Consider the following 72089-nt stretch of genomic DNA (forward strand, 5'->3'; position numbering starts at 1 on the left):
CAGTTTGAGGATAGAGGGGAAGCCTTTTAGGACTGAGATTAGGAAAAACTTCTTCACACAGAGAGTGGTGAATCTGTGGAATTCTCTGCCACAGGAAACAGTTGAGGCCAGTTCATTGGCTATATTTAAGAGGGAGTTAGATATGGCCCTTGTGGCTACGGGGGTCAGGGGGTATGGAGGGAAGGCTGGGGCGGGGTTCTGAGTTGGATGATCAGCCATGATCATAATAAATGGCGGTGCAGGCTCGAAGGGCCGAATGGCCTACTCCTGCACCTATTTTCTATGTTTCTATTGCGAAAAGGAAAAAGGAGCTTTACTTTGTATTGGCCAAGCTGTGCTGATGACATAGTGTGTTCTACTGGCACTGGGCACCCAAAGTGGAAATGTCTCTTCATGTCTGGATCATGGTGCCTTCACTCCCATTAAGAAGCAAAACAAAATATCGAATTATATATTCTTTCTCTCTTTGAACCTGTAGAATGAGAGGTTTCTAAGAACTTGGCAAATATCTTATTTTCAAGGTAAAAGCCAGTATAACTGTAAACTTTAAATTCTATTCTGCAATTAAAAGAATAAGCTTTTCTGGCTGCACATGTATAACGGGAAGCTGTTAATGCACTTCTCAAAGCTTTATGCCTGTTTTAAGGTTAGAACACCCTCGCATATGTGCCAGTAATTTTCAATAATGAGGTCCCGTCAAAAATTCAATTACATAAAATCAGAAGTACTCAGACAGTGTAAAGTAAATGAGACTTCTTATTTGCTTCACATCAAAGTTAAAATCAGACTTTGAAAAAGACAAATTATCTTAATTAATCTAAAGAAATAATAATATTAAATAGACTTTAATGGATATATAATCCTTCCAAAAGTGAATTATCCTACTGAAAAATAATTTGCAAAGCATATCATGAATTATTACCTTCCACTTGTTTACCTTACCTAAACCCTTCTTTAAGTCATCTCAAAAATTAAACATAGAAATACTTCCTGCCCCATTTTCAAAGCCAGTTACAATTTTTCAATGTATTTGTCCAAAAATATTCATGTAAGGAATTCTGTATTCCATACAAATTTCAAAAGGTTAAAATCAGAAATAACAGATAAATACAATTTGATAAAAATATATTGGATGCCTTAAAGTTGGTCTTGACTACCTGGCATCCTCATCAGAACTCAACCAGCTGAACTGATATTTTCTCCGTGGAAGCAGAAGGTCCCGGGATAAGAGTTTCTGTTCATACTCTGAATGAACCTGTATATATCCAAGCATGTTCATAGCTTTCCCACAGATTTTCTGTACTTTTGAAATTTTTTCATATGGCATTGCAGTCCTCCATGCCTCTGATATGCTTCTGGCATTTCTAGATGTTATTTTGAAAGCAGATCCAGTTCCTTCCCCATGTGTGATATTATATACCCAAGACTCAAGTTTTGGAGTCAGATTTAAACCAGTGAATTTATACATTGCTGATATCTCCTTAAGTGGATCTCTTACTACATCTTCATACCGTACCATCATATAGTGTTGTTTTAGGAATTCAGGAGCATTTTCATTTGCAAGCTTGTATATCAGTAAATGACTTTTACAAATTTCTTTCATGACATCATAGTTTGAAGCCTCTTCTTTTTCCTTTTCTATCTGTTTACCTAAAATAACACCATTGTCTCGTACCAGAGCATAAAGTGACTTTTCACGAGATTTAAGGACAGCTCTTGGGTCTCTAACAAGATGGATGATTTTGAGGTTCAGCTGCGGGTCCGTGAAGAGAGGGAAGAGTGACTTTAATTCGAAGAATCTCACTTCTTTGATCACAACATGACTGTAGGTTTTGCAGGCTTCTTCCATTTTGAAAAAATTGGTCCTGTTGCAGTGTTTCTTACAGATTAAATCATTGCTGAGGTCAGTTCTTGCATAGCGGTTACACATAGGTGGTGAGCAGAGGGCTCGGCTGACTTCCCACTGGAATAAGTGAGATACAAGTCTGTCTTCAGACATGTATGAATCAAATGCTGACATGTCACACAAAAATGTGGATCGTACCAGATCCCTAACAGCCATTTTCAAGACCTTTGCACTCTCGTGATTCATTTGTACCCACACGTGCCAGGCAGGCTCCATTAAATAAAAGACATCAGGATGTTGACTAAACACTTGTCCTACAAAGGAGGAGCCCGATCTCCAGGAAGAAAGAATGAGGATGTGAACTTTGTTTTTCTGTTCATTCGATGGATATACAGCCATGTTTTGTTTGGAATACAAGAAGAAAAAGGTCAGAACCTGAATGGCCATAAGTGCGATAATGCTGGTAGAAAAGCAAGTCAACCTCATCGTGGCAATGGTTGCAATTCAGTATCAATCTGTAAGATAAAACAGACATGTTACAATTTATCTCAAAGCCATTCAGTTATTAATCAAAGATTTGCTAAAACTGAAAGGGAATTGCAAGACAGCAGAGGAAAGAGCCATATTCAGACTCCATTTTCCTTGGCTTAGAAATCTGAAGTTATATAAAGTTCTTTTGCCCCTTATTATTTTGGGATGAGCACTTATAATTTCCTTACTGCAACTGAAAACCAAGGCCACCCAAGGGAGTATCATTAGTAAAATTATCTTCACAGGCAAGTTATTTCCTGTAGTGAAAGACATCACATATAAGGTGTCTTGCTGATAAGCCCATGGCCCAGATCCTTCCTGGGCCAGGTTCTAAAGGAAGCATGCACATTTTGTTTTCCTTCCACAGCTAGCAGCTAACCAGATTGACAACTTGGCTCAGTCCAAAGCCAGAAGCAGCAAATGTAACCAGCCAAGGAACAGGTAAGCTTTCTAATAAAAACAAAAATTGCTGATGTAAATCTGCAACAAAAGAAAATAGTTTTACAGTATACATTACGTGGAAGAAGTAAAAGTACCTCTGCTGTCAGGGTGTTTCCAGGAATCAGAAGACTGAATTATAAACGATAGAGTACGCACCACCTTACAAACGACCCACTTGCCAGCCCAGCCAGGCATTTCCTGTCCCGTCTGTGGTGTTCCATCACACTCCTAATTTGTTCCATACGGATAGTGGAAAGACATTGGGATAACATGTAAGGAATCACTTGTCAAAAGATAGTCTCTGACCTGTTCTCATAAGCAGGGTATAGATGTGGTAGATCTAATTCAGTTTCTGGTCAGTTGCTTCTCAGGATGTTGATTGTGTGGTACATTGGAATTGTAACACTTATGAATACAAAGGCATAGGTAATTAAACCCTGCCTTAGAAAATAACAGCCATTATCTGGCTCTTATGAAGTTCCACTATTAATTGTAAGTTATAAGTACATGCTTGAGCACTATCTAGGCTTTACTGCACAGAGATATGGAATGCTTCCCTTGCTAATGGAATTGAAGATTATGCTACCATCAGTGAACATACCCATTGTTAACGTGACGATCCCTTTTCGCTTCAGTTTTACCAGGGCTCCATAATGTCAAACCTTAGTGCCACATCTCAAATAACGATGAGTCAGAGTACAGGAAGGAAATGGACATTTTAGTGATCATTGTTCCCTCTAAGCTGCATGGGTGTGTGGCAGCCCAGTAACCCAAATGCTCCTGCACACATAGCCTTTGTTGCCACACAGCTGGAAAATGTTTACAAAATGTGAAAGATTTTCTTTGTTGTATTGTATTTCAATTAATAGATTAAAAAAGTATGTAATATTTTTGTTTTCATTCTAAATATTCATGGTGTGCATATGACAAAAAAAGAGCAGTACAGTTTTCAGGCCATGTAAAAATTTCCTGCTCAGAGCAATGGGTGGTCCGTGCAGCTATAAAAAAAAATGGGAAGGACTGTTGTTAGAAACATAGAAACATAGAAAATAGGTGCAGGAGTAGGCCATTCGGCCCTTCGAGCCTGCACCGCCATTCAGCATGATCATGGCTGATCATCCAACTCAGAACCCTGTACCTGCCTTCTCTCAATACTCCCTGATCCCTTTAGCCACAAGGGCCATTTCTAACTCCCTCTTAAATATAGCCAATGAACTGGCCTCAACTGTTTCCTGTGGCAGAGAATTCCACAGATTCACCACTCTCTGTGTGAAGAAGTTTTTCCTCATCTCGGTCCTAAAAGGCTTCCCCTTTATCCTTAAACTGTGACCCCTCGTTCTGGAGTTCCCCAACATCGGGAACAATCTTCCTGCATCTAGCCTGTCCAATCCCTTTAGGATATTATACGTTTCAATAAGATCCCCCCTCAATCTTCTAAATTCCAGCGAGTATGAGCCTAGTCGATCCAGTCTTTCATCATATGAAAGTCCTGCCATCCCAGGAATCAATCTGGTGAACCTTTAGTGACATGGTGTTATAACAATAACCTTTCCCTCATCTCAGCAAAACAAAAGAGCTGGTCAATGACTTCAGAAAGGGGCGGTGGTGCACATGTTCCTGTCTGCATCCACGCTGTTGGGTAAAACAGGTTGAAAACCTCGAGTTCCTGTTTGGTGTGAACATCGTCAATCACCTGTTCTGGTCCAATCACAGCCAAGAAAGCTCATTAATGCCTTTACTCTTCAGCAGCCTAAAGAAATTCAGCATGCCCCCATCAACCCTGACTATTTTTTTATTGATGCACTATAAAAAGTATTCTGACTGGATACATAATGGCTCGGTATGGCTCTGCATATGACCACAGGAAACTGCAGAGAACTGAGCAGAGCTTTCACTGGTTGGGGTTCAATTCCCACTGCTGCCTGCAGGGAGGTTTGTACGTTCTCCCCGTGACCGCGTGGGTTTCCTCTGGGTGCTCCGGTTTCCTTACACATTCCAAAATCGTGTGGTTACGGTACGTTGGCGTGGTGATGCTATATTGGCATAGGAAGCACAGTGAAACTTGCCCAACTGTCGCTGATTTGATGTGACACAGATGACACATTTCACTGAATGTTTTGATGTCCGTGTGACAAATAAAGCTCATCTTTCATCTTTAAACAGTTCAAGTGTAGTTACAAGGCAAGGACATCCAGCACTTGGCACCATTGAAAATCAGACAGGAATATATATATATAAAAATGTTTATGTAATTGGACTAACGGAAATAGCCAGGATGAGACTCAGATGAGTCCAGACTGGCAACTTGCCGCGTAACATATGATTATGGAGACATTTATTTTATCAGAGAGTTATGGATACAGCTCAGCATATCGCAGGAACCAGCCTCCCCTCTACTGTATGCCTCACTAACACATTTAGTATAATCTAAGACTGTATCCACCCCTCTCCCCCCCGCCCCCCCAGACGTGTTGTCTCCCCTCTCTTCCATCAGGCAGAAGATACAAAAGCCTGAAAGCATATACCACCAGACTCAACGTCAGCTTCTACCCCACTCTCATCAGACTTTTGAACCAATCTCTTGTATAACAAGATGGACGATGGACTTTTGGCCTCACAATCTCCTTTGTTACTACCTTTCACTTTATTGTTTATGTGCAATGTACTATTTTGGTAGCTTTTACTCTTTATTCTGCATTGTTGCTGCTTTACCTTAATCTAGCTCAATACACTGTGTGATGAGCAGTATGCAAGACACTGTATCTTGGTACATGTGACAATCACAAACCAATACCAATAATGTCAGGATAGTCATTGTCATTTCGTTTCTGACATTCATCTCCACGGTCCATGAATACATTAAACTAATGGTCTTGCAAAGTCCAAACTGGGCATTGGCGAGAAGGCTTTTAAACCATAAGATATAGGAGAAAAGAATTTGGCCCATTGAGTCTGCTCCATCATTTCATCACGGCTTAACCATTTCCTTCTCAGCCCTGATCTCCTGCCTTCTCCCCGAATCCCTTCATGCCCTGACTAATCAAGAATCTATCAACCTCTGCCTTAAATACACCCATTGACTTGGCCTCCACAGCCACCTGTGGCAAGGAATTCTGCAGGTTCACCACTCCTTGGCTAAAGACCAATTATGTCAAGGTGATGAGCAAGTGTTCATTGTTAGTACTGTTGTCCACATCTTCCATCATTTTGTTAATGCTTAAGAGCGGACTGGAGTGAAACTGAGATTGGTTTCTGGAACAGGTTGGTCCTAGAGTTTAGGTCTTAAATTGGGAGAGGGCTGATTTTACCTGTACAGACCTTGTGAAAGAAGATTGTAAGTAGCTGAATGGGAAACAAACATATAGTAAGTGGAGGGAGGGAGCGTTGTTATTTTGAGACCTCAGATTCAGATTCAGCATGTCCCTGTAAGAGTTACAAACAAAGATGGCAAAATTAGGGCACCTTGATTTACAGAGGAAATAGAGGGCTTGATAAGCACATGCCAGATATAGGCATTGGGTTTCATTTGAGTCTTTTGAAGCTTACAGGAGATACAGGAGTGAAGAAAGAAACCAGGAGGGCAAGAATTGGACATGAATTGGCCTTGGAAAGTAGGATTAAAGAGAATCCCAACCTTTTACAAGTATATTAGAAACAAGAGGGCAGCAAGGAAAAGAGCAGGACTACTTGGGGAGTAAAAGGAAAATCTAAGTATAGAGCCAGAGTTTATGATTGGGATTCTAACTGAATACTTTTCACTGGAGTTCATCATTCACACTGAGACACCTCTCACATCATCCACTATTTTGTAACTAACAATTCCCCCACTACCTTACCTTCATCACAGACATTCAGACTTTACGCAATTCCACCCCCTATCTTAGGGTGCTCTAGTTCTTTCCAGAACAAAGACACAACATAGGACATAGGAGCAAATTTAGGTTAATTGGTCCATCGAGTCTACTCCACCATTCAAGCTTGGCTACTAATCCTTTTATCCCCTCCTCAACCCCAATCCTCGGGCTTCTCCCCATAACCTTTGGTACCGTTTCCAATCAAGAACCTGTCAAGCTCGGCCTCAAATATACCCAATGACCTGATCTCCACAGTTGCCTGTGGTAATAAATTCCACAAATTCGATATCCTCTGGCTAAAGAAATTTTTCTGCATCTCTGATTTAAATGGACGCCCCTCTATCCTGGGTTTTGCCCTTATGTTCTAGACTCCCCCACCATGGGAAACATCCTTTCCACATCTACTCTGTCTAGGCCTTTCAACATTCAAAAGGTTTCGATGAAATCCCCTCCCCAAACATCCTTCTAAATTCCAGCGAATACAGACCCACAGCTATCAAACATTCCTCGTATGATAACTCTTTCATTCCTGGAATCATCCTTGTGAACCTCCTCTGAACCCTCTCCAATGCCAGCACATCTTTTCTCAGATGGGAAGCCCAAAACTGTTCATAATTCTCAAGGTGAGGCCTCACCAGGGCCTTATAAAGTCTCAGCATCACAACCCTGCTCTTGTATTCCAGACCCCTTGAAATAAATGCTAACATTGCATTTACCTTCCTCACCACCAACTCAACCTGCAAGTTAACCTTTAGGGTGTTCTGCACAAGGACTCCCAAGTCTCTCTGTATCTCAGATTTTTGGATTTTCTCCCTGGTTAGAAAATAAGCCGCACATTTATTTCTACTACCAAAGTGTACGACCATGCATCTTCTAACATTGTATTTCATTTACCACGCTCTTGTCCATTCTCCTAATCTGTCTAAATCCTTCTGCATCCTACCAGTTTCCTCAACACCACTTGCCCCTCCACCAATCTTCGTATCATCTGCAAACTTGGTAACAAAGCCACCTATTTCATCATCTAAATCAGTGATATACAACATTTAAAAAGCAGTCCCAACACTGACCCCTGTGGAACACCACTGGTCACTAGCAGCTCACTTGCTGCCTCCTACCAATCAACTAATGCTCTAACCATGCTAGTAACTTTCCTGTAATATCATGGGCTCTTAATTTGGTAAGCAGTCTCATGTGTGGCACCTTGTCAAAGGTTTTCTGAAAGCCCAAATATACAACATCCACTGCATCCCTTTATCTATCCAACTTGTGCTGGACGCGGAGGCTGGTAGGTGAGGACAAGAGGAACCCTATCTCTGGTATCGTGGCTGGAAGATGGGGTAAGAGCAGATGTGCGTGAAATGGAAGAAATATGGTTGAGGGCAGTGTTGATGGTAGAGGAAGGGAAGCCTCTTTCTTTGATAAAGGAGGACATCTCCTTCGTTGTAGAATGAAAAGCCTCATCCTGAGAGCAGATGCGGCAGAGACAGAGGAATTGAGGGAAGGGTATGGCGTTTTTCCAAGTAGCAGGGTGAGACAAGGTCTCCCTCTTGCTGACCTCAGCGTGTCATAGTGGGGGCACTGGAACAGACCCAAATGCGAGACACAGACACTGAAGTACAAGGAACAGGACTAGACTAGAGTAGAGACGTGACAAGGTAGACAAGGAGCAGGGACAAGAACGCAGACTAGGGCCAGGACATGGACAAGACAAGGAACTATGAACTAGGAGCGTGGGCTTGGACTCTGAGCCAGAGACTGGACAAGGACCCAGGACCTGGGTCTTGCCTCGGGCTTGGACCCCAGAACTAGGCAAGGACATGACATGGCTATCGGACAGGACGTGGCTGGGGTCTTGGCTCTTGAAGCTTGAGGCGGGGGTCTTGAGGCTTGAACTTGGAGTCAGGCAGGGGTCTTGGGTCTGGTGTCTTGGGGCTCGAGGCTGGAGTTCTTGGAGGCCAGCCGAGGACATGACGGGGCAAGGGTACTTCAAGGCAACTCCTGGGCAGGACGCAGGACACTACCCAATGGAAGGAAGGGACATAACCATCCACAGGGTAACAGCAAACGGCCTAGCTTATCCAACAGAGGCAAGGGACAGGAAGGGAGCTTGGTCCAGGGTGGCTCCAAGACTCAAGGCGGCCGGTAAACTCAGCAGGCTACGGAACAGCCAAATCCATATCTCGATGACTGCACTAGCCTTCCACCTGTGGGTTGCTCCAAAGCAAGACTGATGAGGTGCAAGCGAGGGACACAGGCCAGGCAACAGAAGGAAGGGAAGGGATGGGATTCAGACAGGAACAATCCAGCAACCAAGCCCTGGTCTCTGGAGGTATTTATGAGTCTGCCCAAACTAGAATCATGTGCCTCAATTAGAGTGCTCAACAGAAACAGGGTAAACAGGAAAACCTGGAACCAGGCTCAATGTACCGGACTGTGAACTGGAATGCAGACTTCACGGACCGGACCATGACATAACGGCTCTCACAATCCAGAGCAGACTCAAAACCTGGACTCCTCCGCCGTCAGTGCAGATTCCAACGACCTCGGACAGCACCGATTGCACAACCTCCAACTCCGACTGTGGCCTTGATCTCCAGACCGGATCTTCACGCACTGCCGCTGGTACCCCCATCTCCCCTTCCCCAACCACCATTCCACAATCCTGTCTCTCTCAAGTCCCACCGTCAGCTCCTGGTTCTTCAGAGACTCCATCCTCCTCTCACCCCACTATCCCTGAACGCTCTAAACCTCCCTTTTCCTCAGACAACACCAACCCCCTTCCCCCCTCCGATCTCAGCTCTCATCCATGCCGGGTTTTCACCATTCCCCCCGACCTTCCCCTCTCTAAGACAGAACTTTCTGTCCTCAGTAAGGGCCTCACTTTTGTCCCCCTGTGCCCACACCTCAGTGAGTTCCGTGCCCGCCCCAATGCTGAGCTCTTCTTCTGCCGTCTGTCTCTGAGCCTATTTCTTTTGCAAGGACTCCCCACCCCGCACCCACATCTCCGTCTCCCGTCTTCAATCCTCCTCCTCTTCCTGGACACCCCGCCTTCGTTTTCTGGCTGTTTTGAACCTTTTCATTGCCAACTGCCGACAGGGCATTAAAAGTTTAGACTTTAACACTTCTCTCTCCTACTTCATCCTCACTCCTTTCAAATGCTCGGCTCTCCACTCCCTCTGCACTAATCCTAACCCCACCATCAAACCCGTAGATAAGGGAGGTGCTGTATCGGGCGAACTGACCTCCACCTTGCTGAAGCCCAGAGCCAACTCTCAGACACCTCCTCGTACTTACCCCTCGAACAGGACCCCACTAAGGAACACCAGGCCATTGTCTCCAACACCATCACCAAACCTGTCAACTCTGGGGATCTCCCATCCACTGCCACCAAGTTCATTGTTCCCGCACCCCACACCTCCCGTTTCTACCTCCTACCCAAAATCCACAAACCCACTTGTCCAGGTAGATCCATTGTTTCTGCTTGTTCCTGCCCCAATGAACTTATACCTGCATACCTCAACTTAGTTTCATCCACCCTAGTTCAGTCCCTTCCTATCTGCATCTGTGACACCTCACACACTCTTGAGCTTTTCAAGGATTTTAGGTTCCCTAGTCCCCATCATCTTATTTTTACTATAGATGTCCAGTCCTTATACACCTCCATCCCCACCAGGACGGCTTCAAAGCTGTCCGTTTCTTTCTGGACACCAGACCCAACCAGTTCCCCTTCAACACCACTCTCCTCCACCTAGCAGAACTTGTCCTCACTAGAAATAATTTCTCCTTTGGGTCCTCCCACTTCCTTCAAACAAAAGGGGTAGCCACGGACAATGAGTCCCAGCTATGCCTGCCTGTTTGCTGGCTACATGGAACAGTCTATGTTGCAAGCCTGCACTGCTGACCGTCCCACACTTTTGCTATGCGACATCAACGACTGCATTGGTGCTGCCTCCTGCACCTGTGCTGAACTCGTCAGCTTCACCCACTTTTCCCCCAGCTTCCACCCAGCCCTCAAATACACCTGGTCCATTTCCGATCCCTCCCTTTCTCGATCTCACTCTCTCTATCTCCGAAGACAGCTTATCCACCGATATCTATTATAAACCAACAGATTCTCACAGCTACCTGGACTATACCTCGTCCTACCCTGCCACTTATAAAAATACCACCCCCAACTCTCAATTCCTCCGTCTCTGCCGCATCTGCTCTCAGGATGAGGCTTTCCATTCTAGAACAAAGGAGATGTCCTCCTTTCTCAAAGAAAGAGGCTTCCCTTCCTCCACCATCAACGCTGCCCTCAACCGCATCTCCTCCATTTCACGCACGCCTGCTCTTACCCCATCCCACCATCCTCCCAGGTATAGGGTTCCCCTTGTCCTCACCTACCACACCACCAGCCTCCATGTCCAGCACATAATTCTCCGAAACTTCCACCACCACCACCAAACACATCTCTCCCCTCGCACCCCACTTTCTGCTTTCCACAGGGATCGCTCCCTATGCGACTCCCTTGTCCATTCATCCCTCCCCACGGATCTCCCTCCTGGCACTTACAAGCAGAACAGGTGCTTCACCTGCCCCTACACCTCCTCCCCTCACTGCCATTCAGGGCCCCAAACAGTCCTTCCAGGTGAGGCAACACTTCATCTGTGAGTCCTTTGGGGTCATATACTGTGTTCGATGCTCCCGGTATGGCCTCTTTTATATTGATGAGACCCAACGTAGATTGGGAGACCGCTTCGCCGAGAATCTACATCCACCGGAACAAGCAGGATCTCCCAGTGGCCACCTATCTTATTTCCATTTCCCATTCCCATTCCAATACATCCATCCATGGCCTCCTCCATTGTCATGATAAAGTCACACTTAGGTTGGAGGAACAACACCTTATATTCCGTTTGGGTAGCTTCCAACCTGATGGCATGAACATCAATTTCTCAAACTTCCAGTAATGCCTCCAAACCGCACCCCCCTCACCATTTCCCATCCCCTTGTCCCTCTCTCATGTTATCTCCTTGCCCGCCCATTGCCTCCCTCTGCTGCTCTTCTCCCTCCCCTTTCTTCTTTCTTCCATGGTCTTCTGTCTCTTCCACCAATCAACTTCCTAGCTCTTTGCTTCATCCCTCCCTCTCCAAATTTCACCTATCGCCTGGCGTTTCTCTCTCTGCTTCCTCCCACCTTTCAAATCTACTCCTTAGCTTTTTTTCTCCAGTCCTGTCGAAGGGTTTCAGCCGGAATCGTCGACTAGGTACTTTTTTCCACAGATGCTGCCTGGCCTGCTGAGTTCCTCAAGCATTTTGTGTGTGCTTCACCCTGTTTCTACCTTCACTGGTGCGTGGCACAGGCAGCAATCCAGAAATTACTTCCCTGGAGGTCCTGCTTCTCAACTTTCTACCTAGCTCTCTAAATTCTCTCTTCAGGACATCTTTGATTTTCCTTCCTATGTCATTGGTACTAATATGTACCAAGACATCAGGCTGCTCTCCCTCCCCCTCCAAAATCCTGTGGACGTGATTAAGGCCGTGCCTGACCCTGGCACCAGGGAGGCAACATACTGGGTGTCCCATTCACGTCCACAGAATCTCTTGTATGTTCCTCTGACGATTGAGTCCCCTAAGACTACCGCTCCCCTCTTCCCCTTCTGCACCACGGACCCAGGCTCGGTGCCAGTAACCTGGTCTCTGTGGCATTCCCTGGGAGGTCACCCCACACAACAGTATCCAAAATGGTATACTTAACAGTTGAAGTCAGAAGTTTACATACACCTTAGCCAAATACATTTAAACTCAGTTTTTCACAATTCCTGACATTTAATCCTAGAAAACATTCCCTGTCTTAGGTCAGTTAGGACCACTACTTTATTTTAAGAATGTGAGATGTCAGAATAATAGTAGAGAGAATGATTTATTTCCGTTTTCATTTCTTTCATCACTTTCCCAGTGGGTCAGAAGTTTACATACATTTTGTTCGTATTTGGTAGCATTGCCTTTAAATTGTTTAACTTGGGTCAAACGTTTTGGGTACCCTTCCACAAGCGTCTCACAGTAAGTTGCTGGAATTTTGTCCCGTTCCTCCAGACAGAACTGGTGTAACTGAGTCAGGTTTGTAGGCCTCCTTGCTCACACACGCTTCTTCAGTTCTGCCCACAAATTTTTATGCTTTCTCTGCCATTTCCTAATTTCCACAATACAATTTCTGTTGTTAATCTTTTAGAACTCCTACAAGTCCCATGTTTCTTGCTAGCCCTCTTTTGCATAAAAACATAAGGAATAGGAGCAGGAGTAGGCTATCTGGCCCGTTAAGCCTGCTCTGCCATTCAATAGGATCATGGCTGATCTGGCCATGAACTCATCTCCGTCTAACTGCCTTTTCCCCACAACCCTTAATTCCCCTTCAATACAAAAATCTATCCAACCTTGTCTTAAATATATTTACTGAGGTAGCCTCCACTACTTCATTGGGCAGAGAATTCCACAGATTCACCACTCTCTGGGAAAGACAGTTCCTCCTCATCTCCGTCCTGAGTCTACTCACTGAATCTTGAGTCTATGTACCAAGACGAAGGAATTGGTTGTTGACTTCAGAAGGAGTAGCAGACCACACAACCCAATTTACATCAGTGGTGCGCAAGTGGAACAGGTCAAAAGCTTTAAGTTCCTTGTGGTCAATATCACAAATGACCTGACTTGGTCCAACCAAGCAGAGTCCACTGCCAAGAAGGCCCACCAGCGCCTTTACTTCCTGAGAAAACTAAAGAAATTTGGCCTGTCCCCTAAAACCCTCACTAATTTTTATAGATGCACCGTAGAGAGCATTCTTCTAGGGTGCATCACAACCTGGTATGGAAGTTGTCCTGTCCAAGACCGAAAGAAGCTGCAGAAGATCGTGAACATGGCGCAGCACATCACACAAACCAATCTTCCATCCTTGGACCCACTTTACACCGCATGCTGTCGGAGCAGTGCTGCCAGGATAATCAAGAACACGACCCACCCAGCCAACACACTTTTCATCCCTCTTCCCTCCGGGAGAAGGCTCAGGAGCTTGAAGACTCGTACGGCCAGATTTGGGAACAGCTTCTTTCCAACTGTGATAAGACTGCTGAACGGATCCTGACCCGGATCTGGACCGTACCCTCCAAATATCTAGACCTGCCTCTCGGTTTTTTTGCAATACCTTACTTTCCATTTTTCTATTTTCTATTTATGATTTATAATTTAATTTTTTAATATTTACTAATTTTAACTATTTTTAATATTTAATATTTGTAATCCAGGGAGCGGGAAGCGCAGAATCAAATATCGCTGTGATGATTGTACGTTCTAGTATCAATTGTTTGGTGACAATGAAGTATAAAGTACGTCCCCTAGTTCTAATCTGCCTTCCGTTTATTAAATGATGAATGAATTCATCACTCTGAAGTTCTCCCAATCTGTGCTGCATTCTGAAATTCTCCCAATCCACACCATTATGCACAGATAGATGTGGCAAGACTATAATATTTATTCCTGAATTGTGAGACCATTTAGCTCTGTCTGCTGGATGCTGTTTTTGCTCATAATTCTGTGTTCACCAGCTTAAAGCCTGATATTCAGGCGTACACCAGGAGCTGGTCACAATATACATTTCTGTACTTCTCAATGAACTAGGGGTTATCCCGTGGTTTGATTCTAATGGTGCAGTGAAGGAATCATCTGGCTATTAATTTACAGAACATGATAGTGATGTACTCTGCTGCTTATGATGGTCCACAGCCTTCCATTGAACTGTTTCTAAGCCTCTCCCTTGTTCTATGATGGTTGCGTCACACAGGCTGGAGGATGTACTTGGGTCAGTGACAAGGGGCTTGTTTCTCCCCCACGTCGATTATGTGGTGGTTACTGACACCAATAGTACTATGGCTTGATATATCTGCCACAGGTAGTCTGGCAAGAATGAGGAGAATTAGATTTATCCCTTGTGTTAGATCCACTCTGGCAACTGTGTGCTTCAGGCCTTGGTTAGCAAAGTCTATGGTGACCATTCTAATGGCTGTGGAGGCCAAGTCATTGGGTATATTTATGACGAAGGTTGATAGGTTCTGGATTAGTCAGGGCATGAAGGGATACGGGGAGAAGGCAGGAGACTGAGGCTGAGAGGGAAATGGATCAGCCTTGATGAAATGGTAGAGCAGACCTGATGGGCCAAATGGCCTAATTCTGCTCCAAGATCTTATGGTCTAAGAGCAATGGTTCATCAGCTGAGGTAGGACAGTAAATAGGAATTAAGTAATACAAACAAGAACCGGTCTTAGAACCAGCCTTTGGGCAGCACCTTGTTACAGCGATTACCACATTGCTTTACAGTGCCAGCTTTCACTGATTGGGGTTCAATTCCCACTACTGCCTGTAAGGGGTTTGTACGTTCTCCCCGTGACCGTGTGGGTTTCCTCTGGGTGCTCCGGTTTCCTTACACATTCCAAAATCGTATGGTCAGGGTAAGTTGGCGTCGTGATGCTATATTGGCATAGGAAGCACAGTGACACTTGCCCAACTGTCGCTGATTTGATGTGACACAGATGACACATTTCACTGAATGTTTTGATGTCCGTGTGACAAATAAAGCTCATCTTTCATCTTTAAACTATTCAAATGTAGTTACAAGACAAGGGACATCCAGCACTTGGCACCATTGAAAATCAGACAGGAAACACTATATAAAAAAAAATGTTTATGTAATTGGACTAATGGAAATAGCCAGGATGAAACTCAGGTGAGTCCAAACTGGCAACTTGCCGCGTAACATATGATTATGGACACATCTGTTCTATCAGTTGTGACGACAAACCAAGTTATCAGAAGATTGATGCTAATGAGAAAGTGATAAGGGAGACAATGGAGGAACGTTCAAAATGTTAATGAGAGAGGAGAGAGAGATAACGGAAAAGAAACACAGTTCAGAATATTGACAGACCGGTTGCTTTGAACCTGAACTGTTTGAAGTTTGATGGACAGGCGATACCCCAGCAGGGGGATAAAAAGAACAGGTTCACTAAGGCATGACACACACCACAAGATCACAAGACCCTGGAAGAGCGGTGTGCCCCCACAAGTTGGTGAGAGTTTGGAGGTCTGGTACGAGGGAACTGACCATAGACACACAGGGTGAAAAGGGTACGATCGGTGGGAACCTGGTGTGTGTGTCCGCCCCTGCCTGGGTGCCGGGTTCACTGCGGAAGAACGGTCGTGTCCGGAACGGAGGGGTCACAGTCGGTGACCACAGCGGGATAGAAGACATAAAAGGGTCCGCCTGAAGGCCAACTGCGAAGAACATCAAAGGTCTGCTTGAATCAAAAGTTGCATTTCTCTCTCTCTCTCTCTCTCTCTCTCTCCCCAACGGCACAACAGCGATTACTGCGAACTGTCCTAAGCTGAACTGAACTCTGCGTCACTTGAGACTGATCATTTTACCCCTAGACTGCGATAGAGCTTGGTTGATTCCTATTACTCTAGTTCTGTGTACATGTATGTTTTATCATTGCTAACCTGTTGCATTTATATCCTTACGATTAGAGTACTGCGTTACTTATTTCTTTAATAAAACTTTATCAGTTTCTAATAAACCAGACTCCAACTAGTGATCCATTTCTGCTGGTTTGGCAACCCAGTTACGGGGTACGTAACATAGTCAATATTTGTGTTGATCCAAAAAAAAACTTGATTTTCTCATAAAGTTGTTTGAGTATTGAAGGATGGTCTGGTTGAAGTGTACTCCTATTGTAAGTATGTCTTCATATACAATTCAGCAATATATTAAAGTAAACCATAGGAATGAAACTATTGAAGCACTAATTTTCTGTTTTTAATCTTTGTAGAGAAATATAAAAACTCAAGTACTTGGAGTTCAGGGAAATGCTTCTTATTCTACTGAGAGATCCACCAGGAGACCTGTACACCAGGCCTCCTCCTAAACATCTGCTGGTGCTGCATGATCTTTTACAGCTCCAGTATCTATTTGGTTCAATATTACAACAGGTGTGACGACCATTTTCTGATGTCAACCAGAGTCACCAGAAAATGGACAAAAAAGCATGCTTAAACCAGAATTGAGGGTGTGTCATGAGGTAAAAATATCTGCGTGCATTTTTTTTTATATAAGAACAGGATACCAAAGGGAAATTCCAACAGAAGATCACAGCATGAAAAACATTGGGGATACATGGTGCGGACAGTAAAAGTATGTCTGAATCAGAATCAGAGACAGGTTTATTATCACATGACATATTTAATGAAATCTATTGTTCTGAGGCAACAGGACAGTGCAAGACATAAATTAAAATCGAGTGGCTTGGTCAGCAGAACATTTTACAGTAGTGCCAGCCTGAGTTCAATTCCCTTCACTCCTTGTAGATAGATATATACTTTATTGACCCCCAAAGGAAATTACAGTGGCACAGTAGCATACAAATGCACAGATATACAAATATTGGAAGAGAAGTAAGAAAAAATAAAAAAAAAATAAGTGACCTCAAACAGTCTGACAGGAGAGAGGGTCATCATTTTCCCGGCTATAGGTTGACTCATTATACAGCCTAATGGCCGAGGGCAAGGATGACCTCATATAGCCCTCTTCAGAGCAGCACAGTTGTCTTAGACTATCACTAAAAATGCTCCTCTGTTCAGCTAAGGTGAGAAACATTGTCCAGAATTGCAAGGACCCTGTATTCATCCTCCCTTTATACACCCAACTATTGCTGAGTCATCAGAGAACTTCCGCAGATAACATAACTCAGTGTTGTATCTAAAGTCCGAGGTGTACAGGGTAATCAGGAAGGGAGTCAATACGGTCCCCTGTGGGGCACCAGTGCGGCTTATAGCTATGTCTGACTCACAGCTCTAAAGCTGCACATAAGGAAGGGGAGGTGGGGTGGCGTTGCTGGTTAAAGAAGAGATTAACACAATAGAAAGGAAGGACATAAGCCAGAAAGATGTGGAATCGATATGGGTAGAGCTGCGTAACACTAAGGGGCAGAAGACGCTGGTGGGAGTTGTGTACAGGCCACCTAACAGTAGTAGTGAGGTCGGAGATGGTATTAAACAGGAAATTAGAAATGTGTGCAATAAAGGAACAGCAGTTATAATGGGTGACTTCAATCTACATGTAGATTGGGTGAACCAAATTGGTAAAGGTGCTGAGGAAGAGGATTTCTTGGAATGTATGCGGGATGGTTTTTTGAACCAACATGTCGAGGAACCGACTAGAGAGCAGGCTATTCTGGACTGGGTTTTGAGCAATGAGGAAGGGTTAATTAGCAATCTTGTCGTGAGAGGCCCCTTGGGTAAGAGTGACCATAATATGGTGGAATTCTTCATTAAGATGGAGAGTGACATAGTTAATTCAGAAACAAAGGTTCTGAACTTAAAGAGGGGTAACTTTGAAGGTATGAGACGTGAATTAGCTAAGATAGACTGGCAAATGACACTTAAAGGATTGACGGTGGATATGCAATGGCAAGCATTTAAAGGTTGCATGGATGAACTGCAACAAATGTTCATCCCTGTTTAGCAAAAGAATAAATCAAGGAAGGTAGTGCACCCGTGGCTGACAAGAGAAATTAGGGATAGTATCAATTCCAAAGAAGCAGCATACAAATTAGCCAGAGAAAGTGGCTCACCTGAGGACTGGGAGAAATTGAGAGTTCAGCAGAGGAGGACAAAGGGCTTAATTAGGAAGGGGAAAAAAGATTATGCGAGAAAACTGGCAGGCAACATAAAAACGGACTGTAAAAGCTTTTATAGATATGTAAAAAGGAAAAGACTGGTAAAGACAAATGTAGGTCCCCTGCAGGCAGAAACAGGTGAGTTGATTATGGGGAGCAAGGACATGGCAGACCAATTGAATAATTAATTTGGTTCTGTCTTCACTAAGGAGGACATAAATAATCTTCCAGAAATAGTAGGGGACAGAGGGTCCAGTGAGATGGAGGAACTGAGCGAAATACATGTTAGTAGGGAAGTGGTGTTAGGTAAATTGAAGGGATTGAAGGCAGATAAATCCCCAGGGCCAGATGGTCTGCATCCCAGGGTGCTTAAGGAAGTAGCCCAAGAAATAGTGGATGCATTAGTGATAATTTTTCAAAACTCGTTAGATTCTGGACTAGTTCCTGAGGATTGGAGGGTGGCTAATGTAACTCCACTTTTTAAAAAAAGGAGGGAGAAAGAAACCGGGAAATTATAGACCGGTTAGCCTAACGTCAGTGGTGGGGAAACTGCTGGAGTCAGTTATCAAGGATGTGATAACAGCACATTGGGAAAGCGGTAAAATCATCGGACAAAGTCAGCATGGATTTGTGAAAGGAAAATCATGTCTGACGAATCTCATAGAATTTTTTGAGGATGTAACTAGTAGAGTGGATAGGGGAGAACCAGTGGATGTGGTATATTTGGATTTTCAGAAGGCTTTTGACAAGGTCCCACACAGGAGATTAGTGTGCAAACTTAAAGCACACGGTATTGGGGGTAAGGTATTGGTGTGGGTGGAGAGTTGGTTAGCAGACAGGAAGCAAAGAGTGGGAATAAACGGGACCTTTTCAGAATGGCAGGCGGCGACTAGTGGGGTACCGCAAGGCTCAGTGCTGGGACCCCAGTTGTTTACAATATATATTAATGACTTGGATGAGGGAATTAAATGCAGCATCTCCAAGTTTGCGGATGACACGAAGCTAGGTGGCAGTGTTAGCTGTGAGGAGGATGCTAAGAGGATGCAGGGTGACTTGGATAGGTTGGGTGAGTGGGCAAATTCATGGCAGATGCAATTTAATGTGGATAAATGTGAAGTTATCCACTTTGGTGGCAAAAATAGGAAATCAGATTATTATCTGAATGGTGGCCGATTAGGAAAAGGGGAGGTGCAACGTGACCTGGGTGTCATTATACACCAGTCATTGAAAGTGGGCATGCAGGTACAGCAGGTGGTGAAAAAGGCAAATGATATGCTGGCATTTATAGCGAGAGGATTTGAGTACAGGAGCAGGGAGGTACTACTGCAGTTGTACAAGGCCTTGGTGAGACCACACCTGGAGTATTGTGTGCAGTTTTGGTCCCCTAATCTGAGGAACGACATCCTTGCCATAGAGGGAGTACAGAGAAGGTTCACCAGATTGATTCCTGGGATGGCAGGACTTTCATATGAAGAAAGAATGGAAGAACTGGGCTTGTACTCGTTGGAATTTAGAAGATTGAGGGGGGATCTGATTGAAACATATAAGATCCTAAAGGGATTGGACAGGCTAGATGCAGGAAGATTGTTCCCGATGTTGGGGAAGTCCAGAACGAGGGGTCACAGTTTGAGGATAGAGGGGAAGCCTTTTAGGACCGAGATTAGGAAAAACTTCTTCACACAGAGAGTGGTGAATCTGCGGAATTCTCTGCCACAGGAAACAGTTGAGGCCAGTTCATTGGCTATATTTAAGAGGGAGTTAGATATGGCCCTTGTGGCTACGGGGGTCAGGGGGTATGGAGGGAAGGCTGGGGCAGTGTTCTGAGTTGGATGATCAGCCATGATCATAATAAATGGCGGTGCAGGCTCGAAGGGCTGAATGGCCTACTCCTGCACCTATTTTCTATGTTTCTATACTATGGTTTGTCCATTATCCAGGATACAATGGAAGAGCCAGTCTGCATTGAATGGAGCTTTTCCCCCAGCGATGAGGGCTGTGCGATTAAAGGCATTTGAGAAATCAAAAAACATGATCCTCACAGTGCTGTCCTGTTTATCCAAATGGGAGGAGGCTTTGCTCAGCAGGTAGATGACAGCATCATTGACTCCAGTGTGCTCCTGGTAGACGTAGACAAACTGCAGGGGACTGAGGGCTGATCTGACCAGGGGTCGAAGGTGAGTCAGGGCCACTCTGGCCTCTCTGGGGTCTTCACGATGTGTGAGGTCAGGGCCACTGGATGGTAGTCACTCAAGACTTTCGTTTGGCCTCCCTTGGGTACTGGGACCACACATTATGTTTGCCACATAGTTAGGACCTTTCCCCAGCTGAGACACTGATTGAATTGAACTCCTGTAAGGAGTTTCTACATTTTCCCTGTGACTGCATGGGTTTCATCTGGGGTGCTCCAGTTTCCTCCCACAATCCAAAGATTGATAAATTAGTTGATCACTGGGAATTATCCCATGATTAGGCGAGGATTAAATTGGGGGATTGCTGGGAGGCATGGCTCGAAGGGCCAGAAGGGCCTACTTTGCACTTTATCTCATCAATCAATCAATAAATAAAGTGTGAAAGAGGAATTGCAAGGTTGTGTTCGTAAGTTCATGAACTGTTTAGAAAGCTGACAGCAGAGGAACACAAAAATAATGTTCTGGCCTACCCTAACATGTGAGAGAGGGCTCCTGGGGCTATTTCAGTTTCTGGCAAATCTTGGCTCTTACAGCCTGAGTGTACCATCCTAAAGATTCTGCAAGGCTTTAAGGTTCTACAGTGACTGGTCTTTAAAAGCTACTGCTACTTGATCAGCAAAATAATACATTGGCCAATACGTTCTGAAATGTCACCAAAGGGTGGTTGCTCAGCGACCACTGGTGACTTTTCATCCTTTCATAGTGCTTTCAAACTGTAAGTGAAATACTGCTGTTGCCACTGGCCTTCTAATTACAGTCGTCCCTCGGAATCCACGGGGGATTGGTTCCAGGACCCCCCGCGGATACCAAAATCCACAGGTGCTCAGGTCCCTTATATAAAATGGTGTAGTATTTGCATATACCTACACACGTCCTCCCGCATACTTCAAATCATCTCTAGATTACCTGCCGTGTGGCCAAGTGGTTAAGGCGTTCGTTTAGTGATCTGAAGGTCGCTAGTTCGAGCCTTGACTGAGGCAGCGTGTTGTGTCCTTGAGCAAGGCACTTAACCACACATTGCTCTGCAATGACACCAGTGCCAAGCTGTATGGGTCCTAATACCCTTCCCTTCGACAACATCGGTGGCGTGGAGTGAGGAGACTTGCAGCATGAGCAACTGCCTGGTCTTCCATACAACCTTGCCCAGGCCTGCATCCTGGAAACCTCCCAAGGCGCAGATCTATGGTCTCACAAGACTAATGGATGCCTATAAAAAGATTACTTATAAATCTAATACAATGTAAGTGCTATGTAAGTAGTTGTTATACTGTATTGTTTAGGGAATAATGACGCTTTGAATGAGGCTCAATAATAATATCAGGATCTGTGGAGGTTGAGGGCTGAGGATCTTCAAGCATTGAAGGTCGAGGCTTCACAATTACAGATGCTTTAGTTAGAAATGTTGTTATAGGAAGCTGTTCCTTCTTTTTCTTTGCATCATCAAACAAATCTTGCAGTGGTTGTAGGCATGTTGTTATCCCTCAGGTGACACAGAGACTTCATTCCATTGAAGGATCATACTCGAGGATCATATCATTTAACACTGCTGTTAAAACCCCTGCAAATTTTTCAGGTGTCCAAATTGATGGCTCTAATCTTCTGCATCATCATCTTCTGTAGAGGACTTCAGCAGATCTTCGAGTTCCTCATTGGTAAGGGTTTCTCTATGCTCTTCTATGCGATGTTTCCAGGCCTTGAATCCCGGGGCCTGCTTGGCACTCTTATGGATGTAGGTATGATTGGGCATCTTCTTCCAGAACAAGCTGGTTTCATCACAATTGAAGACTTGCTCTGGAAGGTAGCCTTTCTCTTCTATGAGTTTCTTGAGCTCCTCTGGACACGTTGATGCTACCTCGGCGTCAGCCAATGCCGATTCTCCCGTGATCTTTAAGTTCTTGAGGCTGTAGCACTTTGCATAGCCAGCCAGCCATCCCTTACTAGCCTTAAACTCCTTCCTCTCGCTCTCCTCAACCCCCTCACAGTAGTGCTCATGGAGGCTAAGTGCTTTTTCATGCATAATTTTGCCATCAACAGGGATATGCTTCTGTGACATGTCCTCTAGCCACACACTTAATGCTTTCTCAGTCTTTGCAAGCACCTTATCACAAACCAGAGAGAACATTTTTGCCGTTGTAGGGGTAGCACTAACACTTCCACGAATTTCAGCTTCTTTCTGCTCTATTGTGTGACTGCTCGATTCGTTCTTACTGACCTTAAGACCCACTTCAGCAAGCAACATGCCGCTTTTCAAAAGATCTAAGATTTTTATTTTCTCGGCGAGAGATAGCACCTTACGCTCCCTCATAGCCTTTGAGGAATTGCTTTGACCACTTAATTGCTTTTTAAGAGCCATTTTTTCACAGAAACAAAGGGTGCACACAACACAAGTAGCAAACGAACAAGACGCGAGGCGAACAATGCTCAAACGAGTGCTGGAGAGAGACTGAGGATCTGTGAAATGGCAGGAAGCTACAGCGGGGTATGCCTACACATCACTTCATTCGCGTGGATTAAGCGTAGTGCTTGGCGTGCGGCAAATTCAAGTTTTACTTTTTGGAACTTCCTGGAATTTTTTTTTTTTGAAATATTTTCGATCCGCGGTTGGTTGAATCCGCAGATGCGGAACCCGCAGATATAGAGGGCCGATTGTACATAGAAAGATTATTAAATTAATTTTATCTCCTAATCAATTGATAAACCATTTGATTAAACTACCAGATACTTCCACATGGTCTTACCACACGTAGTATTCATTGGAAAGAGGTCTGTGCCCGCAATTCCAGCACATAGTTCATTCCTACTTAACCAATCTGACCTATGTATAAATCCAGATTTAAAATAATATAGGTACCTTTGTTCTGCCTTCCAAAATGGCTGTAATAATGCTGAGATGAATGAAAATAACAGCAATAACATCAGGCAATCAAATCTAAGCACCAGACAAGGTAAAATCCTCACCCTGATTTTAATTCCAGTGAAAGGTTATGGTGGCAAAATTTTTCAGAGAGCTTGAAATTATTTGTGAGGAATAAAACCATATCAAGTGGTGATTTTTACAGGATACTAGGATCAGCAAAGCTTCAGGTTAGAGTCATAGAGAGTGTCCAGCATGGGTACACAGGCCCTTCGGTCCAACTCATCCCTGCTGACCAGGATATCTATTTGGGCTAGTGCCATTTGCTTGCGCCTAACTCATTTACCCCTAAACCATTTTATTCAGTCGGAATCTTTTTTAAACGTTGTAGTTGTACCCTCCTCTACAGTTTCTTTTGGAAGCTCATTTCATCTATTCATCACCCCTTGTGTGAAAAACGTTGACCCTCAGGATCCTTTAAAATTTGTCCCCTCTCACCTTAAATCTATGTCCTCTGGGTTTAAACTCCCCTACCTGGGGGAAAAAAAAACACCCTATGTCCATCATGATTTTATAAACTAAACCTAAATGACTTTATAACCACCATGATTTTATAACCTAAAAGATTACTCCTCAGAATCCAACACTGCAAGAAAAACCTATCCAGCCTCTCAGTAAAACTCAAGCCTTCCAGTCCTGGTAACATTCTTGCCAGTCCTTTCTGAATCCTTTCCAGTTTAATGGCATTCTTCTTATCACTGGATGACCAGAACTGCGCACAGTACTCCAAGTGTGTCTCATAACAACTTGTACAGTTGCAACATGATAGGGCCACTTTTGTACTCAGTACACTGACTGATGAAGGCAGGCATGTCAAACATCTTCTTCAGAATCCTGTATACCCATGGAACAATGTTCCTGTACTAATACTGGGCCCTTTGTAAAGACTACAGAAAACAGAAATTCAGCATACTGGAACATCACTGAAATTTATACAAGAAATCTTCAGATGGTTCTTTCTAAATCAGCTTGTAAATTATATATGTAAACATTCTAATACATATTCTCATTGTTCTTGTACACCAGTGAGCACGTTTATTGCAATGCTTGCCCCTTGCTGCCTTTAAGATGCTGGAGTCTTTTCTGTGAAGAGGTGTCACCCCAGTGGTACTGGTTTTCTCTACAGCCATGTTATGGAGAGAATTCAAGATGCTGATCTGGAACAATGAAAGTCAAGGCCATGTGGGACTTCAAGGGCACCTTGCAAATGCTGTCGTTTTCTCAGCACTGCCGCTCTTGTCTACCTTGGTGGTGTACAGCACATCACAAATAACCTTGAAGGGTTTTGTTGTTTGGCCTCTAAATCAGTCATATCGTAACCATATTGGGTCAAACTAGCATACCAGGATACAGAGCCCAGTGGTAGGGTCTAGTTGGAGAGAACATCTGTGTGTTGGATGTCACATTTCCTGTCTGTTGCTGATTCCATGCACCAGGCCAAAAGTCTTACAGAATTCAGTTCCGCAGATGATGGAAATGGGTTACATGGTCTGATGAGCCTCTTGTCACAGAAAGAATCAGTCCATGTGTCATTCCACTGGTCAATGTGGCTAATCAGTCAAAAGTGAGCCCAGCAGGATATTTGTGCTTACAGCAATATCATATGGAGTTCTATCGTCAGAAAAAGTTAAGTATTAAACTTATCTTAGAACCAATATTTCTAGTGTTTCCTGTTTCACTTACTTAGCGGCTATCATACTTTGGAGTGGAATTTCTCTTTCTGATTGCTTTGACAAAAACTGACTTTGTTACTCTGAAGATACGTGCTTCTACCAGCATCAAGCAACTCTTTGGTTCATAAAGCTGCAAATTTCTAAACTCTAAGAAGTCTTCTTCCCAAATTGTGCTGTTCCAGCACAAATAATATAACGTCAACATTAAATTAATGAAAAATCTGTAACTTTAAAAGTGAGTTAAAATTTCATATCTGAGACCAGTTAGTTTCCATCTTACAACATCATTGATGGCCAAATTGAACCTTGATTTCACATGTGCAAAACCACAAGCAGTGATGCAGTATATACATATATTTGTAAATCTAGTGCTTACCACAGTGGATCAAGGGAAATGTTCTCCCACTTCATACAATCTTTAAGAATTAGTGAATTAATGAGTTAAAGTGCTTAGTACTATTACGTGTCTTTTGTCTGGATGCAATAAGAATGATAGTATAGAGCTAAACCCTTTATTTGACTGTAATTTATCTTACTAATATTTCACTGCAGAAATTATGGGTGGACCCTTAACTGTAAAATTTCTCCTTAACTGCACTAATCTTCAATGTCTGGTGCTGTACCTTGAAAAACGACAGTCTGCCACTTATGGTCATGAACAGCTTTTGGTGCCGCATTGCTTTCAAATTTTCAGAGCTGAAGAGTATTTGGTGCTGCAATATTCCCAGTTTCCCAAAGCTGGGAAGTAGAGGACACTGTGTAACTCTAGTATTCTCAGAGTGAAGTTCGGAGGGCTTGTTGTCAATCTCTCCTCCAACTGCCCATGCAGAGCTGCAGAGTGTTCGGGGTAGACTCCATCAAGCTGATCAGAGTGTTCGGGGTAGACTCCATCAAGCTGATCAGAGTGTTCGGGGTAGACTCCATCAAGCTGATCAGAGTGTTCGGGGTAGACTCCATCAAGCTGATCAACTCAACACACAGATTACAGTTCTTACCCTCCAGCAATGTCTGTTTGCACTATCTGCATATTTCAGCTACACGAGTGGCCACCATATGTCCCGGTTTGTTATATATGCAGAGTCTTTTATAGCCAAAATCTTCTCCAGTTCTGAAACTGTCTGTCTTTGCGTCACACTGATGTCTTCAGTAACAGTGCTGTCTGACCCAGAAGGTGTTAACATCAGTGTGCTCTCCTGTTCCTCTGATGTATCTGCAAGTCAGTTCTACACATTCACAAGCAAAATCTGAGAGTGAAGCCTGGCTACTCTCAGGGTCCTGTCCCTGTGTGAGGGAGGCACACAGAGCCTCCACCTTCCAAGCCAACAGTGACGCCTCACTCCTCTTTTCCCTGAAAGGCAGCCGCACCAAGCTTTCAGCATTGGTTCTGAACATTGCATCAAAACATCCATTACCTGGGAATCCTGCAGGCAGGTTCCACAACTGTGGCACCACAACAGGAGCATGGCACTATTCTTGTGAAAACCATGTGATCCACTGGACAGTGTGAGCACTGTCACTCTGACAGTACAGTGGTAGCTTGGCCACCGGCTTGATTATCTGCCACACACACACACAATACTGGAGGAACTCAGCAGGTCAGGCAGCATTTATGGAAAGAGTACAGTGGACGTTTCCGGTTGAGACCCTTCATCAGGACTGACTGGAGAAAAGATGAAGAGTCAGACAGAGTAAGAAAGGTGGAGGGAGGGGAGGAAGAAACACAAGGTGATAAGTGAAACCAGGAGGGAGGGAGGGGTGAAGTAAAGAGCTGGGAAGTCAATCCGTGAAAGAGCTAAAGGGCTGGAGAAGGGGGAATCTGACACAAGGTGATAAGTGAAACCACGGACAGAAGGCCATGGGAGAAGGGGAAGTGGGAGAAGCACCAGAGGGAGGTGATGGGCAGGTAAGAAATAAGGTGAGAGAGGAAAAAGGGAATGGGGAATGGTGAAGGAGAGGTGAGGGGCATTACCGAGAGTTCAAGAAATCAATGTTCGTGCCATCAAATTGGAGGCTACCCAGCGGATTACAAGGCGTTGTTCCTCCAACCTGAGTGTGGCCTGATCGTGACAGTGGAGGAGGCCATGGATGGACATATCGGAATAGGAATGGAAAGTGGAATTAAAATGAGTGGCCACTGGGAGATCCTGCTTTTTCTGGTGGACGGAGTGTAGGTGCTCGATGAAGCGGTCTCCCAATCTATGTCACATCTCACCAATAGACAGGAGCTCACACCAAGAGCACCGGATACAATATATGACACCAACAGAATCACAGGTGAGGTGTGACCTCACCTGTAATGACTGTTTGGGGCCTGACTGGTAGTGAGGTAGGAGATGTAGGACCAGGTGTAGCACTTGTTCTACTTGCAAGGATAAGTGCCAGGAGGGAGATCAGTGGGGAGCGATGAATGGACAAGGGAGTCATGTAGGAAGAGATCCCTGCAGAAAGCAGAAAGTGGGGAGGGGAGCTGGGGGGGGGGGGGGAGGAGGGAAAGATGTGCTTGACGGTGGGATCCCGTTGGGGGTGGCGGAAGTTATGGAGAATTATGCGCTGGACAACGAAGTGTAGGTGCTCGGTGAAGCGAAAAAGTGTGATCTCCCAGTGGCCACCCATTTTAATTCCACTTCCCATTCCTATTCCAACATGTCAGTCCACGGCCTCCTCTACTGCCATGATGAGGCCACACTCAAGTTGGAGGAGCAACATCTCATATTCTATCTGGGTAGCCCCCAACCTGATGGCACAAACATCAATTTCTCGAACTTCCCCCTGCCCACTTCACCATTCCCATTTCCCTCTCTCACCTTGTCTCCTTGCCTGCCCATCACTTCCCTCTGGTGCTCCTCCTCACTTTCCATTCTTCAATAGCCTTCTATCCTCCCCTATCAGATTTCCCCTTCTCCAGCCCTGTATCTCTTTCACCAACCGACTTCCCAACTCTTTACTTCACCCCTCCACCCCCCCCCCCCGAGTTTCACCTACCACCTTGTTTCTTCTTCTGCTCCTCCCACCCCCGCCTTCTTACTCCTCATATTTTTTCTGCAGTCCTGATGAAGGGTCTCGGCCCGAAACGTTGACTGTTTACTCTTTTCCATAGATGCTGCCTGACCTGCTGAAGTGATTTACCCTGAGCTTCTCTGTGCCTCAGATGCACAAAGTCAAGTTTCTCAATACTATTCTAAATGCTCCTTCTCCACTTTCAGCAGTCAAGCACCAATGATTCCCAGGAAAAAGTAGAAACGCTGCAATTTTTTCAAGCAACTTTTGAGGACGTTCTTGAATCTTTTCTCTATGCACCTGGTAATCTCTTCCCATGAAGATATTGCAGTTGTGGCAATTGAAGATTTAAAATAGACTAAGGGGTCTGGACTATATCCATATTTATTTGTCTGGTTGTGTTTTTACTAACATTCTATATGTGCTTGAATACACAAAGGACTGGGCCTCAAAGCCGAGGATTTGCCTAGTGAGCGTCAGGGGCTGGTTGACAGATGATATTGCTGGGCAGGAAGGGTCATGTTCTGTGTCATTTGGAGTTTTACTGATATTCGATATGGGTTTATGGGTTTGTTGGCTTGTACATGCAAAGACTGGGCATCAAGCTACAGTGTCATGGTGGGGTGGGGTGGCACTGGAATTCATTTACTAGATTCTGATTTTGGGTGTGCTTACTGTGTGTGTCCGTTGGTAAAGCGTCTTTGGATCTTGACCCCAGAGCAACACTGTCTCGTTTGGCTATATTCATGTATGATTAAATGACAATTAAGTTTGAATTGAATTGAATCAGATGGTTGAGCCGTGATGTGGCTTGCCCGAGGGAGCCTCAAACCTTGGGTGTATTGTCCTAAGAGAGACGTGGTTATAGATTTACCCTTGCTACAGTAAATATGAAGGATTTTTGCAGACACATTGTTGTTATTATCCTGCCAGTTTGCTTAAGTGTTTCATAGATATTTCTAGTCCCAAAGCATATAGGAAAGTGGGGAATAAAGCTTTCATTAGATCTCTTACTAGCTCTTCCTTCAGTTAGTCCTGACGAAGGGTCTCGGCCTGAAACGTCGACTGTACCTCTTCCTAGAGATGCTGCCTGGCCTGCTGCGTTCACCAGCAACTTTGATGTGTGTTGCTTTCATTAGACCTGGCCTTTTGTCCAAGATTTGATATCTTAATCTGAAACAACTAAGAGCACTGAATGTTATAGTGCAGGGGTCCCCAACCTTTTTTGCAGTGCGGACCGGTTTCATGTTGACAATATTCTTGCGGACCGGCGGACCTGGGGGGGGGGGGGGGGGGGGGCAGAATGGTTGCCAACGGACAAGAGTAGCAGTCAAATACATTGCGTTTACCCAAGAAAGACTACAATGACCATAAAGCCTTGCGCGGGCACCAGTGCGCATGAGTGATTTGCGCATGCATGCTCCTGCTGATTATTTTTCCACAAATCGTTTTTGGCGATTCTGTTCGGAGGGGGTATTAATCACGACCGGAATATCAATGGTAAGTGGATAATATACTCAATTTCGTTTCTAAAAGGCTTTATCTAACGAATTTAATATTAAACACACAGCGCATTTTCCTCGCATGAATATAGCGATAAGTCAATTATCGGGGAGGACAGGGGAGCTTGAAGTAAGTGTTGAACGAACTTCCAGTAGAAGTGTCAGAAGTTCGATATTATCATTTAAAGAAAAATTGAATAGGTATTTGGACAGGAAAGTAATGGAGAGTTATGGGCTGAGTGCAGGTCGGTGGGACAAGGTGAGAGTAGCGTTCGGCACAAACTAGAAGGGCAGAGATGGCCTGTTTCCGTGCTGTAATTGTTATATGGTTATATAAGTCAATAGCATCATAACATTTTAAGTAACATTTGGATATTAAACACAGCGCATATTTTCCCCGTATGAACTTATAAAATCATTGCAATGCACCAATATCGCTGAATCAGTGGGAGCCCTGGGCTTGTTTCCCTGCCACAAGATGGTCCTATCGAGGGGTGATGGGAGACAGCGATACTTGAATGGGGTTCCTTATGTCCAGTCTAATCCGCAATTTAGTTTTTGTTACATTCATCGCAGAGATATGTTGGAACTGGAAGCAATGTTTTTGGTGCTTCCGTGGCTATCTCAGGATACTGAGCCTTGACTTTGATCCAGAATGTCGGCAGAGATGTTATGTCAAACAGACTTTTCAGCCCGCTGTCATTTGCAAGCTCAAGGAGTTAATCTCCTTCCTGCGCTGACATGGACGACTCGCCTGTAATAGCTCAACAGTGTGTGAGAGGGAATGAGGAAAGGTGCCGCCCATGATAAGGAATGAGGAAAGGTGCAGCTGACTCATATCGCCAAATCATATCGTTTCCTCGCGGCCCGGTAGCGCATGCTCTGCGGCCCGGTGGTTGGGGACCGCTGTTATAGTGAATTTCATAGTTGACACCTTGCAACCAGTTCGTCATCAGTTCGCTCCTGAGCCAAGCAAGGCTGCTTCACTATGTCACACTCTTTTCATTCTCACTGTAAAGCTGCACCGCCCCACCAACAGGCCTGCTGCTTCAGGGGGAAATCCACAGGACAAACAGGAAATGTCTCAAGCCTATATCACATCTCCACACCAGAAATATGGCCACCTCAACCCCAGAGGTTGTGCAGTACGATGCCCACATCTGCATGAATTCCGAGGCTGAGCTCCAAGTCATTGGCAACTCTCACCGCAAATTGTTGCTGTTCCTTTCCATGCCTTGTGGCGCAGCGGGCGGCATTCTTGCCGTTTCCATCTGGTTTCTATGAGGTGGGGTTGCTAGCTCAATGCTCAACCCGGCACGGATGGAAAGTGTGCAAGGTAAACTCGGAATTTGAACTCGGGACCATTCGCCTCGAAGTCCGGTACTGATGCCACTCCACGATCTGCCGGCTTCTTTGCACAAATGCTCCGGTCAAGACACAAAAACATTTTTCTCAAGAAGAATAATAATCATGCTTTTAGCCTTTTACCACAAATAGCTCAAAGCAGTTCCAGAAATTGAAATTAAATGAATACTGTATTGCTAAATAACATTGAATTTATGCGCAATTGTTTTTCACAACTATTTCCCTCTTCTCCCCTTAAAGGCATGTTGCAATGGTACTCATTATAGTCCAAAGGAAACTAACAACAGAAAGAATTTCTATTTGCCCTAAGGAATGTTTACGAGCAGAAAGAGATTATTGTAGGTGCCTTAATCAGTAAAGCAAATCTTGATGTCAAACAGTCCTTCTCTATCACATTCCTGCCCCTTACGCCATAGGATTTAGGGAGCCACCATGAAACTCTCAAGATATGATCTGCTTTGTTAGGCATGGATGTTAATTTATTACATAAATAACAAATTTAAAGATGTGTTTCCTGCATTTTTTTACATTTGAATCTGATGACCTTAAAATAACAACATTCCCTAGCAACACACAGTACTGTGCAAAAGAATTAGGCACATATACAGCCTAAGAATTTTGCACTGTTATCATCATCAGGTGCCATGCCCAGTTTGAGCTTTGACTGCCATGGCCCACACACTCCTGTTTTGGGTCAAGTGGATCAATTCATTGGTATTCATTTCCAGTTCTCTGGCTGCTGTCTCTACCATCATTTGTCTTTGTCTTCCTCTTGCTTTCTTCCCTTCAATCTTTCCCATAATTACCGTGCACTCTACTACCAAAGTGCATGACTATTTTTGCACAGTACTGTACTAATTGTATGTATTGCACCTCAAAAGAGAACAACAAGCTTCATAACAGACGTGAGTGATGATGTACTGAATATGGGTCTCTGCTGTGGACTGAGAGTGGAAAGGGAGCACGAGAGGGGAATCATAGTTGGGAAAAGGAGAAGGGAGAGGGGAGGGAGTGGGAAGCACCAGAGAGACATTTTGTAATGATCAATAAACAAATTGTTTTAACCAAATAACCTTGCCTCCCTCACCATTCCCAACATCCTTTGCTCCCGCCGAATTTACAAACTCACTCTCAGCTTCACATCGGCAAATACAGTACTGTGCAAAAGTCTTAGGCGACCTAGATTTTTAAATTTTATTTATTATATATGATAACTTCTGATGGAGATGATAAGCTTGTCCAAATCTAGACTTTTCAATTTGCTATGGGCAGATCAAGTAACTGTGTATGCCAACAGCCAAGAACAGGATTCAGAACAATAAATTTTCACAACGCTTCTGTGGGATAATTGCCATCAAGCAACATCTCAAACGTGATCCTTTCCAAGAACCACCTCATGCAAAGCAAACTTCCTACTTGACAATATTAGGATTATGTTTAACAAGGCTTCCTGACAGTAGGGTTCTTGGGCCAAGGAAACCAGGAATGCACAAGGGGGAAAAAACTGAAGGAATGCTAAGATCTGATGGTCAGCAGACTGGAGGTAGTTATGGAGGTACGAGCAAACTTACATTTGAACAGAATATCTAATTAAACTAAAGCATTTTCCTATGGGCCAAATGTACAGTATAGATATTATTTTACAGTTTGATTGTGTGATTCTACCCAATCTGCATGATTATGTAACACTTTTTTAATGTCAATGTAAATTTATGTTAATGTACACAGCACAGAATTACAGAGTTGTAAACACAGCAAATTATTTTTTTTCTCTACTGCTTCAGTTAAAAGTATCAAAATTCTGCATTTTCTTAACTTTTATTTTTTTTTCCCTGAGTCATAGACTAATTTCTCAGGGATTAATGCAAACCTTAAAGGTCTGTAAACTCCCATAAACAAATTGAGGCCAAAACAGATTGAAAGGCACACCTTTCAACCATGAATGCTTTAAACTATATACTTACATGAAGGGCCTCATTATCTTATGAATTATTCCATGCAATTGAGTGCTATGTAATTTTCACTTTCAATCTAATGATGGAGTACGTGCCATTAATAGCATAGCTGAACATGTTTGAGCCTGGTACTGTGATGATCTCCTGCAGCAATTCCCTGGAATGAGATGATTAACCACCAACTGCTATCTATCATTTTCCTTTGATTCCAGCCATAAGACCATAAGACATAGGAGCAGAATTAGGCCATCTGGCCCATTGAGTCTGCTCTGCTATTCAATCATGGCTGATCTTTTTTTTCCTCCTCCTCAACCCCAGTTCCCAGCCTCCTCCCCATAGCTTTAGATGCCATGTCCAATCAAGAACCTAAAATACACTCAACGACCTGGCATCCACAGCTGCATGTGACAGCAAATTCCACAAATTCACCACCCTTTGGCTAAAGAAATTTCTCTGCATCTCTGTTTTGAAAGGGTGCCCCTCTACCCTGAGGCTGTGCCCTCTTGTCCTAGAATCCTCCACCATGGGAAACATCCTTTCCACATCTACTCTGTTTAGGCCTTTCAACATTTGAAAGGTTTCAAAAAGATACCCCTCATCCTTCTGAATTCCAGTGAGTACAGACTCAGAGCCATCAAACGTTCCTCGTATGATAACCCTTTCATTCCTGGAATCATCCTTGTGAACCTCCTCTGGACTCTCTCCAATGCCAGCACATCCCTTCTAAGATGAGGAGCCCAAAACTGTTCACAATACTCAAGGTAAGGCTTCACCAGTCCCTTATAAAGCCTCAGCATCACATCCTTGCTCTTGTATTCTAGACCGCTTGAAATAAATGCTAACATGGCATTTGCCTTCCTCACCACCAACTCAACCTGCAAGTTAACCTTCAGGGTATTCTGCACTGTCATGGTCCAGTCCATGAAGTCCATGTTCTGGTTCGCGGTCCTGTCTGTGGACTCCAGACTCCAGGTCTTCCGGCTGTCCCTTGTTTCAGTTGGGCTTAATCATGGGCACCTGATGCTCATCTTGGGGCTGGGAATATAAGTGGCCCTGGGTGTGAGTGTGGTGGCTGGTTTGTCTTGTCAGTATTCTGTCCTTGCCTGCAATCTTGTCAAGTTCAACCACTGGAGTGAGACTGGAGCCTTGCTGTGTCAAAATAAGGAACTGTCTCTGTGTCCATGCCTTTGCTAGGTAGGTCTGACTGTTTGCTGCTACCTAGTGTTGGGAAATGTCTTGATGTGTTCAGCATTCTGTGTAGAGCCCTGCCCTCAAGTCCTGATCCCAAGGCCCTGTGTTCCCGCCTCTCAAGTCCAAGGCCCTGTGTTCCTGTCCTCCCCAAGAGCAAGGCCCTGTTCTGCATTCCTGTTGTCTAGAGTCCAAGGTTCTGAGATTCCTGTTGTCCCAAGTCTAAGGCCTGTCCTCTGCTGGAGTTCCCTTGTCCTGCCCAGGAGTCTCTTGTTCTGTCCTGTAGCCTTGCCTAGTCCTGTCTCTCAAGACCATGTCATGTCTTTGCCTAGTTCTGGAGTCTGAGCCTGAGTCAAGACTCAGGTTCTGGGTCCTTGTCCAGTCTCTGGCTCAGAGTCTGAACCCAAGCCTTGTCATGTCCTTGCCTTGAGGAACCCAAGCCATGTCCAGTCCTGTATCCATGTCATGTCCTCTCCTAGTTCTGGGATCTGAGCCCAAGTCAAGACCCAGGTTCTGGGTCCTTGTCCAGTCTCTGGCTCTGAGTCCAAGCCCAGGCTCCTAGTTCCCAGTTCCTAGTCCTGGTCCTGGTCCTGCTTGCCTAGTGAATGTCCTAGCCCAAGTATGTGTTCTTGTCCCAGCTCTCTAGTCAAGTCCTGTTCCTAGTACTTCAGTGTCTGTGTCTTGTCCTCCCAGCACCACTTTATGACATGCACAAGGACTCCCAAGTCCCTCTTCATCTCTGATTCCTGGATTTTCTCCCTGTTTAGAAAATGGTTCTCACATTTATTCCTACTAAAGTGCATGACCATGCATTTTCCAACATTATTTCACTTGTCACTTTCTTGCCCATTCTCCTAATTTGTTCATGTCCCTCTGCATCCTACCTGTCTCCTCAACACTACCTGCCCCTCCACCAATCTTGGCATCATCTGCAAACTTGACAATAAAGCCATCTATTCCATCATCTAAATCATTGATATACAGCATAAAAACCAGTAGAGAGATTGCCAGACTGCAGTTTTCCTAGGGCTCGGTGACCCCATGCTCTGCAGTATCTTGATATCACATGTCACATCTGGAATTCTGTTCATTTTGGTGTAAAAATGTCTGAAACTAAATGATCAGGTGGAAGGAAAACCATGCACTAATAACAGGTGCAATAATTGTCCAATATTGTCCAGCACCCACATGATTAAAGGGAAAACTGATTGATGGGTAATTTAATGAATCAGACTTGTGGAAAGTTTGATCATCACAGACTGAGGCCGTAACAATATTGTAGGTGAACTGAACAGGGCTTGGCTGCAACTCCGGTCAGTTGAATATTAACTCTACCAGAAGAGGCAGAATTGTCTCCAAACATCTTGAGAACTGGAACAACTAGATCCCTAAAGGTGTATTATACCAATAACTTGCTGTAATGCGCTGCAAGGTTTCACTGCTGATGTACTGACTTTTTTGTAATGTTCACTGCTGAATTTAATGGTTTCTCTGTAGCAACAATGTTTGGTTTGTGGCTGGAGATAACAGGACTATGGCCTGCATATTAGCCAATCAGGAATTTGTTGCCCTGTCTTGCGAATCTGGAAGCAATGGATTTCGCGGGCTTTTGCGGGAGAGGGAGAAGGAAAAAAAGACGCGAATGTAGAAATTTGGTAGACCGCCGGCCGGGGTGGACTCAGAGTCAGGGTCTGAAGAGCAGCGACGATCGGAGGTCGATGGGGACCCATCGGCCTATGAGTGAGTTCTAACGTTGCGCACAGACTGTTTAATAAGATTTGGGCCCCCTTTTTTAAAAATTTCGTTTCTCTACTAACCATATAGTCAAAGTAAGAGTTATAAAGTTTAATCGCATATTGTGTACTGTTTGTTATTTCGGGGTGCTGAGGGGACACACCGCGCAGCATCCACCCAAACAAGATTTCATAAGTTTGGCCGGGCAGGGGTTTATCATCCCCGATATTAAGCCGCTAGGCGACGTGAGAGTTGCATTATCTTAAATTATTCATTATTTAGGGACGCAAGATTTTAAACGGAGATTACACAGCTGATGATGTCAGTTTATCCAGTTTATTTTGATTTCCCCCTCCACTCGGCTCGCTCGTCCCCTTGCGATCATTTTGACTTCTCGGGGCGGGAGACGCTGGACACTTTAGAACTCCAACTGAGATAACTAATATTTCTAACATAAATATTGCCATGCGATTTTTTTTTTTAATTCAAACTAACTTGTAATCACTTCCAATTTTGATTTGTTAAAGCTGATGATCGAATTAAGGGAATACAAGTGGCTACACTTGAAAATTGGTAGATACGTTTTTCCCCGTTCTGATCGATAGTTACATGTGGCGGTTCAGAGAAAGACACCGATGAGTGAGTTTCTGACGCCTTGTTAGTCTGATTTTAAGCGAGGTCATCATCCCCCACTCATGGAAAAGAAAGGCTACCTTTTGATTTGTATCATATATGTTCTTACAATCAATGCAATATAAAACAAAACAAAAAGCAGGTTTCGACAGCCAAAATATGGAAGTACGGAATCGTTTTAAGAAGAAATCTAAAGGTACTCGCCTGGCTGTAAAGGAATTTAACCCTGGTTCCGTCAAAATGAGCTCAGCCTAAACTGGAATTTGTTTTGAAAGTCCAAGCACCGACACACTGGCAACCCAGTCGCTCAGGATCCAACCATGCTGCTCGCCGAACCACATACTGCCTCTCGCTGCCTCTGCAGCTAACACTGCCCACAGCGCGCCAGTTCTTCTCAAGGAGTCGTACGTCAATGACAGGGTATTGGCAAGCAAGAAACGATGGGTGTTCGCATTCTGTCTCTGTGTCAGAGTAGTTAAAGGAACCTTATTTTAGAATCTGAAATCTTAATGGTGATCTATTTGTATTTTAACCTTGTACTGTATACAAGTCTTCAGTCTGAATTATTGTCTTTCTATACACGTTGCTAAGCTTATATTTTCTATTTTTTAATTTTGTCACATAACTGAATTTTGCTACTTTAAGAACAGCATGATGCAATCAACTACTCTTTCTAAAATTTCTTCATGTCTTGTAACTTTAACAGAAAGTCTTTGTCTCAAACGCCATTAGTAGTTTCAGTCGGCAACTATTTACTGACATACTTTCCATTGAAGGTTCTCGCTGGTGCTTAATTTGACAGTTATTGATGTGTTAATTCTCTAACTCAGATGGTTTCGGAGATACTCTACGATTTCACGAAGTCTGCATTTAACTCCACGCATCTCCCCCGCCCACTACCACCCTCACCAACAAGGCACTTGGGAAAATTGGGCAGGAATAATCAAACACATTTCAATTAATAAATTCAAAGTTACTAAGCAATTTTTAAAAAATTTCAGTTACTGGGAAAATAATCGAGGCTGAACTTTCAAAAGTATTAAAATGAATGACGTACTATTTCTCCTGACGAACAAGTTATCTTTCTCTGGGGCTTGGCCTGAGATAACTGTGTTGCGAGTTCATTAGGACTTGGGTAGAGTTCAGCCTCCAAATGCATATTATCTCTACATATTGTAAGTATATTACAGCAAGACGAGGTTGGTGTGGCCTTTTATCTGGAGAAGAGATGGTGTAGGTATAAATCTTTCCTATTAGTCCTAAAGGTTAGTTCAATGCCATAATCCCTCCGGATCACTGCCATCAGTGAGGCAGTACAGAATCCTGAAGACCCACACCAACTATTCAGAAATAGCTTCTTCCCCTCCGCCAACAGGTATTAACGCCTCATATTCTTCCTCTTTGCCGATGACTGCACCCTGATTGCTGGCTCGGAGCCAGAGATGCAAGTCAATATGAACAAATTCTCCGTGGCTTGTGACAACTTTGGACTATCATCAAAAAGACGGAAGTCATGCGCCAGCCTGCCCTCATGCACCGTACACAACCGAAAATCACAGTCAAAGGACAAACTACAGGCGGTGAACCAGCTTACTTACCTTGGCAGCACCCTCCCCCGAGCAGTGACTATTGATACCGAAGTAAACTGCAGAATAGCAAAGGCAAGTTCTGCTTTCGGTAGACTGCGCTCCGCTATATGGGAACGTCGAGGAACCAGTCCAGCAACAAAACTGAAGGTCTACAGAGCCTATTTCCTGTATGCCTGTGAAACGTGGACTGTGTATCGAAGGCTTGAAAGACAGCTCAACTATTTCCACATGACTTGTCTTCACAGAATATTAGGCATCAGATGGCAAGACAAAGTACCAGACACTGAAGTTCTCTCTAGAGCAAGTCTGCCATCAGTCCACACGCTGCTGATGAGAGCACAGACCCGGTGGGCAGGTCATGTCATCCGCATGCTGGACCAGCGCATACCCAAGCAGCTCCTTTTTGGGGAACTCCCTGCTGGAAGACGCTCACATAGGAGGCAGAAGAAACATTACAAAGACACACTAAAGGCCTCCCCTAAGTCGCTTGACATAGACACAACCTCTTGGGAAATGCTGGCACAAAACCGCCCTACCTAGCGCGGCCTCATCCACAAGGGCTGTCAAGCTTACGAATCAAGGCACATTACTGAAACACAACAAAACCGCGAGCTGCGCAAGTCCAGAGCCACCAGCGCAACAACTGCAGTGCCTACACATGTCTGCCCAACATGTGCCAGGACACTCCGTGCCCGAATTAGCCTGATCAGTCATCTTCGGACACACCGCATCCAGTCTCAAAGTGACTAATGGTGTCGAGGTCGTCTTCGACGACGACAATGATGGACGAACAACATTCAGAAATAGCTCTTCCCCTCCGCCAACAGGTGTCTATAAGGCCCTTGAATACTACCTCATTTTGCTTCCTCTAATGCTTCAGTGAGGCCACTCTCAGTGGAGGAGCAACACCTCCTACTCTAACAAGAGGAATTCTGCAGATGCTGGAAATTCAAGCAATACACATCAAAGTTGCTGGTGAATGCAGCAGGCCAGGCAGCATCTTTAGGAAGAGGAACAGTCGACGTTTCAGGCCAAGACCCTTCATCAGGACCTCCTATTCTACCTGGATTGCCTCTAACCTAATGCCATGAACAGTGATTTTTCTCATTTCTGGTAAATTCTCCCTTCTCCCCCTTCCATTTCCATTCTAGCTCCCCTCTCAACCCTTCTCCACCTGCCCATCACCTTCCTCCAATGCCCCTCTTCCTTCCCTTTCTCCCATGGTCAGCTCTCCTCTTATGTGACTCCTTCTGCAGCCCTTTAGACCTTTCACCTCTCACCTCCCAGCTTCTCACTTCATCCCCCTCAATCACCCCCACCTTATCCCTCACTGTGGCTCACCTATCACTTCCCAGCTTGAATTCCTTCACCTCCCTGCACCTTCTTACTGTTTTCTCCCGATTCCTTTCTGGTACCGATGAAGGGCCTTAGCCCGGAGTGTCGACTACTTATTCCCTTCCATAAATACTGCCTGACCTGCTGGGCTCCTCCAGTATTTTTGTGTGTGCTAACCATGCCATTTTTTTGCACTGTTTATTTTGCAAGTTATAGTAATTTTTCCAGCCTGTCTTTGCATTGCACTGCTGCCGCAAGACAACAAATTTCACATCATACAAGTTTGTTGAAGATGGGGTGTCATGCTACTGAGGGAAAGATTGAACAGAATTCCAGGACAATGTTGCAGTCTTGCTTGTCTCAGCAGAACTAACTTCGGAAATGTTGGACGCTAGTGTATTTGTGGAAGTGGAAGCCAAACTCAATCATTCTTCACTTATTCATAAAAGCATAGGTCTTCTATGCTTCTGTATGGGCCTTCTACCCAGCATCCCCAAAACAAAGGTCCTCTTATCAAGCCACCCTGTCATGAGGCGGTGGCTGGGAACGGACCCAAGTGCAAGACACAGACACTGAAGTACAAAGGACAGGACTAGGATACAGGGCAATGGCAAGGACATGGACAGGAAAACCAGGAACCTAGAACAGGACTGGACAAGAGAGCTAGGAGCTCAGGCTTGGACTCCAAGCCAGAGACTGGACAAGGACCCAGTACCTGGGTCATGCCTCTGGCTCGGACCCCAGAACTAGGCAAGGACGAGGCTTAGCAGGCAGGATGAGGCTGGAATCTTCAGGTTAGAGGCTAGAGACTTGGCTAGGCTAGGCTTGGCTAGAGGCTAGAGACTTGGCTAGAGGCTAGAGTCTTCAGGCTCGAGGCTAGGCAAGGTTTGGCATGTGGCTGGAGGCAGGAGACTTGAGGCAAGGCTGGAGGCAGGCTCCTCCTGGACAGGGCATGGTACTCCTGGGCAGGGTGCGGATCACCACCCGACAGAGGCAAGGGACAGGAAGGGACATAACCAACCCCAGGTAACAGTAAGAAGGCCTGACTTACCTGGGCAGAGCAAGGGACAGGAAGGGAGCTAGGTACAGGGTGGCTCCAAGACAAGACTGCAGGCGAGACGAGGCAAGAGTTACCAGCAACACAAGGCAAGGCTTCTGGCAATGCAAGGCGAGGCAGGAACTTCAGGTGAGGCAAGAGTTACCAGCAAGGCAAGGCTTCTGGCAAAGCGAGGTGAGAGTTACCAGCAAGGCTTCTGGCGAGGAAACAGAAGGCAGAGCAAGGGATGTAAGGACAAAAACAATCCAGCAGCCACACCCTCATCTCTGAAGGTATTTATGCAGCCAGATGCTACGAGCATCAGCTGACTCAATTAGAGCTCAACAAGTCAAACAGGATAGGCAGGAAAACCTGGAGCAAGGGTTGATGGACCGGACTGTGAACTGGAATACGGACTTCACGGACCGGACCATGACACACCCCTCCTACATACTGCCTACCAATAGTAAAGATCCATGAAATGATGAGACCCTCCCATGTCTTCAAAGTGTAGGTGGACACTGATGAATTCAACATTGCCTTCAATATGTCAGCCTTTGACTTGGCTGAGTTTAGTCCTGGGAACAGATTTCTGGCTGGATTGAAGGAAAGATTCATGAATCTGTTCAAACCTTCCCAACAAAAAATGCGCACACAAGATCTCCTGAGAATCTCTGCTCTATAATTGCTCAAAGCAGAGAAGGAGCATTTGCAATGGTACTGGGAACGTTAAATGCATGCATCAGGAGCACAGAGGTTCTGTGCACGTGGCAAAGGAATGCAGCACCTCACAAACTACCCCCTACTCCTAACTGCCCTCTCTTTGGGCACTCTCTGTGTCACCCGTGGAAGAATCTGCAGATGCTCATCAGCTACCACATAACCCATAACATCAGAGTGGAAGCAAGCCATCCTTCATCCTAGGGACTGCCTAAGAAGTGAGCAATGGCATTTGATTCCCCTAAACTGTGTAACTGCAAATTTTAACAATAAAGTATAATTTGGGGGGGAGAAAGAGAGTCAGTTTAAATATTTGTTCTAGCGTGATGGTTGCCCCATTGTTCCCTGGGCTTTTCAACACATTCCTAATATAAATCAGCTGTGAGTATCTTGAGAACACACACAAAATGCTGGAGGAACTCAGCACGCCAGGCAGCATCTATGGAAGAGTACAGCTGACGTTTCAGACCGAGGCCCTTCAGCAGGACTCTTGAACTTGTTAACTCTTTGCTCTGGTTGGGTCACCCCCAAGATAAGCAATTAATCTAAACTGAGACCATAATAATCCGTTTGGACAGTGCTGTGGATCAACTTGCTGAAGCATGTTTGACATTCTATAAAGTTGATTTCATTCCCGAAGTGTGATTACTAAGATCATCCCAACCATTATGACAAGATTAAACAATTTATACAGACTGACCCTAAAAAAAAAAAGCAGCCACTTTAATATTTAACCAGTTTCCTAATTTAAAAAGTAAGAAATTTAGAAAAAAACTGTTAATTGGGCTATTTGCCCTAAGACTCACCTTTAATGCCCAGCCTTTAGGCTATTATTGCTTGTCACTTTCCATTTCCATTGTCTGCTTCTTTCCTAATAAGGGCATCAGGATTATTTAATATCTTTAGATTTCAGAAATCGGAAAATGACTTTTATTGTGCGAGAGCCAGGAATAGTACTGAAAACATCCACTCAGAAAGAGGCACGGGAAGGGTTCATATAACCAAGGGCCAAGAAATTCAAAGAGGGTGCTGTTCCAGGTGCCTGCGTTTGTTGGTTCTAGTGCCGTTAACATCTCATTATAATTAAGTGAGACTCCAGCAACATCACTGCTGAACAATGTAGTATGAAGTCAGGATGTGATTTTGTAAGTGGTACCACCCACCAAAGATACAGTATTTAATGCTGATTGAAGCAACAATTAGTCTTCAAACTTGAGTGTTTACTGCCTTCCACTTCTAGAATTGCACATTGACGAGCCTGCATTAACAGCGGATAACTGACGCACTGTTTGCTCTGGAGCATTTTAAAATTTGTAATAAAAGTAGCCAATGTCTAATATATTACAGTCGTGCATGTTAAGAGTGTAGACGTCTGCATGCTGGGCTTTCTAATACTGTACCGAGATCACAAGTATCTCACCAGAGGCTGTTTTCAGAACCACTGTGACCTTGATTGCTACAAGTAGGATTGTCCCAATAGAAAGTGGGGGACTTAAAACCAGATGGCACAGCCTCAGAATAGAAGAACATCCCTTTAGAACAGAAATGTGCAGCATTAACGGGGGATGGTAAACCTGTGGAAGTCATTACCACAGACAATTATGGAGGCCAAGGCATTGGGTATATTTGAAGCAAAGGTTGATAGGTTCTTGATTACTGGAGGTGTCAAAGATTACACAAGAAGGCAGGAGAATGGGGTTGAGAGAGAAAATAAATCAGCCAGGGTCAAATGGTGGAGCAGACTCGATGGGCTAAATGGCCTAATTCTGCTCCTATTTTTTTTTATGGTCTATGGTCCTGGGACAGATCTTTAGCCAAAGCTCTGCTGGTAGTAAGTACATTTCTCTGTGACCATCTCTTTAAAGAATCATTACTCCAGATACAGTGCTCTTTCAGGATGTGGACACTGCCAGCCAAAGTATCCCAGTAACCTTCTCTTTGTTTTTCTTCACTTCAGGTCCTCTTGCCATGTTTCCAACTGGAGAAGGATGGAGGTCTTCAAGTTCTTGGATTATTGCACCCTCTCCCAGAGCAAGAAGGATGGCTGTACCCCAACCTAGAGAGGTACCAATTTTGTAGAAGAGAGGTTTGCTTGTGTTACCTGGGAGAGTTTAAACTAGCACAACAAGCATTAAAGGTAGGGCTGAGGGATTGTTTGGTAGAAACCAGAGCAGCAGGGATTGAGGGGAAGCTATAGGTTAGGTCAATTAAGTGTGAAGGATAGGACAGAGGGCCAGGTTAATGAAGGTGCTTTGGTTAGTCGGCTGAAGTGTATTACTTCAATGCACGTCAGATATAAGTATGATGAAATATGAAAAAATGTCCAGGCAATTGGAGTTTCTGTGGGAGAGCATTTTGGAAACTGATCATAAGTTTTCAGGTAGTTCAGGATAAGTCTGGGCCTTGGAAAAAGTGCTAAATTGGAGAAAGGCTAATTGCAACAGTATTATGTAGGAGGTGGAGAGAACCATTTAGGAGTAGTCATTACCTGAATCATTTAAAGGCCTGCTGGTCAGAGCTCAGGGCTAACGTGAGAGACTGAGGGGAGTTAAAATTGCCTAGGACTGTACTCGGTGGAATCAAGAAGAATGAGAGGAGATCTTATAGAAAATATAAAATTATGAAAGGGATAGATAAGATAGAGGCAGGAGAGTTGTTTCCACTGGTAGGTGAGACTAGAACTATGGGACATAGCCTCAAGATTCAGGGGAGTAAATTTAGGATGGAGATGAGGAGGAACTGCTTTTCCTAGAGAGTGGTGAATCTGTAGAATTGTTTGCCCAATGAAGCAGTGGAGGCTCCCTCAGTAAATATATTTAAGACAAGGTTGGATAGATTTTTGCATAGTAGGGGAATTAAGGGTTATGGGGAAAAGGCAGGTAGGTGGAGATGAGTCCATGGCCAGATCAGCCATGATCTTACTGAATGGTGAAGCAGGCTTGACGGGCCAGATGGCCGACTCCTGCTTCTATTTCTTATGTTCCTGTGAGGAAGAAAGATGAGTATGTCAAAGTTCAGGGATTTTGGGTGATGGAATATTTTGCCAACAGTCAAGAAGGGAAAGGAAACTGTATAGCACAACAACTGGGCCTGTTCTGCTGTACAGTTCTGTTATATGTTCAGTCTCACTGAAACTCACAATTAAATAGAATCACAAGTAAAGCTTTCACATTCTTTCCTTTCATTGCAACCACCTCACAGTTGCAAACTAATTTGAATTATGTGATCTGCTGCACAAACATGCAAGCTATTACATCAATAGAAATTTTAGAAAAGTGAAAACAGGAGGACTAGCATTGTTGGGCTGTGATTGGCTGAGACAATTACAACTTGATTGGCAATCCATCCACAATTTGCATGCCACATCCCCTGCAACAGTCAACTGAAAGTGAATCAAGGTAGGTACTAGATGATACCACAACTCTATTGAAGGATGGCATTGGAAAACTTCTAACACCAGACCAAGCTGGGTTCAGGCCAGGCCGCTCTTGCTGTGGTCAAGTCCCAGTATATTGAGGATGGCTTTGAAATGTGACAAATTACAGGGGCAGTATTTGTTGACTTAACAGCAGCATACGACACTGTGAATCACAGAGGCCTTCTGCTGAAGTTATCTAAAATGTTAAAGAATGAAACCACAGTCAAAGTAATAAGAAGCCTTCTAGAAAATCATAGATTTTATGTAGAAATGAATGAAATTAAGAGTAGGTGGTGTCCACAAAAGAATGGACTACCACAGAGATCAGTCCTGGCACCTCTACTATTTAATGTCTTCACAAATGACTAACCAACCTTTCCTAACATGCAGGTTTATCTATGAAGATGACCTATGCATAGCAACACAAGCTAACTCCTTCCAAAAAGTTGAAGTACGACTTACAGCAGTCCTTGAAGCAATGAAGCAGTATTATGAAAAATGGTCTCTGAACCCAAATCCATCAAAAACTCGTGTGTGCATTCCACCTGAGGAATCGAGAAGCAGCTCGGAAACTCAAGATCTTCTGGTGTGGGAAGGAGCTCAAACACCATCCGACTCCAATTTACCTGGGTGTGGCACTGGATAGGACACTCTCATTTGCCACCCACATCCAAATACTCTGAGGGAAAGTTGGCTCTCGCAATTCTCTCTCGAAAAAAATTAGCTGGCACGAAATGGGGAGCTAATACTCACACTTAAATCAACTGCCCTAGCACTCTGCTATGCACCTGCAGAATACTGTGCACCTGTGTGGGGCAGTTCAGCCCATGCAAAGAAAATAGACCCATTGCTTAATGAAGCCTGCCGAATAATCACGGGCACACTGTGCCCCACACCCACTAACATCATTTACAGACCTGCAGGCATTGCTCCCCCAGAGATCCGAAGACACACTACAACAAAAATTGAAAAAGGTAAACAGAATTCAGATCCACGGCACTCACTGCACCATGTGCCGGTTTCCAACTGCCTAAAATCAAAGAAAAACTTTGCTACAGTGGAGGAACTACAACATGGAACATCCCCCCCCAACATACAGGATTGACCTCTGGCAACAACAGAAGCCAGAACCCCACCAAACAACACAGTGCAAGACCCCACAGAAATGTAACCAGATGGGGCACTGCTTGACAGACGGAAATGGTGCACTCTCAACAGAGCGAGAGCAGGAGTTTGTAGGAGGGGTGACAATATGATGAAGTGGGGTTTAAAGACCAGCAAATCCTGTGAGTGTGGCGAAAGAGTGAAGAACATTGAACACGTTCTGCGCAACTGTCCACTCTCACCTGATTTAGCTGACACTGACCTGCTCAACATCAACCAAACAAGACTAGAGTGGCTGGCTGGCTGTCTGGTGTGACAAGCTATGATGATTGGAAAACTCAAACATATGACGGTTAAAATAGTATTAAATGAAAATACCACACCCAAGTTTTACGAAGCCCATCTGGTTCCTTATACCATCTATGATAAAGTAGCCAGTGAGGCTAAAGGAATTCTTTCAAAGGTTGAGTGAAGACCACGAGCAATGCCAGTGGTCCCCATAGCCAAGAAGAATGGGTCTGTCAGGGCCAGTGGTAATTTTAAAGTCACCATCAACCCAGTACTGAAAGTGGATTAATACCCTCTGATCAGGATAATGGATATATTTGCAAACCTTTCTGGGGGGGGACACTTCAAAGTGGATTTAGCTGAGGCCCACAAGAGATGAAGATAGAAGAAGAATCCAAAGTATTTCTCACCATAAACACTCATAAGGGGCTTTATCACTATAATAGGCATGTTTTTGGAGTAGCATCAGCACCTGCACTCTGGCAGGAAGCTATGGAGCAGGTGCTGCAAGCCTGCCCAGGCCCTCAGTGTTACCTGGACGACATCACTGTTATGAGTGAGGATGACAAGGATCATTTCCAAAATCTCAAGACCGTGTTTAAAAAAAAAAAAAAAAAAAAATAGAAGATTATGGGCTCAGAGCACAATGCAACAAGTGTGAATTCTTTGAACCAAGCATCACTTACTGTGATCACACCACTGATGCACAAATATTACAGAAATGTGCTGAGAAAATTCAAGCAGTGGTGGATGCCCTGAGGCCAAAGGACACGTCCCAGTTGCAGTCCTTTTTAGGATTTGTCAATTACTAGAGCAGGTTCCTGTCAAACCTGGCTACTGTGCTCCACTTCTTGAACTCATTACTACAGATTGGGACGACATGGCAAAGGACAAAGCAGTGTGAGGTGGCTTCCAAAAGGCAAAAGAAATGGTGGTGGCAGACACTGTACTCATACGTTATGATCCACATTGTCCAGTGAAGCTGTCCTGTGATGCCTCGCCTTATGGTACAGGTGCAGTCATGTCACATATTATGAGTGATGGAAGTGAATGCCTTTGCATCACGCTCCCTTACCGCTGCTGAGAGAAATCTCACACAGACTGACAGAGGCCTTGAGTCTAGTTTGGGGTGTGAAGCATTTCAACCGGTACTTATGTGGGAGAGAGTTTACAGAATTTACATAGAACATAGAATAGTACAGCACAGTATGGGCCCTTTGGCCCACAATGTTGTGCTGACCCTCTCCCATATAAGCCCCCACCTTAAATTCCTCCATATACCTGTCTAGTAGTCTCTTAAACTTCACTAGTGTATCTGCCTCCACCACTGACTCAGGCAGTGCATTCCACACACCAACCACTCTCTGAGTAAAAAACCTTCCTCTAATATCCCCCTTGAACTTCCCACCCCTTACCTTTGCCCAACTACTGATCATCAACCACTTCCTGCAGTCCCAGAGTCAACTCTACAACCACCCTGGAGGGGGCCCTAGAACCCGCGATTGTTTCATAGCCACAAGTCTCACATGCCAAGCAAAGTGAACCCCCTTGTCAAGAAAGGCATACTCTACAAGAGTAAGAAATCCTCCCCAGTATACATATATACTGCATATAAGTTGCAATGCATTCTATATTGGGTTGGAGTTTATAGCTAAGCAGGGAAGAGTGTTGTGTAATACTTGAGTAATATTGTAAATGTATTTGAGTAAACATTCTTTGTTATTTATATAATTCATTGTGGATTATATGTAAAAGTATGTGAATGGCATATGCATTATGCCATCATGTCATATGTGCGTCCCTCACTAAAAGTAAAACAAAGCAGAGGTTTATCTGCAGGCTCCCCATGTTCTTTCATTAGTGTTAATTTTTGGAGTTAAACAACATACCAAAACTATTCAGGACTTGCAAGTTAGACTGTCTTTCATGTAACAACATGAACTAGGGACCAGCAAACCAAACATCACTTTCAAAAAGTAAGCACATGCTTGTAGGAACAATCGTCAAGTTGAAGAAACATTTTGAAATGGTGGTCTAACTGGTAGAGTTGTTGTCTAAGTGGTTCAGTGACCTGAATCTTGACCTTTTTTTTCATATGGATATTGCATGCTGTTGTGATCTTGTCGGTTTCCAGGGGCACACTGGTTTCTGCTCCCAGGCCGTTAGGCTGGTTTTCTTTATCTTTATTGGAAGAGGTGGGCGATAGGAAAATCAGAGGAATGTGTGAAAGCACAGGTGGAGAGAAATAAGTGGGGAGTGGGATAGATGAGATTGCTCTGAGACCTAGTGGACAGAAGGGCTTTCTCTTCTGCCAGAAGGAACTATGGAAAAATGAACAAGAAAGCAAACAGCAGCTAGATAAGAGATCTATTATGTTCACACAAGTACATTTATGGATGTAACAAAGGCCCCTAATTTCCCTGTTTCATAAAATGAAGTCAGTGCCTCAGATGGGCTTTGAGCTTGAGAGCAGATGAATACATTGTTTCCAGAACAGGGAAATATCATGGAAACACAGATGCTCTTAGCTATCTTCTAGTATCAGAGATGACTACAGATGAAGGAAACGGAGCCATGTGCTGATGAATCATCTGGACTTTCTGTGAGCATTGTGCAAATGAATCAGTGAGCAGCAAGAGATTCTGTGCTACCTTTGCAGGTCAGACAGTCTGGCAGAGAGAGAAAGTCTTCACGCACAATATTGGAGGAACTCAGCAGGCCAGGCAGCATCTATAGAAAAGAGTAAACAGTCGATGTTTCAGGCTGAGAACTTGAAGTCCTGATGAAGGTCTCAGCCCGAAATATCGACTGTTTACTCTTTTCTGTAGATGCTGCCTGACCTATTGAGTTCATCCAGCATTTTGTGTGTTGCTTGGATTTGGAGCATCTGCAGATTTTCTTGTGCTTATAGAGGAATTCTTCTGTGGGTTTGAATGATTGTGTTGGATAGTGCAGAATCTTTGTACAAGAATCTGTATTGCAGGAAGGTTGACGATGAATCAGTTTGAGGGTAAGAGAAGGGTATGGAATACAGTCAGGTTGTAATTGTTTACAACAGGGAATTGTCTCTAGTTGCTGACTGGTTTTTGGCAGGCTCGTGTTTCTTATGTAATTATTTACCAAATAAAAGCTACAGATGCTTGAAGTCTGAAATAAAAACTAAAGCTACTATAAAAACTCAGGCAGCATCTGTGGATTGAGAAACAGAGCTGAAGTCAACCAAAGTCCAAATGAAAGTAAAATTTATTATCAAAGTACGGACACAGTGGCCACTTTGTTAGTACCTCCTGTACCTAATAAAGCAGTCACTGACTGTATGTTCATGGTCTTTTGCCGCTGTGGCCTATTCACTTCAAGATTTGATGTGCTGTACATTAAGAGATGAACTTCTGCATACCACTGCTGTAACAGGTGATTATTTGAGTTACTGTTGCCTTCCCGTCAGCTTGAACTAGTTCGGCCATTCCCCTCTGTTGTTATTATTAACAAGTCGCTTTTGCGCACAGAACTGCCTTTAAAAAGGATGTTTTTTTTTGTTTTTCATACCATTCTCCATAAACTCTAAAGACTGTTGTCTGTCAAAATCCCAGGAGATCAGCAGTTTGAGATACTCAAACCACGACTAGCACCAACAATCATTCCAAGGTCAAAGTCATTTCTTCCCATTCTGATTTTGGTCTGAACAACAACTGAACCTCTTTGACTATTTCAGCATGCTTTTATGCATTGAGTTGCTGCCACATGATTGGCTGATTAGATAATTGCATTTGCACTGTCAAGTGTACCTACTAAAGTGACCAGTGAGTGTATGTTACCATATATGACCTTGAGATTCATGTTACTGAAAAATTAAGAAATACAATAGCACTTATGAAAAACTATACATAAACTAGAAAGTTCAGTTTCTTGTGTTTGAGTATTAGTTGGTGGGTATATGCTGGTTCAGCAGGCCTGCAAGCAACAGATAATGTAACACACCAAATACTGGAGGAATTCAGCAGGTCAAGAAAATATACATTTGATGTTTCAGGCTGAGACCCTTCATCAGACAGAGAAATGCTTATTTTCTTCTATAGGTGCAGCCTGACCTGTTGAGTTCCTTCAGAATTTTGTGTGTGTTGCTCTGGATTTCCAGCATCTGCAGAATCTCTTGTGTCAACAATATATAATGTTGTTGAAATAATAAAACCTGCCTATTTTCTCAATATAACATTTAGTATGCTTAATTTGATCTACTTCATATGGGAAGCCTTTTTGCCCCCGAAATTGAAATGGTGAAACTTTGTTGCACTCTCTCAAGCATATCCCTCCTTAGATTGGGAGACCAGAACCTATACTGTACCAGCATTGTTCCCCACAGCAGATATGCAGAGACCTCTGTATTGCAACTGTGACTGCACTTCAAAGTACTTCATCACCTGGAATATTATGAGGCCATCAAAGGTGCTACATAAATGTCAATCCAGATGAAGGGTATCAACCTGAAACATGGACTATCATTTACCTTCATTGAGACTACCTAGCCTGCTGAGTTCCTCTAGCAGTTTGTCTTGTATATTCTTTTCAAATGAAAATTACATTAGAAAAATGTCAAATGTTACAAAAGAAATAAATAGCATAGGTTTAAAGAATTTATATGTATAGGGTACCCTGGAATTTTATGGAAATCTTCAATAGTAGCAGACCAAATAGAAGTTTTTTTAAAAAAAGGAAACTTTTACTTTTATTAAATGGAATCATACATAAAAGCAAATTAGCTATGCTACACTGGTTATAGGCCTCAAATCTGAAAATATCTCTTCTCCCCCCCCCCCCCCCCACTGTGGATCCCTATGTGCTTGAACCTTCAAGACCAAACACCATCTAGAAGTAGATGACACACACAAAATTCTGGAGGAATCTCCTGACGAAGGGTCTCAGTCCAAAAACATCGACTGTTAATTCCCCTCCATAGATGCTGCCTGACTTGCAGAGTTTCTCCCCCATTTTGTACATGTTGCTCAAGATCTTAATTAATTAGTAACAACAGAAGGATTAGTAACCAGAGTACACAATAAAAATGATTGTTGTGTTGCCACACAAAAAAGCATTTTTGTACATTTTGGGTGCTCTTTGACAGCACATTGGAAGAAATTCAAATGAGATTTAGTTAAAGACAGGAAGATCACAAAAAAAAACAGGATTCTAAGAAAAGAGTAAAGGCTTGAGACTTTAGATTTGTCTACCAGAGATATGCTTGTATATCACAAGCATAATGGACCAAATGGCCACATTTCAGTTCTCTACTATTCTTTGATTTACTCTGCAGCTGCAATTGTTTGGATGCTGGAAGCCTTCTCTTGCCGCTGGCAGGCTACTCTCTCTGAGTTTGCCAACTGTTGCTGTCTGCCTGACATATGAAAACACTGAACAATTTCTTTCAAAGGATTTAAATTTTTTGGTTGAGAATGCTGGCTACTCCCACTGACTTCTCCAGGGAGGGAGGGAGAATCAGCCATTTACAGTCCATTTCCAATTTACACATGTTTAATTTCATAGTTTGTAAAAATGGGAAATAGGCTCTTGGTTTTAGATACTTATCCAGTTATAAATCATAATGCCTTCAAAATCACAATGAGGACAGTTTCATTTAAGTATAAACTCAGGACAAATTTTGAAATAATGCAGTTTGACAAGTGACAGCTTCAGTTCACCTTTAAACCAATCATAGAAGTCAGCAGATAAGATGGATTTTTTTGTTCATTTATAGATGCAGGATGGGAACAGGCCCTTCAAGCCCAATGGTTCCACTCACCCAATTACACCCATGTGAACAATCAATCTACCAACCCATATATCCTTAGAAAGTGGGAGGGAACTGGAGCACCCAGTCATGGGGGGGGGTGGAGGGGGGGGATGTAGAAACTTCCTACAGCCAGCAGCAGAACTGCACCCGGAAGATGCTGGAGACTGAACCAGAGACCTCATATGTGCAAAGCATATGCTCTTTCACATTGTTGTAAAGATTTCCCAACCTCCTGCCATAGCTTTGGAGTCCAATTGACAGAAACTCCAGAGAAGATGTAAGTGCTACTTCATTCATTTCAATGGTTCCATTTAATATCAGAGAATGTATAAAATATACAACCTGAAATTCTTATCCTTCACAGACATTCGCGAAAACAGAAGAGAACCCCAAAGAATGAATAACAGAAAAATGTTAGAACCCCAAAAGCCGCCTCTTCCCCCTCCCATGCACAAGCAGCAGCAAGCATCAACCCTCCCTGTCCCCCTCCCCCACTTACTTCAGCAGGAAGCATCAGCTCCTACCACTCACCAGGTAGGCAATAGCAAAGCCCCCACGGTCTGCACTCCAACAAAAACTACTGTCCACCTCACAACTTGATGCGCCAGAGGCTCGCTCGCTCGCTCACTCACTCATCAGCAATCTATTCAAATAACAGTGGGAGATCAGGGCATCTCTGGGGATATTAATAGTAACGAAATAAAGTTCAACTCATTGCAGTAAGTAGTTTTTTTAAGGTTCAGTTGTAAATGAAGCCAAAGTACAATTAGACATTCTAGGCACACGTCTGAATGTCTGATACTTGGAACACTTAAGGGAGTAGTAGCAAATACTGCTGCACCTGAGACAACATTCAGGATGGATCCAAAAATGTGTAATATATTCCTTTACACGAAAGAGACTTCTGCCACAGGCAAAGGTATTCTGTCACTCCAAATTATCAAGAAACAGGTACAATTATTCAACAAGACATGTATCTCTTTACATGCAGGAAGATGTTACTTGTTTATGGCCAGAGGATTTGGGTGTAGGTTGCTAAGAGCCCAGGTTTCCAAAGATGAGGATATTCTGTTGGTTTTTGACAGACAGAGTTGTGTAGTTTATCAGCTGCTCTTTCAGCTGCCCCAAAAAGTTATTGGGTTTTGGTCTCTATATTCATATATTGGAGACAATGCAAAGAAGGTTCATGGGGTTGGTCTTAGAACAAAGGAATTGGTGTATGAAGAGGAATTAGGCTGGCCTGTACTCCTAGGATATCAGTGAATAAAAGATTCTGAGGGGGATTAATAGGACAAATGTTGAGGGGAGTGGTACTTGTAAGCGGTAATTGCCTAAGTGCCAATAAATTCTCCTCAAAGTGATTATGTATGGGTGAAACAGCTTACCATACAATATTCAATGTTCAAAGTACACATTATCAAAGTATGTACGGGACTTACAAACCTGATTCATCTTCTGACACGTAGCCACAAAAGACAGAAGACCCCATACAACCAAGCCACCAAGCACGCGAAAGAACAAATCGTGCAAACGACAAAAAAGTGAACAAATAACTCACAGAACTTTAAACATCAAACTGCAGGGTCCCCAGAGGTGAGTCCACAGCTACGAGACGCCGAGCTGCGTGAAGCCGGTCCCGGGGCCGATGCCATGACCACAGCCACCGAGTCAGACAGTTCAGCGTTGGGAGAAAGGCTGTAGCCGCAAATGCAGTCTTAATCAAATTGTGCAAATAGTGAAGCGCATTTAGCCTGAGGATAATAATATTAGACCACAGCATAAAGTGAGTACACAACCACAAGCTGCCAAGACGATCAAACCTTGCGGCGTGGGACACAAGACTGCAGCGAAAGGGAGACCAATCAAACGCAGGGAGACGGCACTGAACACCCATTCATTTTCTGCTGTCGTCTTGTCGATTTTAATCTTGATCGACACTTTAATTGGTGAGTAATGGAGCCGACCAGGGGTTTCGGACCATTTGGAATTGACGCAGCTTCCACCCCTGCGACAGTCCTAGCTGAACTCCATGTCAAATCCCCCCAGGAGATCAGAGAAACGCCAGATCGGCCATTTACTTCTGTCTTGATCACAGGCCGTAGTTTGTTGAATCACTTAAAGAGCTTCCTGAAATAGTATTTCAGGAATAACTGATTGCCCCCTTAGTAATCCAGTCAATTTGAGCAACAATGCACTGGATATATGCATTCATCTTCATATACACACTAAATACAGATGCCACACCAAGCAGATGTTATCTCAGGTCTCAGAATTTCCCTATGTAGAACCTGTTGGATATTTACCTACATATTCAACCTTGTTTGTTAAGAAAACCGTGAATCTACATATGAACCAAAGAATCCCTAAATGCTATATATCTCAAAGCATCAACATAATAAAATAATAGAATATGTCTTATATTCATTAACTTCATGTGTTTTGGGAGAATTTATTTAAGAGTATTGTGGCCTCAAAGAGGATGCAGATCAGCTGGATTAAATTCTTGGAACATCTTTTTTCAGATGCAAAACATATTATAATAACAGATTACAATGTTTCAACCACATATTGTAACAAAATCATCAAGCTATGACAGCAAGTGGTGTATCATCTACAAGTGATGAGGGCAAATCACCTCTCTCATTCTTTTGATACAGTGGAAAATCAATTTAAATAAATAATTAATTCTGTTTTTGCCATTATACTGACATGATACTTGACCAGCACTTGTGATAGTTGTTCAAAAACTGAAATATTGTGCTGTGCTAATTTACACTACTTAATAGCACACGGTTTTGTAACACAAGCAGGCTTCAGTGTAATGGTTGGTTTGCAGTTGTGTTTCAACTCAAAAGTACAGCGAACAAGTGGAATTTCTGGAGAGGCTGGATAATTTTTAAAGACCTTTTTGAAGCTATAGGCTTTAGAAATTTTGTAGAAAAAAAACTTACCTCAGAAATCTTCCTAATTTCAACTGCAAAAGTTTGAACGTTGAGTGAATATATTTCTTTAAGGAGTCCAGCAGACTCAAATTGAAACAATGAGCAGCTTTCAGACGTGGCTATGCTGGCTCATGAGTCAGGGAAGTTGGGGGGCGGACATTAAGTCTGAAAGGTTTTCAATTACTGAATGAGAGGAAAACACTGCAAAACATTGTTTTAGTGTTTGGGAGAGGCGCAACACATACTGAGATGGGAAAACTTATTGATATTTTGTAACTTACAAGTTTAATATTTTAAAAAAAAGCTTCTCTCTCCTGCATAAATTATCTCTGTAGCTGTATCCTTCAAAATCTGTAAGTAATACTAGATATGTGTGGGAGCTCCATATAATTTTGTATTAGTCATGAAAAGCATGTCAGTGCTTGTAAAAGGAGAAGGCTTTTGCTTACACTTTTGAAACCTAATGCCAGCAATTATGCACCATAATTTTTTTCGTAAACTAGTTCCGTGTAACGCGTTCCAAAGATCAAAATCAAAACAGCCTCCTGTTTTAAGTGTTACGTACACTAAGTGCTAGTGTTTTTTTTTTGCCTTGATATCCTAAACCAGTCAAGTTTACTTTCTCTATGTAGCAGCACAACACGTCAGATGTACTTCTCTGCTTTTCTAACACTGAACAACATGCTATTGAGTGTTACAGCTAACCATTGCGAGTAGGAGTGATCTTTGAAGGAAACATGATTTACTGTAGTGTTTCAGCAACAGGGTTCTGCTCCACTGACACACACTTGTACTGAGACTCTGGTAACATAGAACACAGAGAACAGGACATTACAGCAGAGGGACACACCCCTTATCCCACAATGTCAGTGCTGACCATGATGGTAATTTAAATCGTATGTGGTTTATATCCTTCTAGGCATTGTCTGTTCATGTGTTTGCCTAAATAAAGCTTAAACGTTGCTATTGTATCTGTTTCCACCACCTCTCCTGGCAGTTTTGGGCTGACGATTTATACCACGTTGAAGATAATATTGCAAAGAGCCTGGTCAATGCTGTCTGAAATAACTTCATGTAAAAATCATCCCATCAGCAAACCAGGGATATCTTAATCTTCAGCACGGTCAACTCCAACTTCTTTGAGTGGGTGAGTGGGTGGGGAGCCGCATACAGTGCGGACAAACATTTTCTGCTGACTCTCAGATTTGATATTTGAAAAGTCTGCTCTTTTCTGGAATGATTTTATGAAGTTCTTCTGCGAGCTCCAAAGTTACCTCTGCATATGAAATTGAACAGTAATTTGAGTTCTTCAATGTAAATCAACAGTATTTAAGTGTTTTGTGTTATGATTATTTGAAGTAAAAGATGTAGACAGTATGCTTTGTTATCAATGTTGTCGTGCGAACTGCAATAAAGGCTGTTTTTGGAGCCAGCAGAAACTAGCATCTTCTCCGTCATTAATTTCAAAACCTGGGATAGACAATTTGTTGTTCCTTTCTGCACCTTGTGGTGCATCGGGCAGTAACCTTGCCGTTTCTTTAGCATTTGTCTGTCTTTTTTTTAATGAAGCCGAGTTGCTAGCTCAATGCTCAACCCAGCAGGGGTGGAAAGCATGCAAGGAGCCGGCCGGATATGAAGCCAGGAACAGTGCCAATGCCACTACTCCCCTGCATGGCAAGGAATAGATAATAGCTTCTTCAAACGTCACAACCAGGCCCATGCCTATACGCACCCTTCCACCTCTCCAGGTCACTGAAGTAGGAGATGAGTGATGGCTGCCGTCCAGCATCATTACCTGCTGGAAATCTTGTCTGTACATCAATGGGTGGGCTAGTTTTTGCTCTGTAGAACAGCTGAGAGACACCATCTGTGTAAGTGGTGGAATAGGATCACGTTGGGCCAAAGTATTTTAGTCCTGCCTTCTTAATTTAATTTTTCAGAAGTTCTAAAGGGCTTCTTATGCTCAATATCTCCTGTCAGTAGATTTGTTGGCCTGGGCCTACCAGGACAATGGAAGGAGTTCCTAGGGCACCCAAAGGTGCATGTCACAACCACAGATTCAGCAGAGCAGTAGATACGGCAATTACACCTTTGAATATGCACGTGTCAGCTCATTATTATTTCATTTTGATTGTACTTAACTCCATTTGTTCCGTCGTAGTACTTGTCGAGATTTGGACACAGCACAGTAACGCTTCACTGCCTGCTTGCATTCCGCCTTGCCCGAGAAATTGGACTGTCAAGTCAACTGACTCTGAAGACTAGCGGTGTGCATTTTATTCTTAGTTATTCTTTTCAGCCGCAGTGTAGGCTTTGTTTTCTGTTTGAGAGTTTTAGTTAACAGTCCTGTTTGGCCTAGCGTTTATTGTTTTCTTTTCCCTTTAACTCTGTTTGCATTAAAGTCTGTGAACTATTGACCCACTTCAGTGTTTCTCACTCTGCACTTGGGCCATATCCGAACCTGGTGGCGGTGCATTCCCAGAAACGCCAGTTACAGTGTACGCAGGAGGATTACTAAGCATTTTCCTTGGAAGAATGCATAACTGCAAGAAAAAGAAAGAAAGAAACAGAAGAAGAACACCTACTAGATGGGGAGGAAGAAAAGCGCTTTCAAAAGAAGGGTAATCCATTCATGGTGCTCATGGAACAATTGTCCCATCTGAATCTAAATAACACTCTGGCAGACAATACCATTTCCATCATGTTTCTTCCTCTGATGCCTGACAATGGTTGTTGCCAAACTCGGAGTAGGACAAGTTATCAGTAATTGTCAAGGTGATCACGATTCTCTTACAGACCATTGTAGCATTTATTTAAACAAAAAACAATATAAAGCTAATTTCAAATAACACAATCTGGGTTAAAATTGAGTATGTCCCTTCCAAAGTTCAATTAATCAGCCTTATGGCTGCAAAGTTTAGTTGTGGGTGCCAAACTGTTAATGAGTATCCGAACCCCACTCCCCCCATAAAGTGGCTGGGCCTGACAACATCCCAGGCTGAGTAGTCAGGGGGTGCACACCAGCTCACTCAGCCACCATCATCCCTGTACCAAAGAACTCTACACCTTCAGAACTAATCGGCTATTGCCAATCACCATGAGGTGTTTTGAACGGCTGGTATTAATTACTCTATTCCTGCCACATTGAACACTCACCGATATGCTTGCCGACAGAACTGCTCTACAACAGGTGCTATAGCATCTGTAATGCACCTGGCCCTGACGCACCTAAACAACAGGATCTCAGCCCGGAATGTCAACACTTTGCTCCTCTTCATGGACGCTGCCTGACCTGCTGAGTTCTGCCAGCATTTTGTATGCGTTACTCTGGATTTCCAGCATCTGCAGAATTTCTTGTGTTTATTTCAGCCTTTCCATGTTTTATTTTAATTACACAATTTAAGGAAGTGGCAAGACTGGTGCTGAAGTACTTTGCCCTTCTACTTTATACTTGTCTGACAGAATCAAATTCAGTTTATTTTCTCTTTCCCAATCCACAGACTATCATATTTATCTGTGGAATGCACGCAACACTTCCCCAGCACAATATTATCCAACTTCCTCTTTAGTATCTAACAGAAATTGCAGAGATTTAAAAACCAGATCTCACCTGCTTCATAAGCAGAGAGTGAGTATTGTTTCCAACAGCTCCATGAACTTTGTTATTGTTTTTCCTCCAGGAGTTGCTGTAGTTTAAATGCCTAAGGGCTGCAATGTAGCATAATGGTTTGCCCAATTGCTTTACAGCACCAGTAATCATTGATTCCCACCGCTCTCTGTAAGGCGTTTGAACATTCTCTGATGACCATGAGGGTTTCCTCCCATATTTCGAAGGTGTACTGTTAGGGTTACTGCGTTGTGAACATGCTACCCCCAGAACATCGCAAACAATGACACAGGTGACAGACTTCACTGTATGTTTCGATGTACATGTGACAAATAAAGCTCCTCTTTAGAATGAAGTTCAAGTTCATTGTCATTCCACTATATACATGTGTACCACTGAATGAAACAATGTTCCTACGGACCAAGGTGCACAACACATGACGTATAACTCACATATAACATGTAAAGCAATAATACCACAAAAAAGTTAACAAGTAATAAGGTGAATTGACAAACAATGTTAAAAAGTAAAAGCTACTGGCCCTTTATTTGCAATGAGACCTGGGTGGTGACGGGGAGTTCAGTAAGCTCACAGCCTGGGGGTAGAAGCTGTATCCCATCTGAATAAACACGAGGAACTCTGAAGATGCTGGAAATCCAGAGCAACATATACAAAATGCCAGAGGAACTCAGCAGGCCAGACAGCATTTGCAGAAAAGAGTCAACAGCTGACGTTTCGGTCCAAGACCCTTCTTCAGGACTCAAGAAAGCAGCCCAAAACATTGATCATCTCACCTCAACCTCCTCAGGAAATGGAGAGGCTGCTGTACTTTCTTGACTAAAGAGGCACCTTCAGAAAGTCATGTTCTTCATCGGGCTCTACTGGCCACTGTCGATTTTGGATGTGCCTTCCTGATCAAGTAGATCTTTGTTTTCTTGTTGAATATCAGAAAGATTTCTCACTTAAAATCTTGCATTTCATATGGTTGGACTGACCGATGCACAGATTAGCAGGTTCCACCAAAATCACAGTAAGTGTCCTCAGAGCGAGAGAGAGAGACCCAGTCTGGCCATTCTCTTCTGACCACTCTCATTAGCAAGACTTTTTTGTCCAGAGGACTGTCATTCACTGTTCTTTTTGTTGTTTTTGCACCATTCTTTGTAAACTTTAATGACTGTTGTGCATGAAAATCCCAGAAGATCAGCAGTTTCTGAGGTACTGAAACCATCCATTCTGGCACCAACAATTATTTCACAGTCTAGGTCACTTAGATCACATTTCTCCCTCATTCTGATGTTTGGTCTGAACAAACACTGAGCTTCTTGACTATGTCTGCATGCTGTTATGCATTGAGTCACTGCCACATGACTTGCTAATTAAATGTTTGTATTAACAAGCAGGTGTACAGATATTTCTCACAGAGTAGCCACAGAATGTATGTTCATAAAGCTTATTTCAATACAATTACATTTAGTAAAACCTTTTATATTGTAAGTTATTTACACAGTTTAACTGGCATAATATAGTTACTGCTTTCTAAAGGGATCTGCAAACAAACGAGGAAGATTATACCAATTTGAGTGTAACCAGTAAGAGATGGCCTAAAACAATTGTTTAATTTAATTTCCCTTCTCCTCACAGTACGTTCAGAGGCATATATTCATCTCTCTTTGTGTTAAGAAGTATTCTGGAGTTAGATATTAATTTAAAACAAGAACCAATCTTCAGAACCAGCCTTCAGTTCTCAATGAAAATTGTAATTTGCAAACAGGAAATTGAGATTAATGGCACACTTTGCAAAAGAAATAGACTGGTCCACAGTTGAAGAGATATGGGTTTCAAAATGGTGACCATGATACACTTGCATATGCAACAGCCAAACAATAAGACAATGGGTTTGCATTAATTGGCCTGCATCACCCCAGACAACATGAGCAAAGTGATTTGCACCATTGTGACCTGAGTTTGAGCAGCAGAGGGAACTGATGGGCAAGTAAGGAGATAAAGTGTGAGAGGGGTACAGGAATGGGCAATGGTGAAGGCGGGCGGGGGGGGAATCAAGAGCGGAAGTTTGAGAGATCGATGTTCATGCCATCAGGTTGGAAGCTACCCTGATGGAATATAAGGTTTTGCTCCTCCAACCTGAGAGTGGCCTCATCATGACAGTAGAGGAGGCCATGGACTGACACCTCGGAATGGGAATGGGAAGCAGAATTGTCTACCGGGAGATCCTGCTTTTTCGGATAGGTGCTCGGTGAAGCGGTCTCCCAATCTATGTCAGGTCTCGCTGATAGACAGGAGACAACACTGGGAGCACAAATTCCTTCTGAAATGTAGCTGCTGTCGTGCCTTCTTTGAAAATGCCTTGATATATTGGGCTCAGGATAGAGCCTCAGAGATGTTGACATCCAAGGACTTGAAATTGCTCACCCTTTCTACTTCTGATTGCTCTATGAGGACTGGTGTGGGCCTCGTCTAACTCTTTCTGAAGTCCACAATCAATTCTTTGGTCTTACCAATGTTGAGAGGAAGATTGTTGCAGCAACAGCACTCAACCAGCTGATATAACTTGCCCCTGTATGTCTCCACATCACCATCTGAAATTCTGCCAACAATAGTTGTGTCATCAGCAATCTTATAGATTATTTTTGAGTTGTGACTAGTCTCACGTACCCAGTAACGGGTTAAAGATCCAGCAGAAATGGAAAACACTTTGGAGTCCAGTATTGCTATTAACTAATGGTACTTACTAGTAACTAGCAATACAGTAATATAAATGCAGATAAATCAAACAGGTTAGCAATGATTATATATATTAAGTAAGTGTGGAAATATATGAAAACCAAGCTTCTTCAAGCCTAGGGGTAAATAGATAGTCTTATGATGATGAGTAAAGTTCAGTTCAGTTCGTGGTATTGAGTTGAGTAGTGATGGAGAGAGATAGAGGGAGCGATTTGAGTCTTCAGTTGAGCTGGCACCATCAATCTGCCCGATGTCCTCCGAAATCCTTTAGAAGTCGCCGACTGTGACCACAACAAAGGGGACTGTTCTTCTGTGGTGGAATGATCAACCCAGGCGAGGGTCGGACACACAAACAATTCCCCACTGGTCACACCCTTTTCACACTGTGACAGCTACTGATTGATCCTCCAAAACCCACCTTTCCTGTGGGCACAACAAAGCTCATTCAGTATCCAAAACCATGTGTCTGTCAGTCTAACAGCTGACCTTCTATTTATCTCACTGTGCTGAATACTAGCTGTCCATCAAGCAGCTCCTCCCTTCTCTCTCTGTAAGAACTTGGAAGCTGCCAGTATCCTTGCAAAGTGTAAACATGCTGCAGAGAAAAAATAACATCGATTGTCTATCAAATAACTCCACCACTCTCTCTTTCCATGGCAACCCAAAAGCTGACAACAGTAGTCAGTGTCCCTGTAAGAGTGTAAACACAAGCTGAAAGGCAGAATCTGCCCCTCTCTCTCTCAGCAGAAATCCAAAAGTTAGGCTCAGTTCTTTCTTGTGCCTTAAAATGACAGTCCACAGCAAAAAGCAACCCCGGGGGTACATAACACTAGCCATACAGTCATGGATGTAGAGAGAGTAGAGCAGTGGGCTATGCACCCATCCTGATAACCTGTGTTAATTATCAGTGAGATGGAGATGTTATCTCCAATCTGCACAGACTGTGGTCTTCTGGTGAGGAAGTCAAGGATCCAGTTGCAGAATGAGGAACAGAGGCCCAGGTTTTGAGGCTATTTTATTAGACCTGTAGGAATGATCATATTAAACGCTGATCTGTAGTCAATAAACAGCCGCCTGATGTAAGTGTTAATGTTGTCCAGGTGATCCAAGGCTGCATGAGGGAGTCAATGAGATTGCATCTACTCTGGACCTATTGTAGTTGATCACAGTGCATCCAGCTGCTTGCTGGGACAGCTGTTGATTCAAGCCATGACCAACCTCTCAAAGCACTTCAGAATCAGAATCCAGTTTATTATCACTGGCGTGTGTCATTAAATTTGTTAACTTAGCAGCAGTTCAATGTAATAGAGGATGATATAGAAATAAAAATAAATAAATAAATTACTCTGTGTGTGCGTGTGTGTGCGCGTGTGTACTCTATATATAGAACATAGAAACATAGAAAACCTACAGTACAATACAGGCCCTTCAGCCCACAAAGTTCTGCTGAATGTGTCCCTACCTTAGAAATTACTAGGCTTACCTATAGCCCTCTATTTTTCTAAACTCCATGTACTCCATAAACTCCAAAAGTCTCTTAAAAGACCCTATTGTATCCGCCTCCACCACCATTGCTGGCAGCCTATTCCACGCACTCAGCACTCTCTGTGTACAAAACTTACCCCTGACATCTCCCCTGTACCTACTTCCAAGCACCTTAAAACTGTGCCCTCTCGTGTTAGCCATTTCAACCCTGCAGAAAAGCCTCTGACTATCCACACGATCAGTGCCTCTCATCATCCTATATACCTCTATCAGGTCACCTCTCATCCTCCATCACTCCAAGGAGAAAAGGCCAAGTTCACTCAACCTGTTTTCATAAGGCATGCTCCCCAATCCAGGCAACATCCTTGTAAATCTCCTCTGCACCCTTTCTATGACTTCCACATCCTTCCTGTAGTGAGGTGACCAGAACTGAGCACAGTACTCCAAGTGGGGTCTGACCAGGGTCCTATATAGTTGCAACATTACCTCTCGGCTCCTAAATTCAGTTCCATGATCAATGAAAGCCAATACACCATATGCCTTCTTAACCACAGAGTCAACCTGCGCAGCTGCTTTGAGTGTCCTATGGACTCAGACCCCAAGATCCCTCTGATCCTCCACACTGCCAAGAGTCTTACCATTAATACTATATTCTGCCATCCATTTAGGAATCATGTGGCAGAGGGGAAGAAGCTGTTCCTGAATCACTGAGTGTGTGCCTTCAGGCTTCTGTCCCCCCTGCCTGACAGTAACAATGCGAAGAGGACATGTCCTGGGTGATGGGGGTCCTTCATAATGGACTTTGCCATTCTGAGGCACTGTTCCTTGAAGATGTCCCAGATACTACAGAGGTTAGTCCCAAAGTTAGAGCTGACTAATTTTACAACTCTCTGTAGCTTTTTTTGGTCCTGTGCAGTAGACCCCCTCCCCACACCAAATAATGATGCTCAGAATGCTCTTCACGGTACATTTATAGAAGTTTTTGAGTGGTTTAGGTTGCAAACCAAACCTCAAACTCCTGATGAAATATGGCCACTGTCTTGCTTTCTTTATAGCTGCATCGATATGTTTGGACCAGATTAGGTCCTCAGAGATCTTGACACCCAGGAAGTTGAAATAGCTCACTCTCTCGATTTCTGATCCCTCTATGAGGACTAGTTTGTGTTCCCTCGTCTTACCTTCCTGAAGTCCACAATCAGCTCTTTCATTTCACTGACATGGAGTGAAGGTTGTTGCTGCGACACCACTTAACTAGCCGGTATATCTCGCTCCTGTACGTCCTTTCATCTCCATCTGAGATTCTACCAACAATGGTTGTATCATCAGCAAATTAATAGATGATATTTGAGCTATAGCTAGCCACACAGTCATGAGTATAGAGGGAGTAGAGGAGAGGGCTAGGTACACACACCTGAGGTGAGTCAGTGTTGATCGTCAGCAAGGAGGAGATATTATCACCAATCCGCACAGATTGGGGTCTTCCGGTTAGGAAGTCAAGGATCCAGTTGCAGAGGGAGGTACAGAGGCCCAGGTTCTGTAGCTTATCGATTGGGACTGTGGGAATGATGGTGTTAAATGCTGAGCTATGATCAACAAACAGTATCCTGACATAGGTGTTTGTGTTGTCCAGGTGATCTAAGGCCATGTGAAGACCCATTGAGATTGCGTCTGCCGTTGACCTATTGTAGCAATAAGCAAATTGCAGTGGGTTCAGGTCCTTGCTGAGGCAGGAGCTGATTCTAGCCATGACCTACCTCTCAAAGCACTTTATCACCATAGGTGTGAGTGCTACTGGACAATAGTCATTAAGGCAGCTCACACTACTCTTCCTAGGCACTGGTATAATTGTTGCCTTTTTAAAGCAGTTGGGAACTTCCGACCATAGCAGTGAGAGGTTGGCACAAGTTTTCAGAGCCTTACCAGGTACTCCCTTGGGGTGTGCCACCCTGAGAAGGTGAGAGAGTGAGAGGGTTCAACCTCCTGACATCGGCCTCCATGACAGCGATCACAGGGTCGCCATGTGCTGCAGGGATCTTCACAGGAGGAGGTAGGGAACGTCGACTCAGACCATGAGAGGCCTGCATCAGGCATTTTCATGCTTTACATGGCGCAGACTGGAAGTCTGTGTGGGGCGCCACTCCTCGCACAGACACTAGAGCAATGTGTGGTTAAGTGCCTTGCTCAAGGACACAAACACGCTGCCACAGCTGAGGCTCGAACTAGCGACCTTCAGATCACTAGACGAACGCCTTAACCACTTGGCCACTTGCCCAACATCTTCACAGCTGTAGTTATATTCTCCCTTTCAAAGCGGGCAAAGAAGACATTAAGCTCATCTGGAAGCGAAGTATCTCTGATGTTAGGTGTCACTTTGTAAAAACTAATGGCCTGAGTTGATGTGCATCCAATCCTGCCACTAACGTCATTTGGAATTGTCCCTTTGCTCCTGAGATAGCCCTCCGTAAGTCATACCCTGTCTTCCTGTGTAGTCCTGGATCACCAGAGTTGAATGCCATGGACCTTGCCCTCAGCAGAGTACGAAGCTCCTGGTGCATCCACGGCTTTTGGTTTGGGTATGTACAGCACACACTCATCACACAGGTTGAAATGAAGTCAATAGACACCATGCCGAAGACTGTAAGACAAATAGATATAATCAGAATTTTACCTATCAGGGATTTGAATTTGAGAAAGCTCAGAAGGTGTTAGAAGTTTGGTTGCTGTGGTGATGGTTAAATGTTTGTTTCTCCATAACTAATGAAACCTCCTTTTACCGGGCGTCTCTAGAGATGCAGCTCGTTAGCCTCTCTCTCACAGCCACCGGACTCAGCAGTGAAAAAAACACCCTTCTCGACCTCCATGCATCTAGGGTCAGTATGACTCAGGAAGCTGGGATGTTTCAACCACCCAAACCCAATCTGTGCAAATATTGGTAAATACTGCCCGCTCATGCAATTAGCCATCGGCAAGAAATAACAGATCACACACCGCATACAGTTATAAAGAAAGTGTATTTACAAATTTCACCTTTATCAAGCAGCTAGTAGGAAAAAGAAAAGAAAAATAAATAAAAGGGGCCCATTACAGGTAATCTAGTCCAAATGCGCACCTAAGTTGGAGTTCATCTTGAAGTTGTCTTTAACTCGCACACTGGACCCTCGGTCTGTGCGAAAACACACTCCAACTTCCGAATGTCACTCAAAATCCACCTCAAACAAACGGGCTCCCCCACCAAAGTATTGGTCCTTCCTTTCTGAAACCATTCATCTGCACAAAGCACCATGCTCCCTCAGCCATGTTCCCTCCTTCTCCCAGCTCTTGTCAAAGAGGCCTCAACCCACACCGTCAGTAAAACCTCTCCACCCAGCGTTCTCTAGAACTTTCTCCCAATTCTACAATCCTGATTGGCTGACACTACATTCCTGAGTTGAACAACATAAGACCATAAGACACAGGAGCAGAATTAGGCCATTCAGCCCATTGAGTCTGTTCCGCCATTCCATCATGGCTGATCCCAGATTGCACTCAACCCCAGACACCCGCCTTCTCACCATATCCTTCAATGCCCTGACAGATCAGGAAACTGTCAACTTCTGCCTTAAGTATATGCACGGACTTGGTCTCCACTGCAGTCTGTGGCAGAGCATTCCACAGATTTGCTACTCTTTGGCTAAAAAAATTCCACCTTACCTCTGTTCTAAAAGGTCATGCCTCAATCTTGAGGCTGTGACACTTAGTTCTGGATTACCCCTCCATAGGGAACATTCTCTCCATATCCACCCTATCTAGTCCTTTCAATATACGGTAGGTTTCAATGAGATCCCCCACACTCTTCCAAATTTCAGTGAGTACAGGCCCAAAGCTGAAAGGCGTTGCTCAGATGTTAACCCCTTCATTCCTGGAAACATCCTTGTGAACCTCCTCTGGATTTTCTCCAATGTCAACGCATTCTTTCTGAGATATGGGACCCCAGACTGTTGACAATATTCCAAGTGCAGCCTGACTAGTGTCTTACAAAGGCTCAGCATTATCTGCTTGCTTTTATGTTCCATACCCCTTGAAATAAGTGCCAACATTGCATTTGCCACCTTTACCACAGACTTAAACTGTAAATTAACGTTCTGGGAGTCTTGCACAAGGACTCCCAAGTCCCTCTGCAGCTCTGATGTTTGAACTAATCCCCAGTGAGATAATAGTCTGCACTATTGTTCCTCTTACCAAAGCGCATTATTGTATATTTCCTAACACTGGCAATTGAAACAACCTCCAATACAGATTTAACAGACACACAAAAGACTTTACACTCACTCATCTTCCCTCTCCCTCTCTCCCTCTCTCTGTCTCTCCCTCTCTCCATCTCCCCCTGTCTCTCCCTCTCTGTCTCTCTCTCTCTCTCTCTCTCATGTGTGGCACTTTATCAAATGCCTTATGAAAATCCAAGTAAATGACTTCCACTGACTCTTCTTTGTCCACCCTGCTTGTTATGTCCTCAACATAATCTTCCTAAGTTCAGCAACATAGCCCCTTATCTTCAGCTCAAACCCAGACATGCTAAAATCAGAACAGACTGCTCCTACAGGACTGCTAAAGTGAAATATCTACAGCATAGCAGTAAACATCTTGACCAGTGTGTGACACTAATTACTTGCAGCATTCTTTGATACAAACCCTTAAGATTCTGGAAGGTAGTTGTGAATGTGCAGGTTAAGATATTTTGCTGAATATTTTGTGAGAATGTCACTAAAACATGAAGAGTATGAGTTCAAAAAATGTTAGGAGAGAGAGAATATATGAGTGAGTGTAAAGTCTTTTGTGTGTTTGTTAAATCTGTATTGGAGGGTGTTTGAATTGAGATCTCCACATCCAGAAAGAAAATGACATTTTGGGAAATTAGTGATTCAAACTGGGTACTTGAAATTTATGTTGTTGGACAGATATTGGAACTGTTGGGGTCTGATGTGAAATTTTGCTTTTCTTAACAAGTATATATATATATAGGGAATTGTCAACACACTGAGTTTTAGTTTTTTTGGAAAGAACTTTATAAAGTTGATACAAAGTCATACAATTAATTTTATAAAATGCAGGTAAGTAGCCAGGATTCAGCTAATTCCTGTCTCCTAAATGCAAATTTAGAACATGCTGTAAGTTCAGCATGTGTCTGGTAAGATGCAATTGAGAGTTCACCGTTGCTGACCACAGAGGGCCAGAGGGAGAAGGCAGGCGAAGTGAGTCTGCCCACTAACAACCTCATTGCAGGAAACTTAAATAATGACCATCACCTTCCTGATTGAAGCAGACCTGCAAATGAAAAGGAACAGGAACACAAATGCAAGAGACAAAGAGAGAGCATGACAGCAAGCCATGAATAGCATGTTCAATATAACTGTGATGCTACTTGTAATGAAGGCTAGTTCTTGAAAGTAGGCGATTATTAGTTATCTGGATCAGAATAGAATATATTTGGAAAATAGATGGGATGGGTCCGAGTTACGGCAGAGACGTCAGGCTCCACAACCTCGATGGTAAGGCAGACCGAGAAAAAGACAAGACATTGCACAGAGCGACTGAAGGCAGCCACACCAGCCTGAATAGTGAGTGAATACAAATCAGCTGGGTCCTTCCAGTGGTTGGGCTAGCTGCTGAAGGGAAAATGTGGGAGGGGTTGCCACCGGGGTGAGGTCCTTGCAGTTTTATGAACAGAAACCACCCAAAACCCACCTGTAGATTGATCTAAGAGACTGTTTTTAGGTTATTCTGATAATCTTCTATCATGGCGTGGAATATAAACAGTAGCCCGGGAAAATGAAACCAAGATACCTTGCTGGCATTCCCTGCCTCCACAGTAACTACCGATAGCCACACCTGATAGTTTTAGCAATCAGAGATTGAAGGGGTGAGTAAAGTGCAATCGGCCAGCAGGGAAGGAGGCAACAAGCACACAAATGACAAAGCTGCATTTAAAAGACTGATTGAAGTCAAGAAGATGAATATGTCCAAGATATTTTTTCTCCAGAACATTGTGTTGCTACCTCTGCTTAGTTGTTTAGATAGCTAATTAGGGATGACAAATAGTGTAGATGTAGTACTTAGAGAGATTTGGGTTGCAAAATGACCATGAGATATTTGCATATTGTGGGAATCTCAATTCAGACACTCTCCAATACAGATTCAACAAACACATAACATATTGTACACTCTCTCATTCTCTCTCTCTCTCACTCACACACACACACACACTCTCTTTCTCAAGTGTCCTACATGTGGTCATGGCTCATAAACCATTTTTCGAACTCATACCATTTATATTTTAGTTCAGCGCCAAATCTTAAAAAGCACATTCACTCATACCCACCTTCCAGAATCTTAGACCTTAAAGCTTTGAAATAAAAAATGCTGCAAATTATTGGTTATGGAGAAGCAAATTTTCAACCATTCCCACATCAACCAAAACTCCTGCACCTCTGGAACTTACTCAACTTCAAATCCCTGATGGGTAGAATTCTGATTATATGATCTATTTGTCTTACAGTCTTTGGCAATATGTCCTTCTTTAGAGCAACAGTTCCCTCTCAGACTATCCTTTAGTCCAGACCTTTGTGGTTCTTCCATTCTAATTGGGTCTATTCTGATTGGTTCACAATCTTGTTTGTGTTCAGCCTGCACCCCTGGGATCTCTTGACACAATCTATATCTCTACAGTGACTACTATCACAGTCACAACACTAGGCTGCCTTTAATCTGTTCAACGTCTTACCATTTCATTCAAACCAGCAAATTAGAAATATGGTCAGCTATTTCATAAGTTCATGGCTAATTTAACTGTAACATCAACTCCACTTTCTCATCTATCTACCTACAATAATACTTCACCCCCTTGTCTCCCCAGAACCTTCAAGGAGGTTTCGATTACAACAGTGGCTAAGAAGAAAGTGATAACCTGCCTCAATGTTGATTGTCCAGTAGCACTTACATCCATAATGATGAAGTGTTTTGAGAGGTTGGTGAGGAAAATATTAACTCCTGCCTGAGAATTGATTTGGATCCTCTCCAATTTGCCTACCAACACAAGAGGTCCACAACAGATGACATTTCATTGGCACTTCACTCAACCTTGAAACATCTGGACAGCAAAGATGCATTCATCGAAATGCTCTTTATCGACTACAGCTCAGTATTCAACACCATCATCCCATCGAAACTTATCAATAAGCTGCAAGACCTTGGCCTCAATACCTCCTTGTGCAACTGGATCCTCCATTTTCTTACTTGCTGATCCTCGTCAGTTTGGATTGACAACATCTCCTCCACAATCTTCATCAACACCGGTGCACCGCAAGGCTGCGTGCTCGGCCCCCTGCTCAACTTTCTTTACCCTTATTATTGTGTGACTGATGTCACGTACCCCGTGATGGGAATAAAGAAACCAGCAGAAATAGAAACTACTTTGGAGTCTAGTATTGCTAATAACTAATAATATTTATTAATAACTACACAATACAGTAAACTAAGTGAAGATAAATCAAACAGGTTAGCAAGAATTATATATATAAGTAAGTAAATCAGTAAGTGTGGAAAAATATGTATGAAAAACCAAGCTTCTTTAAGTCTAGGGGTAAAAAGATACAGTCTTATGATGTTGAGTAAAGTTCAGTTCAGTTCAGTTCGTGGTATGTAGTTGAATAGCGATGGAGAGAGAGAGAGAGAGAGTGAGTTGAGTCTTCAGGTGAGCTGCTGTCGTTGATTTGCTCGTCGTCCTCCGAAATCCTTCACAAGTCACCGACTGTGACTTAACAACAAAGGGGTGTGGTTGAGCTATCTACCCAGGCCAGGGTCGGACACATGGACAACTCCCCACCAGTCTTGCCTTTGAATTTTCACTGGCAGAGCCCTTGGATCAATCCGCCTGATCGATCTTCCAAAACCCACTTTCTCTGCGGGCACAACAATGCTCATTCAGTGTCCCGATCATGTGTCTGAGGTCTGTACCATCTGACCTCCTATTTATCTCACCAGGCTGAGCATCACCTATCATTCAAAGAGTCCCTCCTTCCTTTGTCTGTAAAGGAATGCGAGCAAGCAACAAGTCTTTGGAAGTAACATCAATAATGTCCTGTAGGTCACCATAGCAACTTTCGAGCTGCTCGATGCTGTCTCCAAACCCAACTCAGTAGAAGTCCAAAGTTATTTCCAGTGCCTTAAATTGACAGTCCAACCGTCAATCTTTGTCTCTGTCTCTCTTTTTAAAACAAACCATCGATGATAAATAACTCTCTCTCTGTCTCTCTTCAAACAGTTAATAGGGGCACTCCTGGATACCCTCACAGTCCCCTTCCTCAGTGAAAAAAAATTGTCGAAGATGATTTTTTTGTCTAAGTATACATCACAGAGTTTGAAACAGTACAGGGAAAAAAAACATCAAATGACAGAGCAAAAATGTTCACAGTTTCCAACCTAACATCGTATTCACACAGTCTCGACGGTATCACAAATACTGATATCTGTTTAGCCCTCTCTGTTAAAGGAACAACCCAGTATCCTTATAACAAGTCAATCTTAATAAGGTATTTAGCCTTCCCCCACTCTATCAATACAGTCATCAATTATCTTTCTTTGTTCTTTATTATTTCTAATTCCTTGTCCAACCATTTTATTTTTCTCAAAGTTCACTCTGTGAAGATGCCATTTCATAATGACGTGATGCACTGCACCTGTGCACCATTTCAAAACACCAATTAGTCCTTTTACTTGTTTTCGCTGTGTGGAATCCAACTAATGGACCTTATCAGTAATATTTTTCAAAACGTTCTTTAATATCAGTGACTGGAAAGCTCCAGTATCTCTCCAGATTCTTACTGGGACTGGGTTTGACCCCTCCTTCTTCAGCGGTATTTTAGCCATCTGAACACAGCCAGTTGGGGTTTTCTCTTTCTCCTTTCCTTTTCCCCTTTTCATAGCAAAACAATTGGACGCCACATGGCCAGGCTTTCCACAAGAGGAACACTTAAAACTGGGAAATTTTCCCCCCGACTGTTTCCCTTCATCCTTACTTTCATCACTAATCCCCGGTTTACTCTCTGGTTTAGCCAGTGGATTATCTCTGCTCCCTTGTGGGTTACTCTTAGTGGGGAAAAACTTAACTTTATGAGTTAGGACATATTTGGCTGCTAACTTAGCAGATTCTGACAGTGTCTCTGCCCCTTTTCCATCTAAGTGCGTCCTTATCTCAGCCGAGACGCAGTTTTTAAACTCTTCAATCAATATCAACTCCTTCAAGTTGCCAATATTCTCATTTGCCTCTTTTGAATCACACCACCGATCAAAGTATACCCATTTCTCGTGGGCAAACTCCACATACGTTTAGTTCCAGGACTTTCTCAATAAAGACAAACCTTTCTTATACACCTTACCCTTATCAGCTGTACTTCCCTCTAAGTCCTACTGAAATCTGGAAGGTAGAAAAGTCTGTGACACATCATAATTTAAATCTTTGGTTTTGCTAACGGCCTCAACAG

General features: G+C 43.5%; 1 protein-coding gene across 4 annotated transcripts; it reads right to left on the reverse strand.

Moving 5' to 3' along the window:
- Positions 1-641: 641 nt before the first annotated feature.
- On the reverse strand, positions 642-54833 carry chst6 (carbohydrate sulfotransferase 6). Of its 4 annotated transcripts, none has more exons than XM_072279798.1 (2): positions 54750-54833; positions 642-2361 (listed from the first exon to the last, which is right to left on the reverse strand). In XM_072279798.1, the coding sequence occupies exon 2, from the start codon at positions 2330-2332 to the stop codon at positions 1154-1156; it is 1179 nt and encodes a 392-aa protein (XP_072135899.1). In that variant the 5' UTR covers positions 2333-2361; positions 54750-54833; the 3' UTR covers positions 642-1153. The 4 variants fall into 4 exon arrangements, with proteins under 4 accessions (XP_072135899.1, XP_072135901.1, XP_072135898.1 ...); XM_072279800.1 differs by lacking the exon at positions 54750-54833 and adding an exon at positions 53357-53390; XM_072279797.1 differs by lacking the exon at positions 54750-54833 and adding an exon at positions 36728-36916.
- Between the last annotated feature and the right edge of the window lie 17256 nt (positions 54834-72089).

The sequence above is a fragment of the Mobula birostris genome, chromosome 15 (assembly GCF_030028105.1).
Source record: "Mobula birostris isolate sMobBir1 chromosome 15, sMobBir1.hap1, whole genome shotgun sequence".
Classification (NCBI taxonomy): Eukaryota; Metazoa; Chordata; class Chondrichthyes; order Myliobatiformes; family Myliobatidae; genus Mobula; species Mobula birostris.

Coding starts and splice junctions, on each gene's coding strand:
- chst6 (XM_072279798.1), bottom strand. CDS start 2,332: ATGAGGTTGACTTGCTTTTCTACCAGCATTATCGCACTTATGGCCATT.